General features: G+C 39.2%; 3 protein-coding genes across 3 annotated transcripts; 1 reads left to right on the top strand and 2 right to left on the bottom strand.

Moving 5' to 3' along the window:
- Window positions 1-2,595: 2,595 nt before the first annotated feature.
- LOC108667376 (cell cycle checkpoint protein RAD1) lies at window positions 2,596-8,159 on the top strand. The gene is made up of 8 exons (XM_018154396.2): window positions 2,596-2,955; window positions 3,800-3,898; window positions 4,510-4,661; window positions 4,780-4,865; window positions 5,670-5,818; window positions 6,914-7,012; window positions 7,346-7,456; window positions 7,969-8,159. Exons 1-8 carry the CDS (start codon window positions 2,848-2,850, stop codon window positions 7,996-7,998), a joined length of 834 nt encoding a protein of 277 aa, XP_018009885.1. The 5' UTR covers window positions 2,596-2,847; the 3' UTR covers window positions 7,999-8,159.
- Window positions 8,160-8,168: 9 nt separating this feature from the next.
- On the bottom strand, window positions 8,169-36,064 carry LOC108667375 (serine/threonine-protein kinase Nek8-like). Its single transcript, XM_018154395.2, has 23 exons — window positions 35,626-36,064; window positions 35,256-35,356; window positions 33,228-33,404; window positions 31,924-32,128; window positions 31,214-31,370; window positions 30,456-30,638; window positions 29,198-29,339; window positions 28,360-28,488; window positions 27,242-27,343; window positions 25,955-26,076; window positions 20,940-21,082; window positions 20,131-20,273; window positions 19,819-19,921; window positions 18,774-18,909; window positions 17,752-17,926; window positions 16,137-16,247; window positions 15,373-15,477; window positions 14,493-14,597; window positions 13,150-13,236; window positions 11,683-11,801; window positions 10,843-10,965; window positions 10,146-10,278; window positions 8,169-9,393 (listed from the first exon to the last, which is right to left on the bottom strand). The coding sequence occupies exons 1-23, from the start codon at window positions 35,852-35,854 to the stop codon at window positions 9,262-9,264; spliced, it is 3,162 nt and encodes a 1,053-aa protein (XP_018009884.1). The 5' UTR covers window positions 35,855-36,064; the 3' UTR covers window positions 8,169-9,261.
- A 2,010-nt stretch (window positions 36,065-38,074) lies between these two features.
- LOC108667374 (carnitine O-palmitoyltransferase 2, mitochondrial) lies at window positions 38,075-51,761 on the bottom strand. The gene is made up of 14 exons (XM_018154394.2): window positions 51,628-51,761; window positions 48,039-48,100; window positions 47,410-47,513; window positions 45,475-45,620; window positions 44,752-44,918; window positions 44,329-44,470; window positions 43,965-44,121; window positions 43,527-43,648; window positions 43,127-43,275; window positions 42,432-42,628; window positions 41,589-41,758; window positions 41,103-41,328; window positions 40,490-40,682; window positions 38,075-39,919 (listed from the first exon to the last, which is right to left on the bottom strand). Exons 1-14 carry the CDS (start codon window positions 51,673-51,675, stop codon window positions 39,790-39,792), a joined length of 2,013 nt encoding a protein of 670 aa, XP_018009883.1. The 5' UTR covers window positions 51,676-51,761; the 3' UTR covers window positions 38,075-39,789.
- Between the last annotated feature and the right edge of the window lie 20,328 nt (window positions 51,762-72,089).

Genomic DNA, 72,089 nt, shown 5'->3' with positions numbered 1-72,089 from the left:
ACAGTATGGTCAAATGGGGTAAGACAGGATCGCAGCCTTCATGGGGTAAGAAAGGACCAGCCCATGGCATGCATTCTAATTGCACTGAATTCAATTTGACCAAAGAATATGTTAGAACAATCATTGCCTGTCATTTCAGTGTTTGTGGCAACCCTCTTCTGCAAATAATGAATTTCTGGCTAATTTTTAGAGAAAACCTATGTAAAGAAGGGTCACAAAATAGTTAACCCTGTTTGGGAAATAAGCGCTGTCTAATGACAAAAAATTTTTTGGCCAGGTTTGTGGATGTAGGCAGGTAACCTCAAGCAATAGGCAACTTTTTAGACATATTGGGCATTCCTACCTGCTACCATCACTGCTTGACATGTATTCTAAAATGGGGTAAAAAAGGACCGGACATGGGGTAAGACGGGACCACTAAATGATCCTGTTTTACCCCACAAATGGTCCTATCTTACCCTACAAATGGAAATGGTCCTGTCTTACCCCACAAATGGTCTTCTATCACCCTACAGTTTATCAAAAATAGTTTTTAAATGAATATATTATTGTGTAGTACATGGAGTATTTTGGTCAAAATTTTTATCTTTTGCTAAAACTTCATTATAACTTGTTAGCTTTTTTAATTAGAGAAATTTAGTGCACTATTTTAAATTGCATCAAAGGGATATAGAAAATAGGGATGTCTATTCCCATTAGTGAGCTGCAGAACTACCATCAACCGGGGCTACTCAGGACAAGCGGGGCCACTCGGGACAGGCCTCCGACACGGCGTAAAACTGTTGTAGTAGCAAAACTAATTGGAATATTGCAAAACTAAAAATAGTGGCATAAACGTCAACATTTTTCCTATCTATGTAGTATAAAGGAAGTCAAAAAATACTACATTTACTTGCTTTGAAAAATTCCTGAAAAAATGGTGAAAAACTATATTTTGTAAAGTTACAACTGCTAAGGTTTGTAGCAAAAAAAATATTTGCCGTATTAAAAAATGTTACTTACGTAAAAGTTGCACCCAGGTGTTGGCTTGAAAACGTAATTGACAGAATTTGCCTATCTCATTCCAAAAAGAAATGGCAGCCATTTCCGCACAGTGGGGCTACTCGGGACACCCCCAAAAACGCATTTACGGTAGAACATTAGTTAGCAAGGGCTCCAATTACGAAAAAAATTGATTAAAAACAAAGAATATTGATCACATTTTCCTTGCTCAGCGAAAAAATTTCACTTATCAAAAAATTAGTGCATCATCGGTCATCACAAAATTGTGCATAGCATGTCATGTATAGAATTGTGCACCAGGCATCATAGAATAAAAAGTAATTGACCTAAACTATGATTTATTTCTCCAAAAGATACGTTGGTTGTCACTGAAACATTCCTTTCTGTTTCAGGTATGTTTTTCACGATCTTTTTTACTATAGTAAATTCACTTAACCCAATTAAAATGATGTGAAATTACGAGCCGTCCTGTAAGCTTACAGATACGAAAAAAATGCTATAAGACTGCTGATATGAAGCTTGCAGTGGACAAGGTTGTTGTAAATGCTCAATGGCATGTTCATGGATACGGTAATATCGCATCAATAATACGATAAATGCACATCAATAATACGGTAATTAATGTATATGGCAATATCATATCAATAAAAGAAAAACAAGTAAAAATCACAGAAAATGTCATTTATTCTACCTCTACATCATCTACAATGAAAGAGGAGGACTTCAGAGTACTGTTAGTGTTAGTAATGGATGAGTACGCTCTGCATGCTTCAAATGTTTTAAAATGAAGTTTTATTCCCATTGTCCCGAGTAGCCCCGACTGACAGGGCTACTCGGGACAATCTTTATTTTGCGTCAGGCACCTTATGAATAGCATATGGAATTTTTTTAACAATGCCATTTGATAGCCCTCGCAAAGAGCTATAAAATGAGCCTAAATTTGTTTATGAAATGTTTCGTCATAAGAAGTTATTAACAGTTATTAAAAAAAACGATCAAATCTGTCCCGAATAGCTCCGGTTGACGGTATGTGCAAGAGTGGCTGGGGGAAAAATCACTGTGTGAAACATGAAGTTAGCAAGAAAACACATGATGTCTGATATTTAAATTATTATCCATTTCTTTTATTACCAATTTGATACATTTTTCAGACAATGACACTAATGGAATATACATGTAGCATTTGACAGTGCTCTACAATGAACCAAAGCCAACCCACTATTACTATGCTTAACAAAGTTTTCTCGTGACAAAAACTTCAATGTGACTGATATTAGAGTTGACTTCCCTCAACACAAAACAGTAACAAGTGGTTGTTTAATCAAATAATGTGTTTCTAGATGAATAATATTGAATATCAGATTTGTACTTTTATTAAAAACCTTGTAACATAAGAATTGTCAGTCGGTCCTTTCTTACCCCAGCCTGGTCCCATCTTACCCCAAAAGATGGGACCAGCTCACTTTTTTTAATATGTACTGAAAACTAAGTTGCATGCAAAAAGTCTGAGTTGTAGCTTAGAAGCCCATTGCATAACTACACCTTGTGATAGGTTTAGGGTTTCTTAGTTATTCATGATATAGATGCTACAGGCTTGTTTGTGATTTTGGTCCTGTCTTACCCCATCTGACTATATACTTTATTCTGGGTTTGGCACTACAAATTTAAACACTTTCATGGCATGAAACCCTTAATTTTTAGTTTATTAACACTGGATTTTTAAATTACTTGAGCTAATGTAAAACTGTGTAACTATTGTTATTCTTCAAAGCCAATTGTCCTTTTATTTTTTTCTTTCCAGTTTTGCATCTCTCATCATCATATACAATTCATTTCAGTAGCACCATGGCACTGTCTTACCAAAAGGAAGATGGAAGTGATCTCCAATTGGTTGCCAAAATTGACAATGCCAATATTGTCCTGCATCTATTGAAAACCATAAGTTTCAGGGAGGTAAGAGTCATGTCATCAATACTGTTGCTTACATTGATGAGCTATTATACAAGTTTATGTTACAATATTTTACCTTCTAATTCAACTCAAGTGTAAGTGATTTTGTGATTTAATTGTGGTATTAGTATAAGGTGACCTGTGCTTTGGGAAGCCTTATTCAGTTGTAAATGTCATCTTTTAGTTAGTGATTTAGAAATTAGTTTTTAGAGAAATCTTCAATTTCCACCATTATAATAATTTGTTTATTTTTTGTAGTTTTTTAAATGCATTAGTTTATAATTTGAATAAGTTATTATTGACATTTTTTTATTTTAATTCATCTTGTAATTTGTAATTGTAATATTATCTTATAATTTTTCTTAGCTTAGGTTTTGATATTCAATTAGAAATAAAACCATAAAGATTGATTTTTCCTATCTTATATTAGAAAAGTGTGCCAAGAAGCACACTTCTCTTCCCATTTAGTTTCCTTCTCTATGTTTTTTCATAAACTTCACATTACCAAGGAAAATTTCTATTAAAATCACTTGTTTGCTTGAATTGCAAGTAGGATTAGTAAATAAAAGTGAGGGAAGGCATTAAATCGCAAGAATTGTCCTGGATCCATAATCCCAGGACAATTTCCGTTTTTATAATCATAGAAGTTGAACCCTGAATAGGTAGGTAGTTGTTAACATATCTGTTGCCAATGGTTGATCAAGTCAGAGTTCTTGGTTAAATGATCATCAACAATTTTGATGAGCAATTTGGACAGGAACAATGATTTATTTCTTCACATTTTATTCATTACTATAAGCCTCTCTTATGTTTGTGAGAACTATGTCTAATGGCTGTAAACCTACAGACTGCAACTGTGTGTGCCAGTGCCAATGGTCTCAAGGTGACGGTTGAGGAGGGCAAGACACTACAAGCAAATGCATTCATTCAGGCCGAGTTCTTTCAGGTGAATATGTTATGTACATCTAGTGTTGAAGCTTTCTTTCTTCCGTGAATCATTTAAGACAGCTAAATTCTTTAACTATCAAACAGTATCTTAGGTCTTTAAAGGTATATATTAAGAGGGAATGATTAATATATTCATTCCTGATGCTTCAAGAAGTTGATATTTGAATGAAGATATTTGAAGAAGGAAGTTTAAAACATTTAGAACCACCCTAATATGTTAACTTAATGATTCTTGGATACTAAAAGCTCTGCGACATTCTCAAGCGCAGTGATGTCATGTAACATCAGTCTCTATGCATCTCACTTGATGAAGCAATTGATTGCAAAACTTCACGAGTATGTAGATACCATGAGCTTTTTATCATAAAATAAAAGTGAGAGAAGGCATTTACTCATTTTTACAGTAAATCATGATTTACAGTAATCATAGTGCCTATTTAGTTACTACCAGACTTCACTAGGATAAATTTGTGATAAGTATATAATAATAGTTGCACCTCCTACAACAAGAACTTTCAATGGAAGAAGTTCAATTCATTGGTTTTCAAAAAGTATAGGTATTGGTATTGAAACTTTAAAAAATTTCTTCAATTAGTTTTCATTGTGCAGGACTACCACATAAAGGAAGAGGTACTGACTTTCAAGATCAACTTGTGGGTGCTTGTTGAGTGCCTGAGCATCTTTGGTTCGCGCTCGAGTCCCGGCATGTCGGCAGCTCTCAAGCTTATGTACAATGGCCATGGCTCGCCACTCGTGCTATTGTGAGTCTTCTTATGTTAGGTCCATACCAGTCATAAACCATCTATTGTGAATATATGTACGTTAAACCTTGTCAGTTGTCAGGCTGCAGGAGTTGTTGTGACAGAGCCTCCTTATCAGGCTGGAGGAGGGTGGTGCCGTCACCGACTGTAAGATCGTCACACGCGATGCCTGCGAGTCTCTGGACTTCAACTTCAGCAGCGATCGTGAGCTAGAAATTTCTGGTGTTCATGCAGTCCTTGTCATTCTTCAATGTAATCGTATCTTACTTAAGAAATTTTGGACTTGATATTCCATCTTGTAAAGGTCGTAGTTGGAAGGGCTTGTGTTGCTTAGGTTTGTCTGTCTGTTGATGTGTTTCGAAGGTACAACTTTGATATTATCTGCACTTAGATTTTGTACTGAGATGCGATAAGTTATTCTAGTTCTTGCGGAGGACAGATTGCAGCTAAAGCTGGGGCAGACGTGGACTTGAGTATAGAAAATGAAGTTTCAAGAGGAGGCTTGTTGCTCAGTGGAAGTTTTCCGATGTTAAGTCATCATTGCTGTATTTTTCATCAGCAAATACTGGCTAATTCAGTCATTATGAATCTGGCCTACTGATTCAATTAGTGTAATTTTACGTTCTTAATCACACTAGTGACTTTAGTATTTAATTTGTACTATCTTCCATTAAAATATCCCGTGTTTTTGCCCGGTAGTGCATATTTCGCTAAACTACCTTGGATACAAAATACGTATCTTGTTTTCAATTGAAAGAGCAGATTTTTTAATGCCATGTATGATTGCATTGAAATTAATTACATTGTAGAGAGTGGCCGAGAAAAAATATGCTGCCTTGTAAGCGCGTTTAAAGAGGCAACACTTCCAGCATAACCTAATGGAGTTAATTACAGTGCAATGAACTGTTCTTCAATTTGAATAAAACTTGCTCGCCATTTCGCTGATTTGACGGTATGATGGCTACATTAGATCTGACAATTTACGGGCTTATTTCTCCAATTGTAAAGGTGTGGTGAACAAGCTGATCATGCGCAGCGAGTGCCTGAGGGAAGTTTTTTCTGAGCTCGACCAGTCGAGTGCTTTCCTGAGCTTCCACATCACCACCTCACCCGCCAACCTCAGACTTTCCACCTCTGGCAACTACGGTGTGGTACAGGTGAGCAGCCTGTTCCCGCATCACCACCTGCCACATCACCACCTCACCCGCCAACCTCAGACTCCTGACATTTTGCTTACATTTTGACACTAGAGCGCCGTCGCCTCCGCGTGTTGAATGTATTCACGGAAAGCGCTGTGCCTGGATCATTCACAGTGAACGTACTATAGTATATACATTTTCGCTTGAACAGAGCTGCCGAGCCAACCTTCTAATTGGAGCATGAATTAAAACCCGTATTCCAACCACTAGAATCGGAACCTTCTTAATAGTCACTTTTTGAATCTTGAATTGACAGGGTTTCCTAAGAAGTTGGGCATCTGAAGTGGCGCTCATTAAAGGTGCAACTTATTAAGACACAAGTACACTTTAAATTCCTTTCATAGCATGTTCTGTAGTATAGAAGTTTCAGCGCCATGGGCAACTCTGCGAATTTTACCACAAACAATTCTGTAAGCATCATTTCATAACCCTCTCGCTTCCGTACCATGCTTGTGCCTGTGCGTTCCTGAGCCTGTTCATTCATTTGTCATTTTGCTTTGAGTTTGATTTGGTGATTAAGCAAATTATTACTGCTTACATACTAATAAGAATAAGTCACTCCCTCAGACTTCCTCGTAATTTATGACTTAAAACAGTACAACCTCAGTAACTGTTTACATAGGCTGGGAAAACTTATGCATCAAAATAAGCGTAATTAAACTTAAGGCCTAAGAAATTCTAAAAGCTTGAAACTATATCATCAGGTGGTAGTACCAGTGTTGCCTTGCCTTTGCGCCTGTTACTGGAATAAATTTCAAGATCAGAAGAAACTTAATTATCCAAATGCAGAACATTGTTTGACATTGTTTCCAGCCATCAGAAGACTAATGATGTACACTCTTGATAGCTTTTGTTACTGATTCATTTAAATTTTATATTTTTTATATGCAATCATGAAGGGAACTTATTTTGAGTTAAATTTTATCTCTTTTACAAGACCTGCTGTTCTGTTTTTCCTAACACGATATGGTGCTTTGGCAATATCCACTGTATGTATTATGCATATAATTCTCTTCGGCCGTTTAGTTTCAGTGAATGTTTTTATGGTTACAGACAGACATCCCGGGTGACAGCGAGATGATCGAAACGTTCAAGTGTTCCAGTGCGACGTCGCACTCCTACAGGATGTCCCTCCTGCACACCACCTTCAAGGTGCCCTACCATTTATACACTGATTTATCTTCTTGTACATTTATTCTTCCTTCTATTTCCTGCTTGTGAGACATCCTTTCTACTTCAAGCTATGTCAATTTCACTGCACAGTATAATTATATGCCTCACGAACAACTACCTAGTTTTTTCTCAAGGCTCTTTTCCTCTATTTGCTCTTATGATGACCATTGTCCTCCAGTTTTCATAGATGTATTCGAGTTTAGTATATGAGATATTTTTTACGTCATAGTTTCATTGTAAACATTTCTTCTATCCATTCTTGCACAAGATTAGTTCAGTTACATGCGCACTCAAGGTCTCCACCCTGTGCAGGCCCTGGCGGCGGCTCAGAAGGTGTCACTGCGCGTTGACGAGCGCGGCTTCATGTGTCTGCAGTTCATGATCAAAGCGGAGGGCAACGAAATTGCCTTCGTCGAGTTTTTCGTGAGTATCTTCGGTGGAAACTTATGGCTTTGACGGCCCACGATTGCCATGGGCTTATCGTAGCTGCCCTGACATGTAGACATTGTAAATGTTATTGCCAGCACAATAATGTTACGTATTTTGCGTTCTCAGATGAATTTTGGGATGAATGTCTTCGGTTGCGTGGTTGTGACGTTTATCTATCAAATCAAATAACTGTGCTCACTGCTGCCCTGTTCTGGAAGTGTTGCGTGCTCACTCGTGTACTGTATTCGTGTGTTGAATATTCAAAAGTTGTCCATAAAAGATCGAAGAGGCAGATTTTATGCACATTGCGTGGTATACAATCTGCGTTTAGTAGGTATTTAACGACATTCTGTTACATATTTCACGAATTTTGCTGAATTTGCTCTTTAGCATGAGCCTCTCTAGCTGTACTGCGCTTGGTAATGAAAAACGTAGCGGGCGCCTCAGTTATCATAAGGAGCCTAGTATTGTTTAGGCGTTTGGTAATGAATGTCTTCTGCCTGCAGTGTTGCCCTGAAGAAGAACTCATGGACTGAAGGCTGACGTGGGCATTCAAAGATGGGTGACGTTCGTCTACAGCGCGACACATGGCGCTGCTTTGACCTTATGGAACGCATAGTACAAAATCCTCCTATTCTTAAAAGGCGTTATAATTATAAAAGAGTATCTACAAAAAGGAATAAAATATTTTGTATTACACTATGAATATTATTTCCTAATTTATTTATTTATCCCCGTTTCAGGTAGTGTAAATAGAATAGTATGCGCCTAGCCATATCTATTCATGCTCAAAGAAGGTCTTCTTGGGCAGTGAAAACATTACTTGTATTTTTTTCGGGCCTCGCCATTCAAACTTTAGCGTTTGATCTTGAGGTAATAAATAAAATAATAAATTGCAGACTCCGTAGTATTTTACGTCCCAAGATAATTCATATTCAGTATCTTTAAGTAGAATTTATTACTTCTAATATCCCCTAGATTTTATGTACAGCAAATATATCTTAATTATCTATCGCGATGCTATGTAATTAAACCAACTCACAATGTTGTGTCGACAAATTACATCACTAGAGAGCACTGATGAGTGCGACGTTGACAGGTGATACACTAAATTCGCTGGCGCCCTCTACATTGGACAAAGAAATAAATCACCATTCTTTATGAATTATGAATAATTTCGATTGTATACTTCTCTGCTGCCGTAGAGGAGATGTCAACAATTTTATTACACAAGAGGAGCCTCCGCCGGTGTGACATAAATTGGTCCCATTAAGTTAACACGCAGAAGGTTGCCCTGAAACTCTGAATCTATTAATATATTTAAATGGCCACGCACTTGAAGCTATCATCATGAAGTGGCTCGTGCTGTTAGGCTTCTTCATGATTTACTAATTGATAATAGAGTTCTGCGCATCGTGTGTAAGCTAATATGAATACTGAAGGTTTTGTTGGAGAACAATTTCTACTTTATTCTCGACTCGGAGGTAGATGTCACTAGGGATTGTTTACAGGTATTCCCAGTCATTTTTTGTGCCATGGAAATCAAGAAATTCAATCTTTCAAAAAACACTTCCTATTGAGAATATTTTTCTAGCCTCCATATTTCTTTAATAAAAAACAGATCACTAGTAAAAATAAGAGCTCATTGTATTCACGCGTCATACCTGAGAAGTTCTAAGTGTATTTATGTACCTACAATTTTTTTTATCCATGGCCTGTTATGCAAGCAACACATCAAGCATCTCACAAAATATATATATTCCTGACACATCAAAGACAATGGAGGAGATGGTGGTAGCCTAGCGCCGCTGGGTGTAGGACGGCAGTGACTGCGATGTCAGAGGGCGTTGGTTGACAGGCTTCGTCTCAGGCTTGGAACCGCTCCAAGCGATGCCAGCTTCGTTCAGTTCAGCGCTCAGCCACGCCGGCACCTGAAGCCATCATACAAATCAATATATATATATTGTATACACAGGGTTGCAGAGATAATTAACTATAATATAAAAATTTTTTGACCCGTAAATTATTTAATCTTACTGCAACGATGATGTCTGTTTTAAGAGCTGGGTACTGGAAGAAAAAATTTGCAGCATTTTTTCTAGTGTTGCCGGTCCGTGACCAGGGACGTTCAGTGCGGATTGAACTCAACCGCGTATCGTCCCTACAGCTTTGTGGTCTTATAACATGATTTTCATCGCAGCGGTATTGTGATGAACTGTGAATTAATATTACGACGCCATTTAGTGTTTCATATAATATAAAGGTTATATTCTGTTCAATAAGCATTTTGTCCTCTAAAACTCGGCTGTATCAGATATTTCTTGGAATGAACACCGACTGTAAATCCCACTATTTTCCGTTGAAAAATATATGCTTGGAATCAAGTCCCGCTAAAATATCTATGACCAGTTTTAGTACTAATCTGCTCTCTATCGCACTTATTGTATTCCGCTAATCTACATATATACTTTTTGTCTCCCTTCCGCCAATTAATCTTCAAGTTATTGTAAAACAATAGAGTCTTCAGTGTTCGAAATACATGTAATGTATAAAATGACAAAGTTTTATCTTGCAAACAGACACTTGAGTAATTATGAGTGCATTCATTAGTTAAGAAAACAAAATCTTGAGTAATTAAGACTAATCACAAATGGCTTGCGCTGCCTCCCATGCCTGCGCTCACCGGTCCCATGGAGTCCATCTCTTGGTCAGGGGGCGGCGCAGGTCTTCTATTGACGGCCTCCAGAGACGGCGGCTTGTCTTCTTCTTTGGGCTGTTGAGCTGTCGTCTTGCCCGACCCGCCCAGCGACTGTGATCTGGGTTGCATTCACACGCTACTGGGGACACTTAGATTTATTGTAGTCTTGTCGCCGCGTGACTTAGATCTGGGTTGCATTCACACGCTACTGGGGACACTTAGATTTATTGTAGTCGTGTCGCCACGTGACTTATATCTGTGTTTCATTCACTTGATACTAGGGAGACTTTGCTAAATTTATTGTAGTCTTGTCACCTAACGACTGAGATTTGTATTGTATTCTCAGGCTACTGGGGACTGTGTTAGACGTATGGCGGCAGTCTTGCCGCCGTATCTAAAATCGAAATGATCAAATGGGATTTTACGGCGGTCAATAATGAATAAAGACGCATACGTCGATACATACACTATTAAATCCTAAAACACAAACAATGAGAACTATGTGAAGCGATTCTTTTGAAGTAGTCTGATTTTCGATTTTAGTTTCTCCTGATTATGTAATATGTGAAGATGTATTTCTAGAGTTAAACATTATTTGAAACTATAATGAAATAAACCTGTGACCGACAATAAGATACATAAAAAATGCTTGCGTATTTGTGCCCGGCAAATACTGGCATACCTCAAGTGCTTGGGTAGAGGCGCCGTGGTGTCAACCACCACGAAGACGCTCTGGTTCTGGCAATTCAGAGAGGCCAAGTTGACGGTCTCCCCCTTAGCGACCTGCGCGGGCGATGCGTACAATCTGCAACAACACTTCGTAAAACATCGTATTTCAAGTAATCGTTGTATTATGCGTGTGAATCAAGGAGAATGGCCTGGGTAAATGAAGAAAAGCTTTTATTCGGTAAACTCGGCCAGGTAATTCTGGAGGTTGAGTATAGCTTTGTTTACAGCGCGGAATTTTACAAAACTAAAACTGCCCACTCAGATAGCTTCAGAAGCTTTAGTCCACACGAGCGAGGACAGCGTGAGCTTACGTAGAAGGAATTTTACGTATGTCGCGTCACTGCAGTGCACCAGCCCAATAGTGTACATAGAACTTGAATTTCTAAAGATAAGGTTAGGACCAAATATAAGTACCATACGCATGAACAAGTAATTAAGAAGGAAGATTGGTTGGATATTTAATCCAGGTTAAATACTCGTACAGATGTAGTCATGCTAGAAGCGTATCTCCACAATGTTAACAAATATGTACATTCCGAAGCGGCATTCTGCCGCAAGTATAATACAGTTTACAGAAAGTCAGTTCTCATCAACAAATATGTTGAAAATTTTTTTTATGGGCTGAAAATATTTCTTCGTTGCTCGTTATCTTAAATTCACACTAAATTAAGATAAACGTACCAGCCTCCGCCCAGATTTAGTGTGTAGGTCGAATAGAACACTCACGGCAGTGTTTCCTGAGTCTGTATTAATCACTACACAGATTGGTACGTTGGTCGTGTGGAGTACTTACGCCAGGATCTCCTGGGGCTGCAGCAACACGTCCTTCAGTTTGAGGTCTCTGTCGTTCTCAGCCGCTGTACGTCGCGACGAGTCGCTGTTCGCGCTGGCTGGGGTCGAAAGACTGCCTCTCTGTGGGACAAGTAAAAAAGCCTCAAAATTAAATTTTTTATTCCTTCATTATAATTTATAAGATAATGTCGATTTGAGTAATCAACTCGAAAACTTTTTTTTATGTTAACCATAAAAAAAGTGATGGTGAAAATGTAATGAATTTAATCGCATTTCCCAAATGCATACGAGACTATGAATGTCTGACCCTTAATGGTAGTTGAAACAAACTCAATCTGATGTACTCGTTAATAGATATTTGGGCCCAGGGTGGCCCAGTGGTTAAAGTTCAGAGTACCAAGATGGAAGCAGAGAGACGCGGGTTCGATCCCAGCTCTGTGCGCCAGTTTCTGGTCAGAATCGGCGAGGAAGCCGGGCGGTTAAGCACAGCAGAATTTGAGCAGTGAGTTGCGAGTTCGAGACCGCAAAATGCTGTGAATGTTCTGCGATGTTAAGAATCGGCGACAGGCCTACGGCCTAATTAACGCTGAAACCGCTATTATTATTATTATTATTATAAATGTCCGCATTAAACCCCGTAGACTGAGTTGATGCGTACCCATGCATGAACTATCTCACTGTCTTCAGTCGGATAGTCGAGGTCTTACAGGTACGGACATAGTTGACGCAGTTTCTTCATAACATTTATATTTCGGTTTCTGGTGCATTTATTTAAAATGGGGAGCTTTTCGGTCTTCAAAGTTTTTTTGTGGGCAAAGTTGGAACTGCAACGCAATGTTCCAGACATCACTTGAGCATTGAATCTACAGACACTGAGCGGACATGTACTTCTTTTCTCTGCTATAGTCTATAAGAGCCGTATCATAAAATCCTTGTTATCATAAATCACATGCACGATAATGGGTTTTATTCAGAATTTTCATACTGTAAAGCTGACGATTGAGAAGCAATACATAACATTTAGATGGATGGATTTATGTGAGCCTTGATATTCTCAAATACCATTAGAAAATGTTCACGCAGGCTATCCATCATTAAAATACTATACATTCTAAATAATGAGTAATCGAGGATGTCTAAAGATTTCGAGACATTTAATTCTTTTTTCGTAATTTGTGGAAAAAATTCGGGCATGTATTAAGCTCCTAATAATTGAGTCATGCTTGAGATAAAATATCTGTTAAAGAATCTCAAGCAGTAAATTGAAAAGCAAACTTTTGGTTTTCTGTCATTTATCAGTCATGAAGCCCGAATTGCCTTATTATTAACGACTTTATGGTCACACATAACATTAAATTTCTATCGGTCGCCATCTTGCTGAGAAATTACGTTACGAACTTTCATCTTCGTTAAAAAATTCGGACTTCGAACGGTAAAAATGTTAAGGTTGTGCGGTGGGTGGTCTCACCCTGGAGGAGTCACTGAAGCTGAATTCCGGATCCCTGGCGCTGAGGTCTGAGGGCGGTCGTCGCCCCAAGGACATGGTGAAGCCGTCCTGTGTTGATACAAACTTTTGTATCGTATTCCAGAATTAAATCAAGTACTGATAACTATTACTTGAAACAACTATGCTGTTAATTAAGGAACAAAGATGATTTTGATGTCGCAAACGAAGCATGCAGTAAGCCGTCCTATATAATGATACGGTGAATGATAATGAAGCCGTCCTGTGTTGATACAAACTTTTGTATTGTATTCGAGAATTAAAGCAAGTACTGATAACTATTACTTAAAACAACTATGCTGTTAATTAGGGAACAAAGATGATTTTGATGTTGCAGACGAAGCATGCAGTAAGCCGTCCTATATAATGATATACGGTTCTTTCTGAGATGGTGGAAAGTAACCTCCTAAGTTGGATTAGTAAAGTTTTTTGTGTGATAGATGGCCTAGTGGTTTGATTTAGCGATTTATATAAATTATTAGAAGATTCTTGGAAAGGGAAACAAATTGGGCAACAAGGATAAAAGATTTAGTGCCTTACGCGTAACCTTTTGTTAGAGTAAGTAACCAAACCAAAGTAAGCGTGTGACACTCACTTTAAATTCTACTATAAGAAGGCCAAATTTTAGTAACTTTAACAACTTTATAATTATTTCCTCACAAAGCTTTTGACCTCGGTAATAGATATTTCATAGGAATATATTGGTTTAACCGTATAATTAAAAAAAAAGTAGTGTGAAAGAAAATTGCTATTAAATGATTCACAACAGGGTATTCAAAGGATAAAATCTTTGAATAATAACTTTTAATGGAAAAAACTCTCTGGGATGTACACAAAACCACCATCAAATGTCCACTTACTCCAGCCCTGTCATAACATCAACGATATTTAACACAAGAACGACGGTCCACAGAATCTTCGTTTAGTTTCATACTTTAAGATTTTATCTCCATTTTTACGGAAACTTTCATATGAAAATTATATCTTGGGGAGTAGAAGCGCATTAAGATTATAATATGTAATTAGAAAATAACTTAAATATGACTTTAAGTTGCGGACTGCCACGATATTAAAGGTGCTAATAAAAATTATGCGATATTTTTTGATGGTGTTTGTGAAAAAATGTTTCCTTAATAATTTCAGCCATAAAATTGTTTCAGCGTGGAAGACACGAGTAGCATGACTTCTTTGATTTTGTGGTTCAAATATCTCTTGAAGATGGAAAAAGGATATTTTGTTACAGATATTATCGTTGCGAGAATGACTGAGGTAACTTAAATGTGAGTGGCACGATGGGCATCTCTGACCTGCGTGGTGGGTCGTGAAGCGGGCAGTACGGCGCGGGTGCCCCACAAGTATATGGCGTTCTCGAGCGTACCTACGACAGTGAAGGTCGATCCACAGTGCATCATCTGCAAAAATCATAGACAAATATATTGTAATGTCGTGTATGTGGATAGGAGAAAGATATAGAGGTGGAACAATTTATAGAGGAAGATAAAGCAAAACCTGATGTGTAACGGCGGGTATTGATTGCATTAATTCAAACGTGAGAAATTAAGAAATGTTGAAGCGCTCAGCGATGATTTTAACTTTTCCAAATAGCGATGCAATTTTTTCTTCGGTGTGGGTCATCCAGACCCAGTTAGTGGTAGTAAAAAGACTTATCAGTGATCCGTCTATAAAAAGTGTCACTGTTTGGCTAATTTAGCCTATTCATTTGTCTTGGGGGACGCTGATAACATAGTGAAATCCTTAGCTTCTAAGGGAAGAAATTACAACCCTCGTGTAAATCACATATCCTCATTTTTTATTTACTAATAAACGGGATAGAGTTCATTTGAAAACTTGACATACAGCAGGCAGGTAATACCGCATTTAGAAAATATTACAATATAATTCACTAAGAAGATGTTTCCTCCTAAATTGGTAAGCTCAATAAACTGTTATTGTTATCTCAATTTTTCTGTATTGATGAGTTTGTCTAGACAAGAGAACGCAATTTAATCTGAGTAGTTTTCTTATCTCAATAAAACTCGCACAATTTGACCATATTCATGATTTGGGAATGAACAGGAAGCTTCTAGTCAAAATATAATATTTATTCCTTAACCATATTATTTCAGCTCAATAACACTTAAAGATGGTCAAGCAATGTAATTGCGGCGATCCATATGAGGTTCTGACCGTAACGACTTTCTCCTGCATACTCTTCACCAACACGGGCTGCGTGCAGGGCTTACAATTGCCGCGGCCCAGCTGTCCCTCACAGTTACGCCCGAACGTTACAATCTGCGGTGAAATAATGAAACAAGGCGGCATCAAGTGGACGGCACCAAGGCGAATAGCACCTACGGAACCAATACATAACTTGGTCAATACCTACGATATTGTTTTCAGCATGTTTATTATTGACCATCAACCCAGGTGCAGTCCTCAGTCGCCTTAATTGATGCTAGTCAAAGTTACTTCAGCCTTGGCCAGAGTTATCCCAGTCCTAGTCAGAGTTACCTCAGTCCAGGCCAAAGTTTCTTCGGTCCTGGTCAGCGTTACCTCGGTCTAAGTTAGAGTTACCCAAGTCCTAGACAGAGTAGCATCTGTTCAAGCTAGAATTGCCAAAGTCTAAGTCATGGCTAACACGGACCTGGTTAGAGCTAACCTAAACCTGGTCACAGATACCCCAGTGGATAGTGAAGGTGCATTCGTAAATTCGCTTTACATGATGCGGCGAATTGATTTCAAACGATTAATGGCAAAGATTTCATCATCAATCGCGTACAGAGCTTTCGAATATTTACGATTACTCTTTCAAATTTAATTTTACAATGGCAATGAATGAACCTCTTCATCAAGAAGCTGAAAATCATCCACTCATCAGGTAAGTTTATTTCATGTTATGCCTATCTCAAGAAATGGAACATGGTTGATGATGGAAGTTCATTGACGTTTACCTGGCCAGTTTCCTTGAGAATGGCGGTGTGATAAGGTCCCATGGAGACGTCCACGACGCGACACTCTATGCTGCGCACTCTGGTGGGCACTAGGGCCTGCTTGATGTCATTCTGCGGCGGGACCAGGCACGCGGTTATGTAGATTTGTGTTGGATGATCATGGATAAAAATTATCCGAAGTCATGCAGGGAGATTTAGATTAGCTAATAACAAGAGCCACCTTACATTTGAACTTCAGAGATGAAATGAAATGAAAAATTGAAAAATGTGAGCATGCAAACATGAGGAGCAATACGCTCACGAAGCAAAATAGTTCAAGATAATGAAAATTTGTTAAATAATGAACACTGATTAGATTGATGAAATAAATAAAGTACGGAAAAATCCTTTACCATGAATCAAAATGAAAATGAAATTCTATTTTATAACCTAAAGCAGTGTGAGGTCAATTGCCACTACCAGAAAAACGGGGTATTGCGTGAGATTATAAATAGCCTTACATTCATTCTTATAATTGCGGGCATGCAGACCTGAGGTCAGACATCAGACGCTCATGCAGTTTTCAGTCATTTATTCAAACTCTACAGTTTACAATTCCCTCAGAAATATAAAAAATATTGCATTGCCGAAATAAGTTCTGACTATGACTCAAGAAAATAAGATGCAATAGAATGTGAAATTGGACTTACATACATTCTAAAACAGGACCTTGGGTAAACATTTTTGATGTGCCTCGCGTTCATTTATCAATTTCTCATTTTCTCTCACCTATGATTAAGAGTCTATTCTTGTCATCTTCCTCTTATCTGTCAGCCTCCACTTGAAATATTTTTCGCACAATCGAAGCAAAAGCTCCTTGCTCCAAAAAATCCACAATATTTACAATCCATTCATAACTTGCACTCGAGCATACCGCGCGCCATGGCTCGCTCTCCCTCGCTATAATTATCACTTATAGCTTGTCTTGCTCTCTCATACGCCTTACATTCTACCATCAGGAACTCCAGTTTGCTCCACACTAAATATGCGAGAATTTCGTCCTCCTATTCCGTAAGTATTACCTACGTTCCCTGCTCTCTAATTCCCAAATCAAGGGGTCACCATTGGTGCCACTGATAATCTCAAGCAAACCTTTGACATTAATTTCACTTTAAGGAGTAGATAACCCATCCTCCTAGCAAGTGTAAAGGCGGACACAGAGGCAAGTTAAAGCACAATAATGCTTCAGCAATGCTGCAAGATAATATATAACGAATTTTTTCACAATGAGCCAAGTAGAGAGAAACTACATTTGAAATGCATAAGAATAAGATGTTTTATAATCTAATTTCTATTCAAGTTCATTTTTAATATAACCTAGAAAATGCTAAAATATGAATTTAAATAATCTACCTTTATTCACGCATTTAAGAATATGGTAGGTACATGAAAAGCATGTCCACAATGAAAAAAAAACGACGAAACATCAGTAAATAAAGACCCCGGATGGTATTTGAACTAATATTTGTTAAAAATAAATTAGTTATGGACTTATTTTGTTAACTATGATTAATTCTGAGTGAAAACAATTGAACCCCATCTCGCACGATGCAGATGAATATTAAGAGTAAGGCACCTTTTGTTTGATGTTAAAGAGTCCGCCAGCGTCAGAAAGCCCGAGTTTGTTATGGGCGTTGTTGCCGCAGGCGTACATGAGCCCCTGGTCGCTAATTAGGATGGTGCCGTCACCGCCGCAGCGCACGTTCGTCATGACCGCGTCACCAGGCACCTCCACCTCCCGGGGCACGCAGCTGGTGGAGCAGGTGGGGGGAGTGCAGGAAGCGCTCCATCAGTGCATGCATTTTGTAAACTTGGCTATCCAAGTTTACAGGCTGACCGTACACAATAATTTGAATCATTTGTTACCAGCAATGGAGAGCATAAGTGTTAATTCACTATCGTCTGTCAACGTCGAATGAAAACAGAACAAATTCTCGCTTCGAGTCACCGACATGTGGAACAGTCTACCTGATAGCATAGTTGACGCTCCGAGTAAGAACATCTTCAAAAACAGACTAGACGAAGCTATGCAGGAGCATATGTTCAGTCTTAAAATGCCTAGCAAATTACGGACTAGGCAATAAGTCCAGCAGCTATCTCAATCAATCGTCAGCTATGGAAAGATCGGGTTCCAAAGGCCGGATCCCTTGTGAATCACGTCACGAAAAGTTCAAGAATCGGCAACAGGCCATGGGCCTATTTCTTCAGCGCCGACACTTCTATTCTATTCTATTCTTTTCTAAATCTTTAACTGCATTTGATACTTTGTCTCAAGATCAGTACATTCACACAATTTTTCTCAATCTAAATCAAACATTCAGGACATGGAATTAAATTTTAATGTAATGTAATTTCAACTTAACTTAATCGTAATCTTTTCAGGCTGTGTTCGCGTTTAACAGAAACTAATTACATCATATATCTAATAATTTATCTAACGCAGGAAAGTTGCACCAACGATTGCATCAAATTTTCAGCCAGTAATGTGCCATCATAGCCTTATTACAATAATAAAAATCACCCGTGACTGACAATTTCCGCAAAAAAAAACACCAGACAGGATCGTACCTGCGGCTCGCTGCTAAGGCTAACACTAACCAGTCCTCCTCGTTCCCTTGTCCCAGACGACCGCTCTGCCCCTTGCCCCAGGAGTACACGTCGCCTTCTGATCCCACGACCACGACGTGCTGTTGTCCGCACGACAGTCCAGCCACATCAACTGATAACAGCTTCTCTGCATGATAACAATTATTCGTAACCAAGCTTTCATTGTGTCCATCGATAACAGCTTCTCTGCATGACAACAATTATTCGCAGCAAAGTTTTCATTGTGTCCACCGATAACAACTTCTCTGCATGACAACAATTATTCACAGCAAAGTTTTCATTGTGTCCACCGATAACAGCTTCTATGCTTGACAACAATTATTAGCAGCAAAGCTTTCATTGTGGCCACCGATAACAACTTCTCTGCATGATAACAATTATTCGCAGCAAAGTTTTCATTGTGTCCACAGATAACCGCTTAATTCTCTTATCGTCAGCAACGATTTTCTGTGGAATTCTCTATTTATCTGCCAATAACAAGGATCCGCGGTATCAGGCCTTTAATTGGCCCTCCAGTAAATGTTTCTGTACGAGACACAATATTTCATATCTTCTTATTAGCCACTAATCTCTTCATTGTGTCCTCCGACTAGGATTGTGAAGTTTATTTTCGAATTACATAGTAGTGCTATTGAGCATGCTATTACACGATCACTGTCAATTTCAGCACTTCGATTCAGTAGTACTTGTTGTACTATCTTCACAAAAATTTATTTAATATTTGTATATTATCGTTATGTGTTCAACGAGGCGGTCATCGTAGAGAAAAATACGCCAAAAGTAGCACTAGAATAAGACGTTCCAGTATTCTCTTGAATAAGTGTAAATCAGAGAATTTATTTTTCAAGGACGAAAATCAATCGCGGTAATTTTTCCTGGTCAATAGATCGTTGTACGTATATGACAACAATCGCCACCCGAGTTATTTGTGTGTTAAGCGAAACCTGACATGCCTTTCTGATCTCATTACTTGACATTAACATGGCTTAAGGACCTGTTTAGACGCACTTGTTGTGCAATTGAATCTTTGGCTCACCAACAAGTTTGGGTTTGGCCGAAGAGTTCCAGTCGTCGTGGCCGAGGCAGCCTGTAGTGCCGTCCCCGCACGTCATGATGATGCCGTTGTCGGAGGCGAACACCTGCGTGGCACGCACACTTCATCATCCCGACACTGTGGTACTGATTTGCGAGGCCTACATATCGGCTCAGGAATTTTTTTTAGGAAATTCACAACGAGAATAGCACAAACCAGACGACACAAATAAATCATTGAATTAATATGTAGATAAGAAAAATATAATCGCAACAATATACAGGAATATAATATATAATATCACTCTGAACTGACAGAGAATCCGTCGCCGGCGACGACTCTGGTCATGGTCTTGCCCCTGAGCGCCTCGACGACAGCAGGCACCCCGCGCCAGGCCTCCAGCACTCCGTGCCCCAGCTGTCCCCTCTTGCCCTCACCCCACGTGTACACCAAATACTCTGCTCGACAGGGACCAGGGACACGTCAGAGCCTCAGTACACGTCAGAGCCTCAGTACACGTCAGAGCCTCAGTACACGTCAGAGCCTCAGTACACGTCAGAGCCTCAGTACACGTCAGAGCCTCAGTACACGTCAGAGCCTCAGAACACGTCAGAGCCTCAGAACACGTCCAGAGTTCGGTTGGCATCAAAGTCTACCGAACCTATCGTAACACGACGCTTTGCATGTAACTTAGTAGGAAGAATTTCAATGACACTGTTGAATGACGACCATTAGTTCATGAAAAATAACAAATTACAGAGAAAATATATTATAAAAATCAATTCTAATATGGCTTACGGAGTGAAGAGACAACACAAAATAACTTGAAAAGTAAATTATCTACTTAAAATTAGCCACGAGGAAAAATTCATGCGTCTTTAACGGAATTACTGTTCTGAAATTCCTTGTGCAATGGCCATTTATCTATTGCTGCCTCTGTGTCACCATGTGAATGATTTATTTGTGCTGTTCATGAAATCGGTAAATAAAATGTGTTACATGACAGATCGGGCCAACTTGTTATATCTACTGCTTTACCAATGTATGTCTTATTTCATTCTGAATCGGTAATTTTATGACTAGTTTAGCGGATGCAGCAATTAAATTCTAGGCAAGTTTGGCACCGGCGGAGAGGACGATGACGTGCGTGGTGGAGACGGCAAGCTCCTTGACACGCGTGCGTGGCGGCAGAGGCACTGGGATGAGTTGCATTGACGACGAATAGATCTTCATGTGGTAGACCACTGAACGCAGGGGCCGCGACGACCTGTGGTGACGAGTCATTCATGCAGACAGCCAAAATACGTTCGTTATACACTTAAAATGTGACCATGGTAGCATTCACGTATTGCTGATTACGACAGAAGCAAAAAAATCACTAAAGGCGAGGAGCTTCAGTCCAAAAGACATTGATGTAGTTATTCAAATATTTTGTATTTTTTTTTGTATTTATGCTTATTATTTCATAAGGCAATTGTCCGAATATTTGTTGAATGGCTGAACTTTTAGCGAAAAAATTTTCCGGCTTAATGGTCGACTTCTAAGGGCACAATTAAAACGTTTCAAAAAAATCTACATATTTTGAAAACACGAGTACATCTTTTTACCTGCATGTTTTAAAGCAAGCATAGAGCGGTCTGTTCTTTGTCGAAATAACTATTTGCAATAATTTCAAGTGTTCCTTAGTTATGGTAATTGATTGTCAAACCCATTTCCCAATAAAACTATGCATTTTCTCGAATTTTTTGCCCAGGGAAAGAGAATAGTCTACACAGACAGTCTCTTACAAAACATTGTTCCGTAGAAAACTTCTAATGGGCCACATTTCAATGTAACCTTGTTGCGAATATATCTGTCGGTCTCGAAATTAACTTGATAATCACGATATCTTCAGGAGAAATGCCGATATATAATATGGTATTTATCATGAACAAACCTTGTATATAAAAAGAAAATAGAACAAAGCAAATGGAACAACATGTAAAGATATTCGGTTAAATCACAATCTAGAGTTTCCCGGCGGCAAATCGGCAATGTTTCCACGCGGCGACCGAGCCTTATGGCTGTTGCTATGGTTCATTTATGTGACAGCTGTCTTATGACTCTGTGGAGTACGGAGGCTTGAGTGATTAGTATGACATTTTGGCTTCTTAAGTAGTGATATCTAAAATTTTTATCCGCATATTGGTAAATTTACCGACTATGTTCGTACATAATTATTCACTATATGAAATAAATAAGTTTATTTGAACGTTGTACTGTATGTTCGTTTACTTTTTAAAACAGTGAAAGTGTTTACCTAGCCGTAACCTAGGGAGTAAAATTGCCGCCATTTTGCATTGATGGATCAAGCAATGCTGAGTGTACAGTTTTTGAAACTGAATGATGAATTTAACTCTATCCATGATTGAGTCAAGTTTTTAATCCATGATTGAGTCAAGTTTATTTTAATTAAACTCAAGTTTAATTAAAATACCGCTATATTAAACCAAACTATCGCATTCAGTAGGTAAATAATGAGAGGATCCGAAAGTTTGTGTTTGTGTATGTATGATAACATTAAATCAGTGTTTGTGTATGTTCAGTTTATCAAACATTAAAGTTCAGTGTACGATAACAGTAAATTAAATTTGCAAGATGTATTTTTGACGGCTGATGTATTCAATATTTCAGGTATTTATTTGATTAGATTATCTCATCTATTATTGTCCTAAATTATTCAAGAGCATGGAAAGGAGAATGTATTTCTAATGCTGACACATTTGATAAGGAACAATAGATGCAAGTGAAAATTGCAATATATTTGTGACCTAACAAGCACCGTATAAATTTGTAAATAAAGCTGAAGACCCACAATATTGTTCATACTCATGATAGAACCTCGCACCCAGACGAACAGCGAAGAAGTGAATAGAACACAACTCATGATAGTTCAATACTATGAGGGTGCGTGAGACTTGACAACTTTGAAAGCAATAATAGAAGAAAAAGCGATCAAAGTTAAAATCCTGTGTTCATATAACGGAAGTCTTTCAAATAATTAACTCAAAAAGCGGCAAAACTTGGATGTTTTCTCATAGTGAAGAGAAAAGTCTTGCTATGAAAGACCAGAACAAATGACATTAATTTGCACAGAACACAAGCACTCTGGCAGGATTGTAAACTGAACTTTCTGTACCTACTAATACGTAATACCCTAGTCAGATATTAACTATATCTAGTATAAGAAACTTGAATCGACACTCATGTCTAACTACGAGCAGAGCAAAGCTGAAATGATTGAGAAGTTCATGAAGATAACTGCATCAGGCCGGCCGTCACAATGCCTGCAAGAAATGATAACCATCGGAAATGAAATTGACGCTGGAACTAACTTTATTCGGCACCAATTCCTGAAGGCGCTACCGTCAAGCATTGCGCCTGTTGTTGCAGCACAAAGGGACCTTAACCTAGAACAATTAGGGAGGCTTGCAGATGAAATATTTGTGTACTCTGCTCCATGTAACCCGGGTTTAGCAAGAAAACAACCCGGGATCAGCATTTCGGGAGAGCAAGAAAACGCGTCTCGCAGGCACAACAGCCAACAGGAGTCAAACTCCCAGTTTTCAAATAACAGCACCAGCCAACATGGCGGAGTCCAACCATACTATCCCGGTCAACGCCCAAAAGTTTGTCGAGCTCACGTATATTTGGCTGACAAAGCCAGAACATGCACACCTTGGTGTAAATGGCCTAATAAACAAGTTAACAACTGCCTCATACAACGAAGCTTACGTCCTGCGACAAGACCTTTCTCGATGGAATAAAAATAAATCTAGTGGCCATGGGTATATAAGCGACTCGCCGATTTTTATAGTTCCTACCAGCATTTTGGAGCCCCAAGCATCAAGTGTATCGTAGACCAAGGCTTACCGTTATCAATAATCAAATCTTCTTGCACTCACAAAGCCTTGATTCAAACCTCAAATAAATCTTTGTCATCGCGAACGGGCAGGAGAACAAGTGCAAAGGCAAGGTTCAACTTGAAATGAAAGTAGCAAACCTTAGATGCTCATTCAATGATCTGGGGTCGCTGAGACTACGAAGATATTGATATAACCAATACTTATCTAATAAACATAATTTGGTCAGTTGCCGATTCTGGGCATAACTGGATTTGTACAGCTTGCTATGTATATGAACCTGTAAAATCACTTATCCAATCTAGGTCTTCTTAGTTTCAAGGACTTGTCCATCTCGCCGACGGAATAAACTGAGTATCCAGCACATACGTCCCCGGATGGAAAGACAACGTGTGCCACAATTTTCACACTTCAAACTAGCGGCCAGTGCACCTCACAACAAATATCCACAGAAAAATTAAAAATAGCTTCAGAAATTTGTCCATCTATGCCAATTTATAGTACATTTTTATCCACTCAAACGAAATTTCATTCTTTCCTCTTGAAGAAACTTACGGGGGATTAAAATTTGCTTTTGACATACTGAAACAAAATTAGAAATTTAAATAACTATCCTTATCCAATCCAAATGAGTCATGATCGCTACGACGTTTTCTTTATAAGTTTTATTTAACCGCTTTTGTGCCCTTAACTTTGCAATGCTCGTTTGCTCCTGAATGTGTCTGTTTGTGGTCAAATGCCAAGTAATATAATATCGGATAGATGAAAAGATATATTCACGAGAATTAAATCTAATCATGAAAACATTGCTGCGCTGCTTCATCATCAAACAAGTAATACAAAATTTAAATTCGTTTCTACAATTGGTTTAGCCATATCGTTTGCACACGAATTGTCTAATAAAACGCACATTAAAAAAATACAAAAGCATTTCCTTCTTTCTAGAATCCGCTGAGAATTCTCTCACTAACAAGATGATCACAAATTTATGTCAGACGATATGAAATTTGGTACTATTGAAATTGTCAAAAAACGCATATTAAAACCGAAAGAACGGCTAAAATTTAGCAAGTTGGTAACCAAACAATAGCTTCTATAAAACTCTTGAAGTGCTTTATGCGTTTTTCTATCAAGTGTCAAAAACAACTTGCAAATATTTTGTAATTCTCATGTCTGTAGTGCTTATGCATACACTGCAAGACCTAAGTAATTGTCTGTGGTAGAACCTCCATCCAATATATCTGCACCACAAGAAGAAAATTTGCACGAACTATAAAATTTTACAAAAAGGCCAACTCCATTATAGATGTTTCTGATATCCTAGAGCCTTTTATTATTTAAACGGAAGTGCAAACGCTCAAGAAAACGAGTTCCGACCGCCGCGCAGCGCAGAGACGAAATAATTAAAGTACATCCAATACAAACCTCGCTGACACACCAAGCAAAGGAGCTGGTGTGTCAGGATAGATTTTGTCTCAATATCTTACTAGAGATAGAAAAGTTTTGATTGTACAAAAAAAAAAATTAGCCCGATGCCTAACAAGAAAAATAGCATATATCTCTATTGTTGTATTCAACTTAGCCGGTACTTATTAGAGCAATTAACTGCCCTCATATAATCAGTAATTATTAATTAATACGAAAAGGAAACGGTAACGAATGGTTTTTCAATCGTGACTCAATAGTCAGGATTGACGGTCAATCCAACAATTGATACTTGTTAAAACTATCATGCGGGGTCACAACAGTAAAGTTGAGTAAAAAACGAATAACAAAAACTTCTGGAAAATTCTTTATATATCACTAGCGTTAATATATATTTTTGTTAAAGGTAGAGTTTGTGATACTCATTTTCATACTCGAACATTTCATACTGATACTCATACTGATACTCGAACATTTTCAGAAAATTTGTAAATCTGCACATGATTTATTACTATAAATCCCGTATTAATATAGTTCTTATTCGAAGAGTCTGGCTTTCATTCTCCAAGAAATTAATCTCGATTGCAACAACTATGTTCAAAATAAGCGCTGTTTATGTGCCAGGCGTCATTTTTAAGACGCTTTGATGAACGATAATTTAATTGTAGTTATCAATGATATATCTATACATTAAAATATCAACAATTCTTTTATTACAATCAATTATCAGCTAATTAAAAAAGTTTGTGCTCAAAGGGGAATATACATATAAATAATAACTGCTGATTGTTGAGCAAGCTATTCGACCTCACCGGTTGCCTTGACTCCTCTTGACTGCGTCGATGCACTGCCGCAGCTCATCGTCTATCTGCTCCACCCCGACGCTCTCCACGGAGAACTGCGACAGCAGCTCGGGGATGCGTTCTGTCACCAGCTGCAGTAGACGGTAGCAATAATGGGAACAGACAACTTTGGTAGCGTGGGTGGTAGGGGACAGACAACTTTGGTAGCGTGGGTGGTAGGGGACAGACAACTTTGGTAGCGTGGGTGCTAGGGAACAGTCAACTTTGGTAGCGAGGGTGCTAGGGAACAGACAACTTTGGTAGCGAGGGTGCTAGGGAACAGACAACTTTGGTAGCGTGGGTGCTAGGGAACAGACAACTTTGGTAGCGTGGGTGCTAGGGAACAGACAACTTTGGTAGCGTAAGTTCTAGTGGATCCGAATATGGCTACTCACACGACACCACCTACAGCTCTCGTGCAAAATATAGGAATCCAGAACTGCTGAATGGCCTTCGGGAAATACGTCGATTGTTTGTAGCCTATATTTAACTGAACGCCTAAGGTTAACTTCGCTCTAATCTTAATTGGATCATACACCCAAAATGTTGATCCAGCAGCAAACGATCATTATTAAATGAAAAACGAACTTCTTTTGTTAATGCATTGTTTGGAGTTTGGTTGGTTTGAACGTGTCAAGATAATTTGTGAGGTTGATTGTCTAAATAAAATAATTGATTAAAAATGGCCGGTTTTGTGATTCAAAAATAATTGTACAGATCATACAATGAGGGATTGCAAATGATTAGTGCAAATCCGATTAAAAATGCCGCATTTGATAATCAATGATCAAATTGTATCTCGGTCCATGTCTACGCATTGACATATAAAAAAGATTTGCATCGAATCAAATCGTAATGTAAATGAAATAAAAACAGTTCAACATTAAACCTTATTGTCAAACCAACCACTTTATTCAAGTTTCGTAATTGATACCTCTCTTTGTAGCATGTATATAGAATATATTCTTGACTTCTAAAATATCAGCACTGCGTTAATATGTACATTCATACTGAAAAATGTGAGTTAAGTTAAGTTACAAGAAAAATATTATGAAATTGATGACTATTTGCAGTCATCATGAAATTTAGAGTCTACTGAATATCAGGCTTGACGTCGGAAATGATCAAGTTTGAACTCTTGAGCCGCGGCAAGCTGACAAATGGGAGCCAGCCAATATACCAACCAAAAGATGTCCCTTATTTAATGTTTGGGGACCAGCTGCACCTCAGCTGGAATAACAGACACAGTTTACTCGCCTCGGCCGCGGTGGGCCGGAACTCGGGGTCTCGCTGGAGCAGATCTCGCACGAGTTGCTTGAAGCCTGGCGAGTAGTTGCCTTTGATGGGGGCGAATTGCCCCTGACGAATAGTAGGTAATTATTTGAACATGGTAATATGGTAACTTTATGAGCGATTTCAATTTCCCCTAATATGTAGAGATTACCGATCAATGGGATCTTAGATGAAGGAGAAAAAGGTCGTCTCATTCTTGCTTAAAGAAAGGGCTCACAAAAGGAGCAATGAACATTAGACTTGATGGAAAGAAAAAACTTGATTATTATCTGTTCTTCTGAAACTATTCCATTAATATTCCTAATAAAATGATTAATTAATCATCAACTCTCCTAATATCTGTCGTTCCATTTGAATAACTGTACACTAGAATTTTTGTTAAAAGCTTTCCTATTATTTTTAGCGCATTTTCTCATTTATGGAAAAAAAATGCACTATTGTGCTCGCCATGTCCGTCCGTCCGTCCGTCCGTCTGTCTGTCTGTCCGTCCGTCTGTCCGTGACCTCAAGTTTACGTCGACGAGAAAATGCGCTCTCTGTCACTCACTGCAGTGAGTACTGAGTTATATTTTTGTATTATAGTGTGGACACATCAGGCGTCGAACATCAGGCTTAGCAATATTGGTAACGGCGTTAGCGCTACTTCAAGTCACTGCGGGTGGCAGTTCAGCGTCCTGTCTGAAATAATCTACAGACAGATAGACAGAGGAATAATCTGTGTCGTTCTGTCTAAGGATAGTTATTTTGGCATACATTTTTGCACGAGTGTAAGTTCATGCTTGATTATACAATAAAAACTAAAGAAATGGCACCCAAGAAGAAAACTTGTAGATGAGATTCGAAGACAATTGTTTCAGAATAATTTTTTGTCGTGAAAAGCAAGAATGTAAGTTCATTTTCAAGTTTGAAAAAATAATAAATCGATGGAAAATTCTTTTTTGTGTTGGCAATTCTTAAACAATAATTGGAATTCGAAGGTTCAATTTTACAACCAATTAGAGAAATATATAAATGCTATGGATAATATAATGCATTATAAATTATTTATTTCAGGCGGATGAGCTAAAATGAACTTAGACTCACCCGCATGATTTTATTGACAAGCGCAGGCAGGTTGGAGCCCTCGAAGGTCTTCTGTAGGCAGGCCATCTCGTAGAGGATGCACCCAAGTGCCCAGATGTCGCTCTTCTCGTCGTACTGTTTGCCTTCACACTGCGCGCGAGAAACTCATCTGTATTAAAAGTTTTGACTTCTTTCGTAATAATGTTATAATGGGAAGATTGTGTTCCACTTTAGGTATGGAGAGGCCTTGCTCATGCATGGTTACTAGAGTATCGTCGTTTATTTCAAAATATTTGTTCGCCCAATGCAATTTTCGCCCAAAATATTTGTTCGCCCAATATCAAGAAATTTTTAGAAGCCCAACGACGATGCGTGTGACAGAAGAAAGATATTTTGCCAGCAAAAAACCTAAGCTCTTAATGAATGATGTAGGAACTTTGGTCCAGCATCTTACCCGCCGATTTCAAAAGCTCAGGAAAAATAATAAAGCCAAACTACTGAAAATTTTGCGTGCTACCCAATGAAAATAAACTTCACTGATAGCAGTTACAAAAATCTACCATTTAGCAGGAGTTGAAACTCTCACTGTGCTAAATGAAGATACTGATACACGTACACGCGATCGTTACTTCTCTGTTCCATCTCCATCTCAGCATCGTTACTTCTCTGCTCCATCTCCATCTCATCTCAGCATCGTTACTTCTCTGCTCCATCTCCATCTCATCTCAGCATCGTTACTTCTCTGCTCCATCTCCATCTCATCACAACATCGTTACTTCTCTGCTCCATCTCGGAAAGATATGAATTGTCGTCATAAGAATGCAATGACAGCAGCGACGACTAAGAACTCGTGCCTCACCATCTCAGGACTGATGTAGTAGGGCGTGCCCAGCACGGTGTTGGCGTGCGCCTGACGCGTGCTCAACATCTTGCTGATCCCGAAGTCGCCAACGCGGATGATCCCTTGCTTCGTCAAGAAAAGGTTTGCCGTCTTCAAGTCTCTGTAATAGATAATGATGATTTAGCAATAATATAACGATAAACTTAAAATTAGTTTCATTGTCGTAGGATATTCAAACCGATTTCTAGATAGCCATAAATTTACTTATACTGTATTTTGCCCAATAAGATTAAAGACTTTAAATTCAGTGCACCAACAGGCTTTTTCTCAATTACGTACACTGTTGTTTGTGGGTTTAGCTATCAGGCAGTAAAAGTAACACTATTTAGCGCATTTTCTCATTTATAAAAAAATGCACTTTTGTGCTCGCCATGTCCGTCTGTCCGTCCGTCCGTGACTTCATGTTTTCGTCGACGATAAAATGCACTCTCTGTCACTTACTGCAGTGAGCACTGAGTTATATTTTTTGGGAATTGTCGTGTAATCAAGGTTGCAATTCGTATGTAGATAAATACAGCGGTTACAGCATTTATTAGGCCGTAGGCCTGTTGCCGATTCTGAACATTGCAGAACATTCACAGCTTGTTGCGGTTTCGAACCCGCACCTCTCTGCTCCAACCCTAGTACTCTGAACCGTAATGACGAGTCACCTTGTCTACATCGTATAAATCGAAGAAACAATCACCTGATATCAATTTAATCATCAGCGTTCATTTGTATTGATAATCTGATGACTGTTAATTTAATCATCACCATTCATTTGGATTGATCACTTGATGACTGTAAATTTAATCATCACCGTTCATTTGTATTGATAATCTGATGACTGTTAATTTAATCATCACCATTCATTTGGATTGATCACTTGATGACTGTAAATTTAATCATCACCGTTCATTTGTATTGATAATCTGATGACCGTTAATTTAATCATCACCATTCATTTGGATTGATCACTTGATGACTGTAAATTTAATCATCACCGTTCATTTGTACTGATAATCTGATGACCGTTAATTTAATCATCACCATTCATTTGGATTGATCATCTGATGACTGTTAATTTAATCACCAGCGTTCATTTTGATTGATCACTTGAGGACTGTACATTAATCTTCATCGTTCATCTGGATCGATAGACGAACATAACTAAAGCTTTAGATATTCCACATCCGATTAACAAATCCCAGCTAACACACTCTACTGTGTTGTATACCTGTGGAGGATCTGATGCTCATGCATATGTCTGATGGCAGCGCAGATCTGATGGAAGATGACGAGAATATCTCGCTCCTCGAGCCGCGTCGAGCGCTGAGTCAGGAACTGTGCTAGGGACCCGCCGTCGCAGTACTCCATCTCAATGCACAGCTTCGTGTCCAGCTCGAAGCTGTCCATGTACCTGAGCAATAAAATTGCATCTCCATTACGGGTAGTACTTCATTTATTTTTAATGTAATTGTACACTTTGATTTCTTTTGAAATTGCAATCCATGTGGCAGGTATGAAAATGACATTTTGCAAGTAAACTATGATAGGGAATGTTTGAACACATGCACTTATGTTTGGTTCATGCGTGGTTCGAAATTTGGAAAAAAATATTAAAAACATCGATACCTACGGTCAAATCGAAAGTCTGCTTCAATATTTTTTTTTAGAATTTACCACGACGTATTCTACAAACTTTGGGTTTTCAAGCATTTACGGTGATAAATAGTTTTAAAATTTATGCCGACATGCTAAAAAATAATGAAAATCCGAATTAGTCAAAAGTCACTCCTCGTGTAGTGGTAACATTCCAGAATGAAGATGCTACTGAATTCAGACCGTATTTGGCAAATGTCTATTTTTTCGCGTCAATTTAATTAAGATAATGGTTTATCAGCGAATGCTAAGGTAGCAAATAACAGAATAAAATCCGATTTTAGTCGGTCAAGCATGGTCAAGACATTGACTTCGTCTCTGATATAAACTAACCTGACGATGTTGGGGTGGTCAAGCATGGCCAGAACGTTGACTTCATTAAGGCTTAACTGCCGCTCAGCAGCAGATAAATCCAACATGTTGATCTCTTTGATAATGACCAGAGTGTCGTCATCCTTGCGGCGATATAATACCGCAGTTCCGAAGGCACCTAAGTGAATGAAGTTAGAAGCAATACTTGAAAGTTTTTAGGCATTCATCATGGTAAGTATCATACTAAAGGTTTTGGTCGAGTCCGGGCTCTTAATGAGCTCCAACACAATCGTTGCAAACGTAGACGAATAAAAAAGAGACGTTATTGAGATTCAATTTTTATGATATGAACCTATCTATGCAGGAATCGTGTTGAAGTAACCAGAAAACAATTGTATGTATCACAAAAGCTTTTGCACAGTTCGATAAAATTTGCTTGTGATTAAGAAGGGGACTTTTAGAGCATACTTGGAAATATATTTCCACTTACTATACTTTACATGTCTTTACATGGCTTCTTTTTGCATGTCTTAGATTAAAACGTGGAATTGTCCACAGCTGGGCCCATACTTTCAAAAAAAGTTAAGAGATCGTAAGTTCATCAGCCAATCATTGACGGCCTTTCAAGCCAAATCCACTAATCACAGACAAGAAAATAGAGCGTAAGTACTTACGTTTACTTAGCGAGTTTTGAAAGTATGGTACCAGGCAAGTGCTCGCATATATCTCACCTTTACCGACGGTCCTGATCATCTCGTAATTATCCATGTCTTTCTGGCGAGTCTTGGCGGCGTTGCCCGCCATCTTGGCGAAGTTTTTCATCCTCTTGAGGTCAAAGTAGAGTTCCCCGAGATGAATTTTCGAGGTTCCTCCACCTTTCCATCGGATCACATCTACATTTGTGCCTTGCAAGTCCACACTCATGCTCACTGGGATCTGCGTATATTAAAATTTAAGTATATAAAATTTATGAATCGAATGTTTAAGTTGGGCGGGGCTCTAATAACATAACATAGTGATCTCGGCGCTGAAGCGTAGGCCTGATGTGGCCTGTCGCCGATTCTTTTCCTTTTCGTGCCTTGTTCACAGAAGATCTAAAATCGTGTCATTTGGCCGGATCTTTTCATGACTGACGATAGTTTGAAGTAGCTACTAGACTTCCACCGGGTTCGATATGGTGCTAGGGATTTCAAATCTGAACATTTCAAATGTCAAACTGTTTGACATAAAATTTAAATTAAATACTTAAGGAATGAATGATCGATATGAAAATAAATTCTAATTTAATATCAGCAACAAAATTGAGTAGGGTAATAACGATTACTTCAATGAAGGAGAAAGCGATAACGGAGTCTCCCTTCCTTAAATTTGAATTGAAATAAAAAAGCTGATTTAAACGATGAAGTGAAGTGGAACTAGAATTTTTCGATATACGTACGTAAAAAACGTTTAAAACTATTGAATAAATTCAGAGATACGGGATTCCGAATGACATGGTCGAGACGTCGGGATTCGGGACAATAGAATTTGGAATAATGAAATTATTAACGTGGCCGGAATTAACCATCCCGGGCAGAGGCGGGCTAATCTGTTAAAGTAAATTAAAAAAAAAAACATTAATACTGAATCAACTATACAAACGTTTCAAGGTAATTTAACTATATCGATGACTCATGATCCATAAAATCTTCATACAGAAGGCATGTCCATTCAAACAGCCATTATAAAGAGGCCTTCAATTAATAACAGCGATTATAAAAAAGTATTTATAAATAACCATTTTAGACATGTCTCTATTAAAGGGCCTTTGTATACATGGCTTTACTAACAATAATCATAAACATATATTTACTAGCACCCTTTATGAAGAGGCTAACTGATACCTCGAGGAGATGGTGGAGGGCGGCGCATATGACAGGACCATCGTGCGTGTGCGCGGTGTGCGCCGCCAGGGAGTCTTTGTATCCATGGCTTTACTAACAACCATTTAAAACATATATTTACTAGCACCCTTTATGAAGAGGATAAGTGTTACCTCGAGGAGATGGTGGAGCGCGGCGCAGATGACAGGACCGTCGTGCGTGTGCGCGGTGTGTGCCGCCAGGAAGTCGAGGCGGGCGTTGGCGCGCGACTTCTCCAAGTGACGCTCGCACAGCGACTTGAAGAACTCACGCACTGACACGTCCGTGCTGGCCGTGTGTGTGTTCAACACCTGATTATTTTCAGGAATTTTACTGCACTTCATCTTTTTAATTTGCGATTATTACTACTATTACTTTACTTTTACTCAATTACTTTACTTTAATTTTACGATTGCCTATGGTAAACTGCATGAGTGCGTTAATTGCTTTTAGACCATAACGTTGTTATGGTTAATTTATGGAATAAAATAAATTGCAGGAAGTTACAGTTAAATTAGATAATCAGATACTTGAAAATAATTTTAGTCGTTCTTAATTATACGAATGCTCAAGTCTATTGTACGTGATGTATTCGTATGCTGTACCTCCACTGGCAGCACATAAAACCGAGTGATCGCAAATAAATCAAATGATAAATTCAACTTTATCCATGGCGGTCGAGTACATTTTTTTTAAATGCGTGAAAATATGTATAACATAACATAGTGATGTCGGCGCTGAAGTGTAGGCCTGATGTAGCCTGTCGCCGATTCTTTCCCTTTTCGTGCCTTGTTCATAGATCTAAACTCGTGTCATTTGACCGGATCTTTTCATGACTGGCGATAGTCTGAAGTAGCTACTAGACTTCCACCGGGTTCGATAAGGAGCTAGGCATTTCAAATCTGAACATATATTTTTCCATAGCTTTATCAAGTCTGTTCTTGAACGCGTTCATACTTGGAGCGCCAACGATGTCATCGGGGAGGCTGTTCCACATGTCGGTGGTTCGAAGCGAAAAGAAATTTTGTCGCGTGGAGAAGTTGCAGCGCAATTTTTTTAGCTTATAGCCGTGGCCCCTGGTGTTGGTTCTTGTTTCAAATTCTAGTAACCCTTCAGGGACCTTGTATAGACCATGAGTATACTTGTATACTTCAATGAGGTCCCCACGCATACGTCGATAACTGAGGCTTGGAAGCTTCATAATCTTCAATCTTTCTTCGTAGGTCTGGCCCTTCAAGCCTGGAATTATCCTTGTTGCACGTCTTTGAACATTCTCTATTAAATTTCTGTCCTTTTCAAATCTCGGTGACCACACAACGTTTTCAAACTCTAGACTCGGGCGTACGACGGCAACAAACAACTGCTTCATCGTTTCTGCATCTAGGAACTTGTATGAGCGTCTGATTAGTCCAAGAAGTTTGTTGGATGTGTTAGCTCGCGTTTCAACATGCTTAGAAAATTTCAGCTCCTTGTCGACATTATGTCTTCTCATACTGTAATCTTGCTGTTCATTGTTCTTCCCGAGGTGAAGTACTTTACACTTGTCAGCATTAAACCGCAGCTGCCACGTATCAGCCCAGTTAACTAAGCTGTCAAGATCATGTTGCAATTGCGCTTTATTTGACGCATTCTTTACTGTATGTAGTATATTATACCGTACTGTACTGTAATATGCTGTACTGTACTTTATTATATTATAAATTTTACGGGGAGTTCATTAAACGAATTCACATATAACTTTCAATACGAATGCGTAATGACTCAACGAATTTAAATCAAGAAAATGTGATGAAACTTCAAACGATTCCTTGGTCTTACGTTACGAACCAACTCGATTTATTCAGAATCATTATTAGCTGAGCAAAACTGCAATAAAATGTAAGTTTAATGCATTCATTACCACGATTTTATTATCAGCCAATGATTTATTGCAAACCCTAGGAAAAAAGGTAGGCGAAATGTTCTCAGGTATGGATTATTATTTCACAATGCATATGGTTTCAATAATTATCTTCCTGCCGCGTAATTCTAGTTAAATATTTGGACGATTACTTATTATTTTCAACTAATATGTTGAAAATAAATTCTTGAAACGCACGACAGCTGATGTGTGGACATACCAACAGCGCAAGGACCCGGCATCACAACCGCTGCTAACTGACCTTCTCACCAACACCGCAGAGGCTGAGTTCCTTCTCTGTGCTGGTCACGACCATCGCTATGCTCTCCACACGGTGGCCCTGTAGCTTCTCGCGGACCTCTCCTGCAGAGGGGTTAATTAGGATGGTTACCCCAATTGATTAGGTTGCAAAGCAGTTAATTAGGATTAAGTAGGAAGATTAGGAAGTTAGTACAACAAAGAATTACAGGTTTTCCTATTCAGGTTTATTCCGCACGACCACTCAGGCAAGAAGTATCAGAGAACTGAATTCGCTCTATTGGATGATCTCTGTTCAGTGCTCAAGTGGTTTACAACTTCTTCCGCTATGTGCGTTCTTTCAAATTATTCTTTACATGTTTTTATGCCCTCACCTAAAATGGAGTCGAGAGTACTGGACTCATACTTGTAGTTGACAGTTATAACTTCAGGCAGAGCGCTGGGTGCCAGAAAGATTACGTTTCTGGCCCGGGAAGAGGTGAGCAGTAGCCGAAGTTTGCCGGCTGCGGATAAGCCGTTCTGCGCCGACTCTTCGCCGCCCTGCGCCGAACGCACCTTAGGCGTTTCCACAATCACGGTTTCGAACACGTCGCTCTCATCCATATTTTATAAATATTCTCAATGCTTTTGGTAATTTTCAAAACAAATGAGCGTTTAAATGTTGCCGTGGCTGATTTCGTTTATTACTGAAAAAATAATAATAATAAAAATTAAATGTGGCACACTGAGCTTTCAATCAGGTTGATAATAAATGAACTAGGCTAACTCTTAACCTTAAAAAACTTCTAAATAATCGTCAGTTCACAGAAACGCCCGGAGACGTACCACAAACCTGTTGGAGACAAACAGGTGTTCAGATCGTGAGAAACTGAACAAAAGCTCTCATACCATTTTACATGATTGAAAATGTGGTTCATAAAAAACACTTATTTTCTTCTATTTTTTTTTCTAGTTAAATTCGCTTTCATGCGAGCTCCAGAACATATTTACCCTCTACCGCCATATGTCACTCTCTGAGAACATAACTTTCAACCTAAATTATACGCAAACTATTGAGTTTAGCAACCTGAGGACGTTTGAACGCAACAGACAACATTTTACAGTTGTCGTACGTGGCGGCAACCATCAGTGCTCAGTGCAAGTCATTTTGCGCCCACTAGCAACGTATCCTTTTTGGGAAGTAGACTTGTGAGTTGTGACAATATTGCTCCGGTTACTCGTGTCAGGCGGTAGAGGGTTAACGTTAAGGCATTCAATCGATTTTATATTGTTCGAAATACGCACAAGTATTTCAAGTATATATGATCCATATATTAAAGAGGGGTTGAGACTTGAGAGGATTCTTCAGCAAATTCATGATCATATTTGATCAGTAACTTTTATCCGCGCAGACGGCATGCTGGTGCATTCAGAAGTAGAATGAAACCGTTTTGTTGAACTAAAAAATACTTATCAGTTTCGGTTGGTAATCTGAAACCCGGACGGCGGACGGCAGGTCAAAATGAACGGCAACTACTCAATTGAGGGTTTTTGAAATAGCACCGCTGATGTCAGATATTGTTCGATTATTGACAGTTTGTGTCACGGAATGGAAGCTAAACTTCATAGAACATTGCGCTCATTTTCGCCATTGTCAGGAGATTAGTTTACGAACACAATAAACGTTTAACTGAAAAAGCCTTTTGAATTCATAGTTGGATTTTCTATTTTTAAAATGCCAGCCAGAGTTTATCCACAGCAACTTAAACTTTTTCTTGATTATGTATACAAGTTTTGATACGGTTTAGGGCAAGGTAACTGTTGTGTAAGAGACGGATCTGTTGTCAGGTCGGACCAGACGGCAACTGGGGCACAGAGCCACAGATGTGGCGACAAGGCTTTGTTTACGGCGTTGGTATGACAACGACAGCGCTAGGCTTCGTGTGATATGTTGAAACGAATTTCGTTGGCCTTGGGACTACCTCTGATGACTAAAAATATTTCGTGACTGTCTACTGAGAGTTACAAATGAACAATTCATATTACAGTAATACAATTATTATCGATCTTATCCGATTTTCGTGATTTTAGCCGCTGAACTTATGTTTCATGACCTTGAAAGCCTAATAGCAACATTGAACAAACGAGAACCCCAAAAGTTGACTGCGGTCCGCGGCAGGCCCATAGGAATTTGCTCAAAAACCCGCAAGTAGTAAAAAACCGTGAAGCATTGTAACCTCTAGGAAATTAATGTATGAGAAAATAGAGTGCATGTGGATCACTGAGTTATATTATGCCATTAATTACAATCGTATAATTATGGCTTATCAAATTTTATTTGAAACAGATTGGGGCTTGGTGAAGAAAAACTAGCCAACGCCAATTCATAGCTAATAATTGAATACGGCAGGGAAAGATTGCTTCGACACAAATTTTCAACACCCCATAACAAAACTACTAAACGCTAAGTCCACGGAGCGCAACGCGCGCCTTATCCTCCATTTGCGATGCAATTCCTAAAGTATTACTCAACGTTGCCGATTGCACGATGATGACATTTGCAATAGAATTCTTCATTGTGTGATAATTATATATTATCATATCACGAAAGTAACGTTACACGACGTCAGCTGTTATTAACAATTCATGGGCGAAGTCAACACTCAGGCTCGGTGTGAGTGACACGTCCACCTGGAGCTTTATTTTTGCTCGGATTCCTCAAAGTATTTGAGAAGACTTTCAGAGATGGGCGATTCAAAGTAAAATGCTGAGCACGAGGCCAGCTCGTTGGTCAAGCGACACCATCATTGATCAGCAAACGCAGGAAAAAATAAAAGTCATATGTTTATCCCAAACAATTTATTCCACTGCATAACGATCACATAGTTCAAGCAAAAACGCACTTTTCATTCCCGCAATATATCCTCGTTCTCGATGAATAAATTCAAATCAGGTTTAGTTGAGAAGAGTGCAACGAACTTCCAACTTATTACACAATGCAGAGACAGAGCTGAACCCCTGAGATGATAATGTACACAAGCGCGCTGTTGTTGCCGCGTGTTGCCCATTGAGTTGGAGGCTCTGCGACTCATCCATTCTCTGAACACTTGGATATTTGAGGACCTTCCCTCATCACATCTCTACCTACTTCTTCTCAAATGAGCACTCGCTCACCACTCAGCAGCTTGAATTACCGGTAAACCTATAGACGGTAGACAATTGTAAATAATATACGTAATAGTTGCGTATAAATAGTAAATCCATGGAAATTGATCAAGCCGTTATCAAATCAATACGTTTCAGAATAAATAACAGCGCTCTGGGGCGATGCTCAAACAGAGTTTGGGTTTGTACTTCATTTAGTGTATGCCAGGGCTGTAGGCAAAACATACGGCATACTTATGAAAAAAGAAGTGTCTTGAAGTTATCATATAAATTAAATAAGTCTTGTTGATAAAATTACAAGTAAACCCAACTTCCTAGCCCGTGGTACGAGAACACACTCGTAGTCATGCTAAATTTTAATATCTTTTAGATTGTTGAGTGATAAATTCGATAACTATTTTCCGGTGTTGCCACACGTTACTTACCTGTTCTCAGCAGCCTACCAATATCTTTAAACGTTAAACTTATTTATTGCAATAAATATTAAAGCAGCATTGAAGCTGAAGTGCAATTGCAATATTGACAGCGGCGACTGCGCGGGACATAAACGAGGAGTTATTTGAGCTCGCGAAGGTCGGAACTCACGGCAGTATGGAAATAATTAAGCAATATACAGGAGACTAGAAACGCGGCCAATGTTCAATTTAATTTCGTTTTAGGAAGAAAATGACTAACTCAGTCATTATACCATACCATCCAAGGAGTAAACAATTCTTGGCGAATGTTGACATTCCTTGTACAGGAAAAACGTAAGTTAACGTCTGTTAATTCGACAGGCAGTGCAGCATTGGAGATCCCACAGGCAGCGCAAATTAGAAAGGAAAATATACCAGAATATTTGATATTCGTAGAAAAATAAATGTCGCTAGCTACCGAAATAAAAGTATTTCGATGCGAATCAACTATTTTCCATAATATAGACATCGATGCTGTAATATTCATCAACGAGCCAATGATCCTACGAACAGTTGACACACCATAGTTACTAGCAAAATATATATTCATAAAAAATTCTCCACATACAGGCAATTCATTTATTTGGCTAAATTAAAAGTATTTTGCATTGAATTTTGCAAATATTTCATGACAAAATGTTAGTAAATGATACAGGAATTTTTCCGATAATTAGTTACAGTTAGTCTTGTTGGCTCAAAGCGTAAGGATTTGGACGCAAATGAAATGTTTAGCAAACACATGCACAAATTAGAGGTCTGGTCCACAAAACCTAAAGCTAATAATTTACAAATGACTGGCGTCAACATCCTAGGTGGCACAATGGAAGGCACACAACGCCGGCTATACATGACCACACAACAGCACCTATTTTATTATACATGACCACACAATAGCACCTATTATACTTGACTACACAACTGCTGCTAGGACGGCCGCCATCACGCGGCAGTAAGCACGTCGCCGATGATGCCGTAGGCTTTGCCGAGGCAGTCGATGAAGGCGGCGCCGTCCCTGTGCGGTGGGTACGACGACATCACCACGCCCACCATCTCCTCCTGCATTTGGTAGCTGCAACGCAACAAACAAGTTCATAATGACATCAAGGTCAGCTCTTCTTTAGGTACAGTAGCAGATAAAACTGCTGGTGAACGAGCAAAAAAGTAAGTTATCGATAGCCGGATAATGTCAAAAAACCCAAACACAATAACATGCAGAATTCTAGGGATTAACCGATGTAAGAAACGCTATCTGATGTTTGAATTGAAATACAATATTTAATGTTGAAATAACTAAAAATTGATTGGAGCACGCGAGACCAAGCAGCGAGCTTATGACTTTGATATCGCAGCAGGATCTTCAGGTTTCTACCTGAACGAATTCATTTTTAGAATATTAACAAAAAATCTCGAAGAATCTAGTGGACGGGACCAAGAATAGTATTTCACGCAAATGTTTGGGTGATGATATTTGGAACAACTTAACGAACCAAGTTCTCTACAATTTAAACCTGGACTAATTCTATTTGAGATTCATTTAATGCAAGAATTCAAACTTAATTTTCAAATGTAAATAAGAAATGGAATTTTTGTGAATGCTAGTAAATTAGTCACTACAACATTTCCAAGTGCACACACTAACCCGACGCCAAAGCCGTCCTTGACGACAGGAGCAAAGCCCCCGAAGGAGATGTTGTTGGAGGGCAGCGTCGAGGTGGAGATGACGTTGTGGTTGATCTTAGCGTAGGCGGGGTCGCGGTACAGGGCGGGCAGTTCGCCCCCCGCCTGCAGCGCCAGGTTCCGCAGGCCGAACAGGTGACGGTCGAAGCCTTGCCCTGCGTGCACGATGTGATACAAATGAGCGCACGTGAGGGGGAAAGTATAAATTAAAGTGAAGTTTTGTGTGGACGATATGGCGTTGAGGTGCGAACGTGATGCAGTACAGGGGCAACGTGATGCTGTACAGGGGCAACGTGATGCAGTACAGGGGCAACGTGATGCTGTACAGGGGCAACGTGATGCTGTACAGGGGCAACGTGATGCAGTACAGGGGTATTTTATTAATTACGATGGCAGTGGAAAGAGACGAAACGAATCTCTGTATATATTCATACATGGATAAAAATAAACAATATAGGCCAGAAATAGTGAGGCATAATAGGCTTCAATTAAGGTGCCAACATACACCTAGAGAGATACGAGCCATTATATGTAGGGCATATGTGAAAGTGAAGTCTAGAGAAAACAACACGGACCCATGGCGGCCTCCTTGGTGAGCTGGTTGTGGACTTTGCTGCACTCGTTCACCAAGGCCTTGAGCTTCGCGACGTCTCGAGTGTCGCCCTCACACACGGCTTCACTGAACGCCTTCGTCTGCAGGGTCGCCGGCCGCACGGTCTCGGTCCTGCCGTGCTTGAAGGCCGACGTGCTGCACGACTCGTAGGTAGCAGCCGTGCCGCCGTACAGCATGCGGTACGCCACCTGCACGAGTAACTTGTATAATTCTCTAATATAATAACAATTAATAATTACAAATTTTCAGGGATTTAAAACCAAAGTGAGTTAGTGAGACGTTTTTAAGATTTGGATAAGACCTAATTTTTGACGCAGACGTTATTTAGAACAAAGGTTTCTTCGTTGCACAGCAAATGTTTTATGCAAAATGGTAGATATGAAAATTCAGTAACATTATTCTTGACAATTATAGCCGGGAACGTGTCTAGATGGAGGATATTTTAGACCTGGAGCCCGAGCTGCGCGACGGCGTCGGGGGACACGCGGTGGTGTTTGCAGAGCCGCTTGCTGACGCAGGGCGCCTCGAGCACGTGTACCGCCAGGGCGCTGGTGGCCGCCTCGTACGAGCGACGGGCCGCCTCCACCGCCGCCGCCACGCTGTCTGGGACACGCCACTCTGCCGCACACGCAGCGTTAAGGTGCTGTACATGGGGACAATAGTGGCCGACACTATCACACTCAAATATTAACCGCTACTACTTAATGTGGCAGTGACCACGCATTTAGGTGTGAATAGCTACGAAAAGAGATAGTAAAACTTTAAACAAGGCCAGTAGCATAGTACCTAATCGAAGATAGCATCCAAAAGTTTTACTAGTCGTCAATACTGTTCCTTTGAACACGTAGCATTACCCTAAACTCAGGCGCCGAGCTCAGTAGGTTTCAGCAATTGCCTCCAATAGATTTTTCGGGAATTCAAGACCAGGAATAATTTTTTTTCAACTTATTGTACTTCAATTTCATTCTATATTAAAAATAAAATAAAAACAAAACGGTATCAATAAAAAATGAACTGAATTTGATCAATTATAGCTTTGCAAGCGATGATAAAGATTTCAGTAGCTACACCAAATTCCTAAAAGTAAAAAGTAGCACAGATAATTACAGTTTCTGTCTAAAATTCATATATAAGTCCATGAGTTGTTATTGGATGCTATATTACAGTACGTTAAGCATTCAATATATTACCTAATTTTGAACGTAACTGCCTAAAGTAGTTACGATCAAACATACCCATCCACAAGAGAGTATTTGCTGCTCACTACACTTCGTAATTACTAAGAACTGACCGAGGATTTTGACGTGCTTAGACGGGTCCAGGGGCGCGGGGGGCGAGTCTGGCCCCACGAAGCAGTGCTTCTCGACGTCCTCAGACACCTCGTTGAAGTAGCGCATCACCGCCACCCCGTCGCCCCAAGAGTGCTCGAAGTTAAGCGCAGCGATGCCGTCTGCGCTCAGGATCAGCGAGAACGACTTGTCGAACCACCTGCACACGATGAAGCAGTGGCAGTGACTGGCGACATGCACTTGCAACTTTACGTTATTGGCACTACGTATTCATTTCCAGTAACAATTGTAGGATGTGTTAACTATTTCGCTACTGAGATGAAGTTTACTAAATTTCAATGTGTTAATGTGTCAAGTCTTGAAAGCTTGGCAAATTGTAGGAAATAACATGCGAGTATTTATGGCCGACAGGCCTCTAATAATGCATTTGGAACGTGATAATGATCGTGTGATCGAACTAATTTCAGCCGTTTTGAACTTCATACTTAAAAATGCACCAATTTAGCTGCAAGGCATTCATCACTATAAATAACAATGAAGAAGTAACTCACACTCAAAAAAGGTTCCAAAAAAAAACCAACAAAATCAAAAGCTGAAATAAACGGAAATCTCAAGAACACTGTATAAACCCAGAGCATTAATCCATTGATCCAGATCAGTGCAGGCAGACGCAGTGCATGAAAGGTTGCAGGCGCACCTGTTGCCGCCGTCGCCGTACAGGAAGGTCCTGTAGCAGAGCTCAGGGTCTTGTCCCACCACCTGCCCGTCCAGCACGAGGTTGAACGCCGCGTGGTCAACTGCTGCAAGAGACTCAGCGTTGCCTGCAGCCACCAGCTCCTGCCGCACCTGCACGTCCTCTGCATTAGCACGTCCACACATCTACTCAATAATTATACTAACAATCAATACTGCTATAGTATAAAAATAATAATTACACCAAATAAGCTTGTCAGGAAATGATCACGGTTAAACTCTCACATTTTAGACTTCTAAATATTTTCCCGCGTGTAATCTAGAGGCCTACTAATACATTACCTATAAATATCCCTCACTGCAGCAGCTTAAACCTAAGCACAAACAAAGATGAGATCCTTTACCTTGGCCCAGGTGTCGCGGTTCTCTGAGGTGAGGTAGCCGAGTGGGTGGGCGGGGCGTGGTGTGGTGTCAGCAGCGATGTGGGCCATGCACGCATGTAGGTGGGCTGGTGGGTAGATGGCTCCTGCACGCACACACGCCGTCCATGGTGAGAGGGAAGGGGGGGCTAGAAGTGGCGGAAAGGCTCTAGTCATGGCTTGAATGTACATATCGTATGACTGGTTTTGTTTCAATTAATGGTTAAATAATCACCTTATTTAGCATTTGAATTCAACTTAAGATATGTTAAAGAATGTAATGCTTGCTAAGATATCTATTGTTTGCTAAGATATCTATTGTTTGCTAAGATATATATTGGTTGCTAAAATATGTACCTACTGGTTACTGCCTAATATTGAGCACGATAATATTAGGTAGAGATACTCCACGCTTAAAACTACCGTTTTCGTCGAGGATATCAAAGACGTAGAAGTTGCCGTTGCGCATGACGAGCACGTGGCGGGCTGTGTCGTCGCTGCTGAGGACGTCGCGGCCGACCTGCGGCACTCGGGTGCTGTTGAGGAGGCGGCTGTACTGCGACATGTCCAGCGGGAACGCCTGTAATGCAGCACTTTAATGTAAAACTACTCATCACGTCCGGATTGCCTTGTAGCGTTAAAAGATGCATGAAATAATTGTATTTAAAGCTCGGTATCAAGCCCACGACGGCCAGTGGGGCAAAAAGTGGAGGCTCTGTAGCAAGAGTCTCAACTGTGAGCACCAGCTGCAGTGGCGGCCTTGCAGTAGGAGTGTCAGGTGACCCACCTTGAAGGCATAGGAGACGAAGGAAGCGAGCATCTGAGGAGCCAGGCCGACCGCACGTCTGTAGAAGGGCGTGTTGCTCTTGGCAGGATCGAGGTGGTACACTTCAGGCTCCAGCAACCCTGCACGGAACGTGCGCAGAAACCTGACGAGTCGAATGAGCTGGGTAATGGTTAAAAAAAATGGAACATTGCTTTGTTAAAAGTTACGTACGAGATAACATTTTATGATAATGTTATTTTCATATAAGTAAAATGGTAACTTAAAATTTTTAAGCTTCACATGACTAGATAATAAGAACTCATTTAGTTAGCTGTTACCACGAGGAAACTTTCAAGATGATGACAATCATGGTCACCAGAATTAAAGACATTTCATTCCCTTACATCTTTCATACTTTTGCCACTCCTTTTTGAGAATTCTTACCTGGCGCTTGAGACAAGCATATTAGTAGCCCTGAGAAGAGGGTCGTTCATGGGGGGCTCGGGGAACTTGAAGGCCAGGAAGGGGTTGTAATTGAGAACAACTGATGCTCTGTCTTTGAGGTACATATCGAACCACGGTTCCGACACGTAGTTTGTGTGCTTGTTGTTCTGCACGGCGGGACATGATGTCGTTTTTGAATTGAAACATGAAAAGTTCCAAAGCATCTTAATCAAATTGTTAATGGAAAAAGCCATACAATAGTAACACTGAATGAAAACTGTGGTATCAGGATGCTCAAGTTGTCTATACTTCATCTCAGATAGCTCAAGCAGTAAAAGCAATAAATTTTGCACACAAAAAATTTCCTCTAGTTTCTGTTACCAAAGCAAATAAGTTTCACTGATTTAAGTGATTTTAATTGCACAAACTTTAGAAAAAACACAATCTGCAATCCGTTCCCAAAAAGCTTAGGAAATGATCATGAGCTTCTCAGGAAGATTATTAGATGTATCACCTGGAATTTTGATACAATGGTAGCTATTGGCAGGTTTATCTTCATGCTAAAACAGTGCTTGACAAATGACTGAGCAAAGCACAGAAAAAAAGGAGACGCTAGTTTAGGAATTACTTTCCATTCCTAAGAGTTCAGCAAAAACAGGCCATTGTTGCAATGAAAATTTGAAACACCATCAAATAAGAGGTTAGACTTGAGAAAACGCCTACCTTGTCCCAGGCTTTGAGCTTTGCCTGCAGAGGTGGGCCGGTAACTGTCCTGAAGTCTGCAACGGCAGCTTCAGTGACACGATACTCATCTTTGCTGAGCAGCGCTTGCTGGGAGAGTAGGTAACGCGAGCAGGTCTTCTCCAGGTCTGCACACAACACGTGGGGTGTTAATACAATACAGGTAACATGAGCATAAAATTGGGATGGCTTACATGACAGCTAAGAGTGTTTAATAATGGACCCAGAGCAAATGAAACACAAATGCATTGTGGATAAAGTGAAACTTGGGTGAAAAGTGGATTTTCAGCCTGAATGAAACCACCAATCATTTGTGCATGGTGCCAGACATCAGTATGTACCCAGTTACGACTTTTTTATATCAAGAGCTATACACCAGTAATTACAGGTGTGAATAGCCCTGAGTGTGATGTCTGTCAACTGGAAGCTGGCAGCCTTGTCATCTGATTTCTGAATGCTTAGTGACTTGTGAAAGCTGAAGCTCACCTAAGGATGAAACTCTGTCAAACCTTCAAAGTTATTTTCAGAGTACCGTAGTTGTAATGGTTAATTTTTGAGTTGTATCTATAATTTTGTCAGATTGGAGATACAGCAACATAATCAATAACAAGCATGTAGCACCTATACTATGAACGACTGAAAAATCCTGAACCAACCACAAAGCACATTGATGCAGTAAGCTTCTGCACTATCCATATATCAGTAAGCTGCATTATCCATCCACAAACACATTAGTTGATAAAAAAAAACTTTTCATTGTTTTGTGTTGCAGGTAGTCAACTGCAATTTACTGGTACCGTAAGTCATATTGGAGTTTTCGTCATTAGAGAAGCCTTTTATAGTCTTGAATTAGGTAATAATAAGTTGGCATTGTTTCGTTGTACATACTGCTACAGAGATATATTCCAATAATAACATTGCCAATTATATGATCTGATTGTCAGCCAATTTGAAATTACCAAGGTTTACCATGGTTTCTTCAAACACTTCTCCAGGCCCAAGTAGGTTGGAGGTCATCCAGTTGTCTAATTTATTGATTGTATTCATTTTCATGGTTGATTCACATCAAATATTAGAGTCATCATTGTATTTCTGTCACAGTCTCCCTACTTTTTCCCATCATTTCATTACTGCAATGTGTTCATTCTTTTTTTCAGCCTTCACTATTGCTGCCATATGTTGTAAAAATTTCTTGTCAGAAAGGACTTTTGTTTCCATTTGTTCAAGCTTACATATGTTTGTGCCAGACCAGTTGGCCATCCATGGGCTTGGAGAACAGACTCCAGGGAATAAGAAGGGGTGTTCATGATTATTTTAGTGTTCATTCCACATACTTGGTATGATAAAATATTGAAAAGTGACATCCATGATGGTCTCATTGAATCAGCTCTTAATTAAACCAATGCTTCAGGAGTGTCTTAGAGGCCTACTTTGATATCAAGACCACTGTTCTCCCAAAATCTGCACCCAAAATAAGGCATTTTTGGAAATAACTGACATTAAGGCTTTTATATAGCACAGCCAGCCCTTGAGTCACTCAATCAGTTGATGGTGGTGCTTCTTTGGTTGCCACAGTTAAATCCGTAGCATGTAGATACTACAATAAGTTTTTCTGCTGTAGGAACATTGTACTCAATTTCAATTAGCACATTAACTTTATCTACAGTTTTAGGGTGAAGAACGGTATTGCCATTCCCATCTTTTGGCATTTGAGCCCTCACTCAAGCATGATACATTATGAATATGATCTTATCCAGCCTAGAGGTGTTATACTTGGACATGTGAAAAGATGAATCTCAGTAGCCCAAATGCTGGCATTAATATTTTTTCAGATAGGCTTATCTGGCAAACATAGCTCAACATATTTACAGATCCCCCTCTCATGAAGGGACCAGAAGCAGACAAACTACTCATAACCTGGTATTGGGAGTCGAAGGAGAGACTTCTGGTAGTACATTGATGGCAGAGACGATTTGTGCAGAAACTGATACTCATCAGATGTGAAGTCATTGATGGAGCTTCTGTAATAGAAAAATTTTACAGGGATTTATGCTCATTAAGGAAATACATAGAAGATTTAAAGCAAGTAGATACCCTAATGAACATTATGAACAATAGGTGGTATATTAGATTTAGTCACGGAAGGCTGATGTACTAAATAGACAATGACAAGTGCCAATGCTTAAACAGATATATATATATATATTGAATAATAATAACTTGGGAGAAAATCTATATGAATAGCTGCAAATCTACACATTACATTTATTAATTCAATAAAAAAAGGCAAATGTGAAGCAAAACATGAATCCGTGACAATGAGATGAACCAATGCTACAAGGAAGGGGGCAGGAAAGTTTTCAAGGCATGAAGATATGGTCCTTGTTTGGTGCACTGAAAATTATATAAAATGTAAAAAAATGCTCAGATAAATCCAGATTGTAGCAATTGTATTGTTTTAACTCAGGTACAACTAACTGTTACACAGAAGTATTAATAGTAACTTTAAGTGATCTGTTCAAACACCTAAGCATTAAAAATCTTACATTGCCTTGCTAGCAGAAGTAGACAAATTTCTCCCATAGGCAGAATAATTAGCCAGCCATATCTGTTGAATAAATAGATAAACGAAAGTTGAAACACATAAACTGTTGCTGGTTTCATTCATCTTTCTAGATCTTAACACAAGCATATGATCCAGCTAGCTAAGCTCTTTACAATTAAAACATGATGAGCAAGGCAAGTTGTGAATATTTGACTTTGTTCTGGGTATTGTGATATTTCTTGATACAGCATAAAAAGAAAACTTTACATTAATAGAATTTTCAGTTTATAAATGGCTTACATACAAAAAATAAAGCATTTCAACCCTTGCAGGAATTATAAATAATTTTCTTGTAGTTGTATATACAATCTCTTTCTCCTAGCACCAAATACTGTAATTGATAGCTATAGTATATGAAACACAGGAGATATGTTGGTGGCAGTTACCCAGAATTACTTCAAGGGGAAGGTCTACCCTCAAAATTGAAGAAATTATGGTTTCTGTGTTTTTCATCTCCTTTTGCAGGAAGAACTACTATTACAAATTGGCAGAAACAAACTGAAATAAAATAGCTGTCATGGTTCTTTTGTGAGGCTGTTTTGAAATTTGAAAAATGACATTTTACAAGCATTGGTTATAAAGCTTTCTTTAATTAAATCTGTATTTATAGATCATCATCCATGTCAAATGCAATGTGTTAGCACCTGTTTAAAAACTGCAAACAAGATCGGTTCAATAAAGCAAATAACATGGATGTACATGCAATACTTTTTGCACAAGGCCATTTTGAAAATTAATAAGAAAACCATTTTATAACTTATATTTTCAAATTTTTATGTGAAAAATGGTTTTTATAGATCACTATTTGCATTGATTGCAATGTGGTTGCACATAAACTTCAGGCAAGACACATTTAATGAAGAAATTACACTGAATGTACATGCACTAATTTTTGTGTAAAGTTGTTTTGAACTTATATAAAATGACCATGTTATATTTATGAATATATCAGAAAAATCACATTTTTAGCTTATCATTTGCGTCAAACTGGTAGGTTTAACTAAATACCCTAAAATGGGGTAACTTAGACTACTTTATTTTTAAGGATGCCATTTTTTTACTAGCTAAATTAAACTTAAATAGAAACATGCAAAATACAGGACTATACTCTAGGTTCACTCACCATAAATTGCTGGCTCCTGCCTCTCATAGTTTTTATGTAATTTCAAAAAAAGTGATGGTCCTTGTTACCCCAGCTTTGGGGTATCTTAGACTGGGTGGTAAAATCAATTATATTTTTTTGGTAAAACAACTCCAAATAACTCCAGGTTTTGGTGCATTGTAGTAGAACTCTTCTAGTTACATATGCAAATGACAAATTTGAGGAAAGTGTCATAGTTTGCAAATGGGGACGCTGACCCCCAAATGGGGGAACTTAGACCACCTAATGTCAGCCATGAAGGGGTAATATTGACCGGCTTGGAAATTAAGTTAAAATTACCATATATAAGACTCTGTAGAGTCTGAAACATAAAGAAAAAACATTAGTAGGTGTATCAATCAAGGAATATGTTTTATATGGTAATTTAAATTAATTTCCAAGCCGGTCTATGTTACCTCTTCAGGGCTGACATTAGGTGGTCAAGTTCCCCCATTTGGGGGCGGCACCCCCCATTTGCAAACTATGACACTTTCCTCAAATTTGTCATTTGCATAAGTAACTAGAAGAATTTTAATACAATGCATCAAAACCTGGAGTTATTTTACCAAAAAATAAACAAATTGGAGGGGGTTCTATGACAGGCTTTAAATAATAGCTCTTTTTCATGGGTAACATTTTTAATTTTTTAACCTATAAGATATGCATAATTTTTTATCTTTCTATTGTTTTACGTAGCCTCAGTATTAAGCCTTTAATGCCCATTGACACCATTTTTCTATGTCAAATAGTTTTTGAGTTTTGGGGGTTTTTGTTAAAAAACTAAAAGTGGTCCAAGTTACCCCGGGAGTCTAAGTTACCCCCTTTTATGGTATGCGTAATGATACCCTCAATACAAGTAATTGACAATGAAAAGCTGGGGCTAAAGTATGTATTAAGCAATTTTACCAGCATTTTCTTCTATTTTCAATCACTTTTACTTATGTACTTGGCTCCCCTGAACAATTGAAACTTAAAAAATGCCATTTAAAAAATGTATTACTTCTACTAAGCTACAGCATTGAGAGACAGATCATTCAATTTGTAAGGATAATATCTAGTGCCTCTAGAAGCCCATTTTTTTTTATTTGTATGTGATATAGAATTTGGATTATATACTGGAATAAGTAGGGGAGGGTGTAAAAATAGAGCACAAATGGAAAAAATTGTATACAAAAATTGAAAAGGGGCTACTAGAGTCAATAGATATTCACTTTAAAAATTGAATGATATGTCTCTCCCTGTTGTAGCATGAAAATTGGAGGATATAGATTTATAGAAGAACCCATTTTGCCTTTTTCTTTGTTTACTTTCAATCTTTTCAAAAAATTCATAGGAGCAACTTGTTTCTATTATGGTGATATAGTTTCAGAACAAACAATAGGTGATATATTTTGGGAGATAATTTTGAGGGTAGACCCTTAATAAATGAATGGTACTGGATAGATATACTGTTGAACAGGGTAATAAGGGACGCTTTTGAGCATTTTTTGTTAATAACTTCTTACCATGAAACACTTCATTAACAAGTTTGGGCTCATTTTAAAGGCCTTTGCGAGGGCTATTGCATAGCATCTCTGAAAAATTCCATATGCTATTCGTAAGGTGCCAGACGCAAAATAAAAGCATCCCAAATTACCTCTGCAAATGGGGTAATTAGGGACACTTGAAATCAGCAGCTATATAGCATTTCTTCTGTATCTGTAAGCTTACAGGATGGCTTGTGATTTTGCACCATATTAATTGGATCAAGTGAATTCACTATAGCAAAAAAAAAAAAAAAAAATCTTAAAAAAACATACCTGAAACAGAAAGGAATATTTCAGTGACAACTTTCATATTTTTGGAGAAATAAATTATAGTTTAGGACTTTAGGTTAATTCAGGCCTTAGCAGAGGCTCTCTTCCAAAATCTCACTTTTCACATTTTTTTTCAGGGATTAGTAAAATGTGATTTCTCAACTTGCTTTATGCTATATAGATAGGAAAAATGTGAAACTTTACACCTCTATTTTTAGTTTTGCAATATTTTAATGAGTTTAGATGCTACAACATTTCTACAAAATGTTGGAGGACTGTCCTGATTCACCCCGCCCATCCCTATTTGATAGTAAAAATTAAGACTTTATTGGTAGTATAAGCCTGTGTATAATTCACCAATGAAATAGACATGGCAAATAATGCTAAATTTAGGCATTATGATAATATTTTAACACTTTAGACTAGTTAATCAGCTTCAACATAGAATTTCCATGACCTACCAGGGGGTTCAAATAAAAGTGCAATTGTAAAGCCTCTTGAGATGCCAAAAATATAACAAATCACATTAAATATTAAAAAAACTCAAGGAATGAACAACTTATTCTCTTAATTATTGCTTATAATATAATTACCTGGTGCCTGTTGAAAGGAAATATAGAAATACGCAGAGCCATTGTCATGTCTTAGCAACCAATTACCGGTATATATCAGATTATTATATAAATTCTTTTAATTGATTCACATAACATTATTTGTAATCTATATCTGCAAATTGGTAGACATGTCAAACATGAAAAGAATGTTTAAAAACTTCATTAAACATATCCAGATATACAATTGTGCCCAAAATTATTCATACCCTTTCAGAAATATATCAAAATTCCAATTTTAAAGAACAATAGAGATCATTTACAACTTATCCTTCTAGGAAGGGTTGTCATTATAATGTACAACTAATTTATTACTAGAAAATATGATGAAAATAACTTTCAATAATAATTATTTTGAATTTCATGAGTAACTAACTGTTCATAATTATTTGTACCCTCTTATTCCAGATCATTTATCCTAATATTGAGGAAGAAGTATTTAAGGGAGCGTATGGCCAAAAATAGAAGATTTATGCTTTTCCAGTTTTTTATGGTCATCTCATAGCTGACATTCTGACCTATTCAACGGTACCAAAACCATCTCTATACGTTGATTTATGCATTCACGACATCACAAAAGGGTTAGGTGTCATGGAGCTCTTTAACATTTTCTTACAGGGGAAATTAGCAGCCAGGGCACATAAGATTAAGGTCTGTAGAGTGTAGATGCTGCACTTCAGTCACCAACTAGCTGTCATGTGGGAAGGTGTTCATGCAGTTGTTTTCTGCAGCTGTGAGTGAATTCAAGCTCAAGTAACTCCTTGCCTGGTATCCTTACTACTCTAAATGCCTATATATAGCGCGCTGCAGGCGCTTGGTGATTTGTCGCTTTCTTCTGAACATCGCACTTATTGTCACCAGTGGGAAACTATCTCCTCCTACAATTTTGAAGCTACAGAATTGAGAGATATACCATTTGATTTGCAAATAAAAGATCTAGAGGCTGGTCATAGCTTTTTTCAATTTTGTTTTAGTTTGAAAATATTTTGAAAAAAGGGAGGACCAGGAGGGGAAATTGGAAAATTTATGAAAAATGCCCCCCGCCAACAAAAATTCAAATTTCAAAAAAAAGCTATGACCAATCAATAGAAATGTTTTTTTTTTTTGCATTGAATGATATGTGTCTCAATGTTGTAGCTTGAAAATTGTAGGAGGAGATAGATTTCTACAGTACCAGTACCCCCCTTTTTTGGCCATTTTTCAAAAGAATTTCACATTTTCTTCATTTTTAGCGCATTTTATCATTTATGGAAAAAATGCACTATTGTGCTCGCCATGTCCGTCCGTCTGTCTGTCCATGACCTCACGTTTTCGTCGATGAGAAAATGCACTCTCTGTCTCACTGCAGTGACCACTGAGTTATATTTTTTTTTAAATTGACAGGAATAAAAATTGTCTACTTTTCTGTTTTACATATGTGTACCAAGTTTTAAAGTGCATAAAAAAAATAAAAATCCAAAATAAAATTTCCACAGGACGCTATGTAGTAGTTTATCAATAATTGTATTTAAAAATTCAGTATTATTAATCTGTTTCCTTTATATCACTTTACAAAACTGAAAAATAATGTTTTTTGGTTTCTAAATACATGTTATACTTATATGGTTCATAAATGGTTTAAATTTGCTCTAAAGTTTTAGGTATTATGTTGTTATACTGTGCTATGTTATGATGTGTAATGTTACGTTGTTATACTGTGCAATGTTATAATGTATTATGTTGTTATACTGTGCTATGTTATGATGTGTTATGTTATGTTGTTATANACTATATAGAGACTTGCTGCATTAAAGAATATAAAAATTCACGCATGATCAGTGCGTTACTGCAGTTTTTTATATACCTAGGATCTGCTGCAGTTTGTAACCTGTGGAATACATGTATTTATTGACGTCATACATTTATTATTATTATTCTACTACGTTTATCGTTAATAGAATACTCAACTTCCGGGCTTTGTTGAGGCGCCTGGAGTTGGTGTTAGCCTGCTTCTGTCTCTTATACACATCTAGATGTGTATAAGAGACAGAGTGAAGCTAGAGTATAGACCTGTATTTTGCATGTTTCAATTCAAGTTTAATTTAGCTAGTAAAAAAATGGCATCATTTATAAAAATAAAAGTGGTCTAAGTTACCCCATTTTACGGTATCTCAAATGTATCATAAATTGATTGTTATTTCTTTATAATGTCTCATCATTAACAAACAGTTTGAATATTTTGCCTCATTATCTGTTTGTATTGCATAATTGCAATTTGCAAAAACCCCAAATTTAGAGCCTAGAGGCAGAGGGTAAGAGGGGAGTCTTAAACTTTTGGCTTTGGCAAATGACCATATTTTAGCTGGGACTTCAGCCTAGGTACTGAGCCTATCAGCTATCAGGGAGGGACTCCGGACTCGAGCTTTCCGCTCCACTGGCACTAATGCGTTTCATTTCTTGCAGTTCTTTCAATGACTGCCAGACTGGCAACAAAGTTACAGACAATGAGATAAAAAACTATAGGAACAAAGAAACTGTCTTGCAAGAATTTTAACTGCCTAACCTTGGCCGGCTCACAACCCTACTCGGCTTAGAGTCGGCTACTCCTCCTACCTACTGGCTACTGCCTCTTCTCATAAAGTAAAGAGAACAGGAGAGCGAGAGGGAGGGGAGAGAAAGCCAGCCCGGTTCATGACGCTGGAACTTGGAACTTTGGAAGGACCCCTTCACTAAATATACACGTGGTATATATATATTAGTCCAAGTCTCCAAGATCAAGTAATATGTTATTTATAGGCGATTATTTACCGGTAAACTTTACGAAAGCAAGGGCGATAGACATTTGAGATGTTTACTCGATGAACCATGAACGCAGCTGTCTCTCTGGACTTTCCGATTCGGAGTGCCGGAGATAACAAACGTCTGCGTCTCGGATCCGCGGACCGGACATCAGACCGCTTTCCATGGCATATATGGGGTGCGCAGCCGTAGACCAGCAAATTAACGCTCAAATCAGCCCTGGAGCCAACATCAACCATCTAAATGCTGTAGATATTGTCATCCTGGCACCTANTGTGTATAAGAGACAGGCAAAGGCATCATCGCGTAACAACCTCAGGAACTACATGCCTTGAATATAAAAAAGTGTACCGCTTCAGTGAACAACATGTTATACTTATAGCTGACATTTTCCTTGGCGAAACAGATGAACAGCGTAGAAGTAAAAAATACTTTTTTGTTTTTGAAACCATGTTTTGAATTTTCTTGTTTTTTTTTTTCTGGAGTCATTTTGAATTCTTCTGCAAGAACTTTCCATGCTTCTCTCTTTTGTTCGATGTCTTTGGTAAGCGAGGACTTAGAATATATGATGGGAAAGGTGCGCAGACGCATTGCGAATTTCAGCTCACCATCACAATTTTCATTAGAATCATTACCATCACAATTAGACATTTTACATCAATCTTCTGCAAAGAATGAGAATTACTTAGGGAATAATTAATTATTTGAGCACTTAACTACCATTCTTCAATAGACTCATAGCGTAGTGCGGCACTAAACAGCGAAGTAGCGCTTCAAAGTCTTTCTGCATACAAATCAGTAGTGCGACACTAAGCGACACTAAACATTGTAGAGCTACTTCGAAGTGCTTAGTGTCTGTGACGTATTTAGCATACCAACAGGACACTTCGTAGTGCATATATAGTGCTACTTCGTAGTGCTAGTGCCCTATTTAGCATACGGGCCAGCGTCAAATGGTCGAAGTCATTACGCTTCTCTTGTAGAATATGCGTAGTTAGAGCGAAAGTATTTATAATATTTACAAGGACTACTACACACAGGACATGCATAGCCTATGTCCAGCCTCTGCTAGCAGAGGCGATCGCCTACACTATGAAAATGCTGTTGTTTTAGTGGCATCAACAAATGATATGCCCATAATTGTTTCATACAATAGTATTACAATGTGTGTAGTAGTCCTTGGTCAGAACCATAGACTTTTTGCCAGTTTTGAAGTTCAAAATTTTGTACTAAGCAATGTAGGTACCATTTTCCTGCCTTCATACACTGATAAAAAAAATATTTAAATGGAGTGGAATGCACCACAACCTGGAGTTATTTGGAGTTATTTTACCAAAAAATAAAATTGATTTTACCACCCAGTCAAAGAAACCCCAAGAGCTGGGGTAACAAAGACCATCACTTTTTTTTAAATTACATCAAAACTATGAGAGGCAGGAGCCAGCAATTTATGGTGAGTGAAGCTAGAGTATAGACCTGTATTTTGCATGTTTCAATTCAAGTTTAATTTAGCTAGTAAAAAAATGGCATCATTTATAAAAAAAGTGGTCTAAGTTACCCCATTTTACAGTATGTTTATAGTCTCATCACTGAATTGCCACTGAAGGCACTGATGATTGCTGGGCTTTGAAATTTGAATTCATGTGACTGCTGTAATCCAAATATATAATTATATATAGTTATATATCTATAATAATTATATAGATCATTACTCTCGTTAATTACTAGGTGTTTGCACTCGTTTGAAAGCTACAAACGAGACGCGTTCAACAAAGCTACTACCATAGTCAAAATAGTCACACTCTCCCAGGCGTTTAAGGAGAGCACACAGCAGCGTTTATCATAACATAACATATTGATCTCGGCGCTGAAGTGTAGGCCTGATGTGGCCTGTCGCCTATTCTTTTCATTTTCGTGCATTGTTCACAGAAGATCTAAAATCGTGTCATTTGACCGGATCTTTTCATGACTGGCGATAGTTTGAAGTAGCTACTAGACTTCCACAGGGTTTGATATGGTGCTAGGAATTTCAAATCTGAACATATATTTTTCCATAGCTTAATCTAGTCTGTTCTTGAACGACAAACTTTTCTACCTTGAATTTTCGATATCTTGATAGATTAAAAATTTTAGAAGGACAGAACACAGAAATAATACTTCACTGTTAAAATAACAAAGCTTTATTAAAACATCCCGCTTATCAAATATCAATCAATCAATCGCTTATCAAATATCAAATATCAAATCAATCAACACAAATCTTCATTCACTAATTTCTTCGCCGCTCGTCGAGTTCATCACTGTGGGGTTCACGGTTCTTCTTATGGTGCATCATCCTCATCGTTGGGATATCGCCCACGTAATCGTCGTAGGGTTGTCCTTTCACGTCTTTACTTCGCCACTGCCAGCGCATCAGTCTAAAGCGCTTCTTCGATGTTTCGTTATATTTAGCGCAAGGTCGCTCTTTCTGCGTTTAGCTGCAAGCGAGCAGCCTCCAGGTCTGCTATTGCTTATTCTGCGATTCCATTCTTCTCAGCAACCACCGCTTACGTTATCTCAATTTAAGCCATGACCTTTTACTCCTGCACGCGCAATGCCTTCCGTTGAATGCGGGCTTATCTCAAAGTTTGAACCATTTTTCCGTAAGTTTTCCGTAAGATGAAATTTCCTCGCTCGATGAATTTCGTTTGAATTTGTTAGAAGTGACGCTTTTTATGGCCATTCCATGGGTATCATAGGTACCGTTCAAACATAGTCGCGATCAATTTATTTGATCACGAAGAAATTTCAATAGGCGAGTCCTCGGATGAGTAAATTAATTAGAAATAACGGAAAAGTTCAGACCAACTTCAATTCATAGGACCACAGTATCATGAAAAAATTTCTGTCTTCGGCATCAAGATAATTTTACTCTCCCCGTACCAAAGTCGCTTATTTAGTCTCTATAACACTCTTAAATCTTATGAATGATAATTTTATGATGCTAATTTTTGTTGAGAACTTTAGATAATACTGCGGTCACATTAATTCAAGTTTTTTAGGCCCAAAAATGTTTTGTGCTAGATAGAAAATATTATTTACTGGTCGTAGGGAACTATTATTCTTGAAATCGAATTCTGTGAAAGCATACTTGGTCTCTAAAAATATATTATGTAAGATGAAAAATTTTTAAACGGACAGAGACAAAACAAAACTATCTCGGGAACTTAATTCGTATTTTGATCAACAGGAATCCGGACTGAATAAATAAAAGCAAATTATTGTGAAAACCTTCGTTGTAATTTACTAATATATATTGCGACATCTTGAACCACAATATAATTACGTTGAATAAGGTTATTTAGAATGCATAGAAATATACTTATTTAGAATACAATTTAATTGCGAATAATATGCTTATTAGATTGCAGAATGCTTGAACTACGATTTAATTACGTGGAATACTTCTTTTTAGAATGCAAAGGAATATGCCTATTTAGAATACAATTTAATTACGTACAATATGCTTATTTAGATTGCAGAATGCTTGAACCACAATTTAATTACGTAGAATATGCTTATTTAGAATGCAGAGGAATATGCTTATTTATAATACAATTACAATACACTTTAATACAATTACAAATTTCTGATGATAGAGGTATTCCAACTTGTGGATGATCTTATTTACTACCTCCTGATACCAACAGCTTCATGGCTAATGCGCTAATAAATCGCTAAACTACTAATAACTAGTGCCTAAGCTTGAACTCTGGATGTCGAGGCAAGGATTTAATTGTAAGTCAAGGACTACTACACACAGGACATGCATAGCCTATGTCCAGCCTCTGCTAGCAGAGGCGATCGCCTACACTATGAAAATGCTGTTGTTTTAGTGGCATCAACAAATGATATGCCCATAATTGTTTCATACAATAGTATTACAATGTGTGTAGTAGTCCTTGGTCAGAACCATAGACTTTTTGCCAGTTTTGAAGTTCAAAATTTTGTACTAAGCAAAGTAGGTACCATTTTCCTGCCTTCATACACTGATAAAAAAAATATTTAAATGGAGTNAAACAACTCTCTTAACATTTCCATGGACCGGCGAGCAGTGTGAGTCTTTCTGTGGGGCTACCTAAAGGCTGAAGTGTACAAATATCGTCCCAGAAATCTGCAAGAACTAAAACATGCCATTAGGCAGGAAGTGGCAGCCATTCCAAGGGAAGTTACACGAAGAGCTATGGGCAACTTCAGGGAAAGACTTCGTGAATGTCTCAACAATGGGGGACATCATTTATCAAACATAATTTTCAAAACCAAGTAAAGTGTACTAAGTGATATAAAATGGCATCAAATAAGCTATTCACAAATAAAATTAATTGTTCTGTATGTGTCGTATGGTTTTGCAAAAGCCTATTGAAATCAGGGACTTTTTTGAAGGACCCTGTATAACGTTTGCAGTATAGCACCACGACCTAGAATTTCCTACGTCTCAAAGCAACCTAGTTTTTCCTTAATAGTTTCGAATCAGCGGAAAAACTAGGGTTGCTCACCACCATGCTGCGAACACCACCTCGCTGCACTCCGGATGATGCGGTGCAATCTCCGCAGCATCCCCCTAAAGGGAAACTTGCTTCGGTCACTCGTAAAATGAACGAAATTGAAAGCTTGCTCTCAGTCGAGTCACCTGACTTCGTCGAAATTAGGAAAAATTTTACCGAATATCTTGTTCGCGTTGAGAGATTGCTTCAAGCCTGCGAAGACTCCGACGACGACGCATGGCTGGAATCCCACAAGACTGTGATCGATCAGTTCCGCATTTGAGTTGAAGAGTTTCTGAAATCTGACCCACAAAGATCACGACGTTCAGGCAGCACTTTGGCATCACAGAAGTCAGAATCTGTGCGTAGAAGTTCCAAATGCTCCACTGCCTCGTCCACAAGAATCAGGCTAGCGGAACGGAAAGCGCGACTGGATGCTGAAAGGGAACACCTCATTAATATTCAGAAAATTGAACAAAGAGAACTTGAATTAAAACACGAGCGATCTAAGGTAGAGCTAGCCAGGGAGGATCTCGAAACTAAACTACTGGAACAGGCCTTGAACGAAATGGACGATCATTCGCTAATTGCCTCGAGGGTTTCTCGAACTAAACCACCAACCGCGCCAATTAAACCACCAACCGTTGATGCCATTCCATTGCAACAGTTCCTTACCCAGCAGAACGAAATTTCTAAATCAATACTAGGCCAACGCGACCAAGCTTCGCTACCAAAGAAAACACTCGAACCTTTCGATGGCGTAGACATTACCAAGTTCAAAATCTTTCTCCACAAATTCGAGTTATTGATTGAATCTAAGTGCAAGACAGAACTTAAGAAACTAACCTATGTGGAACAGTTCACTAGAGGGCAGGCCTTGAAGCTAGTACAGAGCTGCACCACCTGTGATCCAGCACTCGGTTATGCAAGAGCAAAAGAACTGTTAATAAGCGAATACGGCAACGATTTTAAAATTGCAAATGCATACCTGGAGACTCCAACTGGCCTAAAATAGAATCAGAAGACACGGATGCACTTCTCGATATCTCGACCTTCCTCATTCAAGCCAAACATTTTTTGGAAAATGGCCCCCTTGGATCGCAGTTGAATAACCCGAAAGAAATTATGAATGTAGTCATGAAATTACCCTTCAAGATCAGGGAACGTTGGCGAGTTCAAACCCTCGAAATTTCAAAAACCTCACAGCGCAACGTCTACTTTGATGATCTGGTCGAGTTTGTCCGCAACGAAGCGTCTCTAGTTCGTCAACCACTGTTCGGAACGATAGTTGACACAGCAAAACGAAAGGGTAAAGTGGAGACCTATATCAAATCAAAGGCACGAGTCACCACGTGGATTCCAACTACTTCTGGTAATGATGCCAAATATTGCGAGTTGTGCAAGAAAGATAACCTTGATCTTTCCTATTGCATCGTCTTCAAAAAGAAGAGCTTTGATGACAAATCTGACTTTGTGAGGAAATCTGGCTTCAAAATCATGCAAGAAACCCTTATCGTGTGCCACATGCCAGAGACGGCATCCAACAATCATGCACAATGAAACCAGCGCATCGAAACCAGGTTCGCAATCAATCCTCCAAGAAAACGGCTGAACAACTGAAAGCCAATTCCGTCTGCGAGACAGGTAAGCTCGGCCAGCGCGCTGTCAGCTGTCCCATCGTCGCCGCTCGAATTTGATCGAGATCTTCCAGCAAGGAAATTCTGATAAACGTCGCCTTCGACCCACACTCGTCAGATTGCCGGTTACGTGAGGACATAGCCAAAAAATTAAACATGAAGCTACTCCCAAGAAGCGTAACATTAACCACAATGAAGCTGAAGGACAAAACTATTATGGACAGGAATCTAATTTGTGGTCTCATGGTGGAAGATGTAAGTAGAATGAAAAAGACAGAAATATCTTTACTCTTTACTCGCGACCAGGCTTCCTGGCCGTTTACTAAAGACGACGTGCCCTCTAGCGCCGACGTAACGCCTTATCCCTACTTGGCCAACCTGCGTCGACGAAATGTCGGTCTATTGATTGGCATGAACATGCCTGGACTCCTGAAGCCTACCAGCATAGTAGAAGGATCATGGAGTGAGCCTTTCGCCCTTTGTACTGGCTCGGTTGGACCTTCAACGGGCCAATTGCTGAAAAAAAAATGTATCGTGTCACCGCTTGAAGACTAAGGCAATCGAAGATGAGCTTGAGGCCTTTTTTTTCTCGGGATTTCGTGGGAACCTCGATACAGACGAGCCCATCGGTGGAGGATAACCAGTCGCTTGACAAGGTGACCAAAAGCCTGAAGACGCTTCCAGGTGGGCACTATGAGATTGGCTTGCCTTTCCGGGATGAGGAAGTCCAATTCCCTTCAAACAGAGATCAAGCTCTGTCAAGGTTCCTTTCTTTGAAGAAAAAATTCGCCAAGAATGAACAATTTTTTAAAGACTACTCAGCTTTTATGCAAGAGATGATAAACAAAAACTTCGTGGAGCCCGTTCCTGAGCGGTCGAGCGAACCGTCACAGGAGTGGTTCCTTGTGCACCATGCCGTTTATCACAACCACAAACCCAAAATCAGAGTTGTGTTTGACTGTTCTCTCAAATTTCAGGGAATTTCTCTGAATGACCGCCTTCTCCAGGGACCTGACCTTACAAACAACCTTCTTGGAGTGCTCCTGAGATTCCGCGAGGAGAGCGATGGTGTTGTTGGTGACATTGAAAAAATGTATTACCAAGTTAAGGTTCCCTCTTCGCAAGCTAATTTCCTGAAGCTTTTTTGGTTTGACGAAAACCTTTCGCCGACGGAGTATAGATTGAGAGTGCATGTCTTTGGCGCATGGAGCTCGCCAAGTATAGCAAACTTTGCTCTGAAGCGATCCGCCGAGGACTATGCGCCCAGCGTTCGGATAAAGGACGTAATCATGCGCAACTTCTACGTCGACGATCTACTTTTGTCTGCAGTCACGGGTGCAGAAGCAGCGAATCTAGTTAGTCAGGTAAAAGAAACTCTTGCCAAAGGAGGTTTTCATCTCACATCGATAACTGCCAACTCTTCGGACTTAAGACGCACTTTATCGTCGGAGGGCGCTGTTCCAGAGAAGCATTCAATCAAAGCTCTCGGCCTCGACTGGGACTTGAATAGCGACTCTTTTCGTTTTGGATGTATAAGATTTTCCTCTGCTCTGACTCGCCGAGGGATCCTTCGTAACATCGCTTCAATTAACGACCCACTAGGACTGATTTCGCCAGCAATGGTCCATCCAGGAGGATCTTTCCAGGAGATCTGTCGCTTAAAACTGAGCTGGGACGACCCCCTTCCACCATCCCTTTTGGAATCTTAGAGCAAATGGGAAGAAAACTTGAAGACACTTGATTATAGCGTTCCACGAAATCTAAAAACTTGTATTAAAGGAGACCCTTCGAGATGAGAGCTCCACGTATTCTGCGACGGTAGCGAGACTGCTTGCGGAGCTGTCGCGTATATAAGATACATTACTCCAGAGTCAGTTGCTCTCAGCCCTCCAATAATTGTCAAGGCTAGATTGACGCCTTTGAATAACACCACTGTGCGAACGGTACCACGAATCGAACTGTGCAGCGCCAAACTTGCTGTTGAAATCGCATCTATTCTCGTCAACGAGTTAGCCCACCCAATTGACTGCAAAAGGTTTTGGACCGACAGCACCACGGTCTTGGCGAACCTTAAGAATGAAAATAAACGTTTCCAGCGCTTTGTGTCGAACAAGGTCTCTTTCATATTTCTTCTCGCTTCGAGTCACCGACATGTGGAACAGCCTCCCTGATAGTATCGTTGACGCTCCGAGTATAAACGCCTTCAAGAACAGACTAGACGAAGCTATGCAGGAGCATATGTTCAGTCTTGCAAATTACGGACCAGGCAATAAGTCCAGCAGCTATCTCAATCAATCGTAGTTATGGAAAGATCGGGTTCCAAAGGCCGGATCCCTTGTGAATCAAGTCACGAAAAATTCAAGAATCGGCAACATGCCATGGGCCTATTTCTTCAGTGCCGACATTTCTATTCTATTCATAAGAAACCTCTCCTCAGCCGACGAATGGTCCCACGTTCCATCAAAGGACAATCCAGCTGACTTGGTCAGCCGAGGAGTAACGCCTATCGATCTGACAATGTCAAGTTTGTGGAATAATGGACCAGATTTCTTGGCCCAAAAGGAATTTGTGCCGAAGAATCAGTTTTACCACCTTGAAGACTCTGATCGGGAGCTCAAGACTGAAACCAAGGTTTGTGCGGTTAGCACTCAGGAAACGCCCACCTACATCCTGCTTCAGTCTACTTCGAACTGATACAGAGTAAAATGTAGAGTCGCATGGTTCCTCAGGTTCACGAAATATCTTCGTGGGAAAAACGAAGAGAGGGGCGGGCTGAAAGTTCAAGAAATATCCAACGCAGAGTCAGCTATTTGGAGGTTCGTGCAGAAACGCGAGTTGTTACCCGCATTGTCACCGAAAGGGCAAGCCTCAAAAAAGAAACTTCTCTAAAAATTGAGTCCCTTTACCGACGAGCGAGGCCTTCTCAGAGTTGGCGGCAGGCTTAAAAACTGCCTTCTAAACTACACGATGAAACATCCCATAATCATTCCGGGGGACTCCGCCATCGTCCAGTTGATGATTAAAGACTGCCACGTCGCTCTTGGACACCTTGGACGCTCTACAATGCTGTCGTATCTGCGTAAAAGGTATTGGATTGTTGGAGCTAACAGAGTGGTTAAAAAGCTAGTCAGAGATTGCGTATTGTGTCGCAAATATCATGCTAAGCCTTGCGAACAGATGATGTCGCAAGGCTTACCTGCCACTAGGGTCCAAGGGGACTGTCCCCCTTTCACTAACACTGGAGTTGATTATTTTGGGCAATTTTTAACGGTTCGCGGTAGTAAAACCGAGAAAAGATACTGTGTAATATTTACATGTATCTCAAGCAGAGCAATTCATTTGGAGTTGTCATACTCGCTAACAACGGATTCTTTCATTCGTGCTCTACGCCGCTTTACCTGTCGACGTGGCGTGGTATCCTCTTTGATAAGCGACAACGGCACCAATTTTACCGGAGCCAACGCTGAATTGCGGGGAGCCATCAAGCAATGGAGCCTGGGGCGCGTAGAAGCCTGGCTGAAACAGAAAGGAATCTCTTGGAAAGTCAACCCCCCATATGCTTCCCATTACGGTGGGGTATGGGAAAGGGAGATCAGGAGCGTTAGGAAGGTCTTGACCGCCTTGATGAACGAACAAAGAGTGAAACTGACCGATGAAGCTCTTTTGACGTTGATGTGTGAGGTTGAGAGCATTCTGAATTTCAGACCATTGACCCAAATCACTTCTGAACCAAATAAAGTTCCTGTATCGAATCATCTTTGACTCTCGTCTAAGGAAGCACGAAATTTCCTTAATAGTTTCGAATCATCGGAAAAACTAGGTCGCTACCCGTCCCCCGTATAAATGATACGCCTCCGGTGCATAACTTTGGCATGTGCCAGTATCGCTTCTCTTCGCTCCTTTGTTTCAGTTCTTCTGTGATAATCGTTGTCTTCAGTGTGTACGCAAGAAGATCCTGATTTTGAAGGCCATGGAAAACTGGATTGCCGCCGTCGTCAACTGGACCGCCGTCGTCACGAAGCAAAACGCACAGTCTGCAAAGCATCGTTGTGAAATCTGCAAAGAAACTTTTTCTACAAAGGGCAACATGAAGCGGCACAGACTCACCAAGCATCAACGTCTGCCACGTCAAGCTTTGCGTCAAGCTTTGCCACGTTTTTGCGTCAAGCCACGTCTGTCAAAGACGCAAAAAGAACATGACTCATCGTCATCGAGCGATTAGGTTTCGAAAAAACCAGGCGTATCATTGTTTCAAAAGTTTCCTTGAGGATGTGCTTTGGTTGACTCGATTACATTTCCAAAATTCATAACTCGCGCTTACATTTCTTATATATTAAACCAACATGCAAAAATTTTTAGGCTTGTCGTGAGACATTGATCACTATTTCATGAGTCGTATTTAATGGTAGTTCATTCACATTCGTCGAGGCTGAAGTAATTTTATGTGAAATTCCTCAGAACTGCCTAAAGTTTTCCAGCCTCACCGTTGATCCTCACGACTGCGATGCGTTGACACCTAATCACCTTCTTTTGCTCAACGCCGAAGAGTCCTTTCCGCCTGGAGTGTTCAGTCAACAAGATTCGTACCACAAAAAGCGTTGGAAGCAAGTGCAATATTTGGCCGACCTCTTTTGGCAAAAATTCAAGAGAGAATATCTTGTGACGCTGCAACATCGCTCGAAGTGGCACAATCCCAACGAGCAATTGAAAGAATGTATCTTTGCCACGAGAATTGAAAGAATGTATCTTTGCCACGAAACCAATGGCCTCTTGGAATAGTTCATGAACTCATCCCAAGCGAAGATGGCAGAACACGTACTGCGAAAATTCGGATTTGTAAATATAGGGATTCCTCGGTTGCTCGAATAGGCAACTCATTGATTTTGCGTCCTATTTCTAAACTTGTTTGTTTATGTTTAAATTTTTAAATCAGAATAAATTTGAAACCATGTTTGCAAATTGAGGGCCGGTTTGAGGTCTCTCGATAGCAAATCAGTTAGACCCTTTATGTCCGATGCAAGGTGATATGGTTCTCGTCACGCTCAGTTAGATTTTATATAACGTTTGCAGTCTATCACCACGACCTCGCCTCGAATTTCCTACGTCTCGAAGCAACCTAGTTTTTCCTTAATAATTAATAAAATTCAAACATGGTTATAGGAACGCGTCCACGACCCGGTAAACATTCGAGCTCATTGACTTAAAAGAATCTAACAAGGGAACCGAATAATTTTGTAAGCAATTGCCAATTGAATGTAATGCACGAAACTGAAGCAAAACTGAAACCGTTTCTTGAAACTGAAACAACGACACGTAGAAATATTACACGACTTGATGATTTTTCGATTGCATTTTAAAATAATGGCTTAACTTCTACATATTTTTTCTCCTGGCCTCCCCTCCAAGGCGTTCCAAGAGACGTCATTTATATCTGAATATAGAAGAATATTTCAATCACAGTAGGGTTTTAGAGCGAAATAATTCGCGGCTAAGTCAACAAATTTGCTTTCCTGACGAATCAATGGTTATTTTTGACTTATTTAATGCAACTATGCTTCCTATTAAATTTTTTGCAAGAGTAAATGAGGATAGTCTAAGATCATTCGAACACGAAATTACTCACGAGAAGAGTTCGGTTCAGTAGTGCGATGAGTGAGGCTCAGGAATGTAGGTATGGCGTGGGGTTTGACGCCATATTCCTGAAGTAGGTAAATAGCGAATGTGTAGTTACCGCCTCATATAAAAGCTCAGTAAAAAAATGTTTATATTAATAGCATATGTCATTTACTTCTCATAGTCCTTCAAAATTCCACATGCATGTGAAAACAGGTCCTAATCATAATATTAGAGCAATCGCGTATATTAGATCAAATATCCTGAAACTAAACCATTCTTTAATAACGACATTTTGGGACGGAACAAGTTCCGTGAAATATCGATCTTGAATGCATTTAACTTCCATTCACAGAATTCCCTAATATGACCTATCGATGTAACAAATTATTCCGAATATTCCAGCTGCTGACCGCATTACTCACCTCCAGCGTTTTTCCGTTCATTTCGCTTCCTTGTTCTTGCTAGGGGCACAAAAAAATTGCCTCTAGAAGGCATTAGTAATATTGCGTAATGCTCGTGACTAGCGTTAGGCCAGGACGAGCGGCTCGTCCATACGAAAAGCTTTAGTTCGCCAGTTAGTAAACCTATCATGATTCGCCCCCAGGTACACAATACCTGCATACACAATGACATTAACCATTACAAACCAATTAGTACTTGAACACAGAAAAACACGGCCAAAATTTTGTCCTGATAGTGTACTTTGTCTAACTAAGAGACTGTACGAGCCTAGGAGGGAATACTTCAGCAATGAATGGGAGAAAACATAGTGAGCCTGGCTGAAGTTATTCACCGTTTTAAAACACACTTGTCACACACAAAAATTCTAACATTTCCACTAGTGACCAATCTGCATGTCACAGAATTACTCAACATTCTAGAGAATAATTTCATTTCGTCTATCAGCGACGGTGGCAAAACGCAGTATGACGACATGAAGAAGATGATCAAGTATGGAGGACCTTTGTTGGCGAATCTTGCGTGCTCACATTGAAGACGCGTGTCAACGTCTGATTGGTCGAGCTGTGGCATCAGAAATACCAATAGAAAGCTTCATTATCAGTCTACTGTCTAGAGCTGTAGAATAGTAAGATTTTTCGAACTCTATTTGAAACAAATCAATATATACGATAAAATGGAAAAATTATTATAGACGATGAATATATCGATAAAATTCAATAAGTTTGCGTTGACGCAGTCAATGGCAGGCCTGTAATATTTCTTCCTAATTTCAACTAGTAAGCCCCGCCCATCCTCGATGCAGACGACTAAAAAACAACAACTTTATTGATGAATACGGAGTACCAGTATTTCAGCATTTAGCACCAGTCGAAGTCACATTAAAATATTTTAATTAATGCCTTAATCTAATATCGCTTAAGAGTCCCAAAAAAGTGTTCCACTTCCCCATACGATAAAACCAAGAACTTTTTCAACAGCGTCTATAGTGTGCGAGTCACCATAGAGACTCGTACCATGAAGTCGTTCACATTATCGAGTGCGGGTTTAGTTAGCAAATGAAAATTCTAACGTGGGTACACATCGCCTAGTTATTTCCATTCCCTAGATTTTTAGGCTGTCACAAACCAAAGAGTACATTTTATTTATTTGCAAATAGTCGTAGTTCAGCAATAAAAATCGTTTAATGCTGTCGCTGTACACTCGATGTATATTGACAGCTTTTACTGAAGTTAGTTTTGACGTTACAATACGAAAATGGAAGCATACATCCACCCAACTAAGGCATCACGAATAAAAAATTTGATTTTTTATGACCACTTCATGTAAGTAATCGATCAACAGACCTATATTCGAGATGACAATGCGTTCAGTTCTCGAAGAATTTGACAGGAACTTGCTAGCAATGGGTAATGAACGAATAGGACGAACGTGAACGAGGCGTTGTCCACAAACTTCCCACATCCATGTTAGGTAACCGTGACAGATCGCCCAGGGAGACTTTGCTGAGCAACGTGTAGCCGCAGTAGTGTCCGGCGTCGAGACTTAGTCAACTGGGACAGTTACATAGTGTGCCTGGTTGCATTCGTACATTTATCGTTAACAGAATTCGTTTGAGTACATAGTGCAAAAAAGTTATTCATATGTAACTACTGTAAACTGCTTTCTTATCGCAGTATTAAAACTTGACACGATTTTAATAAAAAATTCATATGTAATTACGTAATAAAAATTGTCTAATATCATTCAAAATTTTGTCTGCAAATTGCGTATACATTCACCGGCATTCATGTTACTTGTCACTAAAAACCTAAAAACTCCGGGAAAAAACAGACACCTAGATTAATTTCGCAATCAATAGCTTCTATTTGATTTTACAATACGAAAATACTTCATAGATACTGAAACGAACACTCCATTGTGAGAGGTCGTTGCTTTGCATTGGATATTACCAACGTGAATGTATTGGGAACAAAAGCGAAGATTTTTTTCTGAAAATGCGAATTGAAAATGACCCTCATCATAGATGAAAATTACACGCGCACCACAGTGACATGGTCGAGACTAGTCATACTTTCAGGTATTAAGTTAATATGCGTTGAAAAGAATAACCTTGTTCGGAAAAATTGCGTTGAAAAAAATCCCTTATGAAATTTTCGGTAAACTGCAGGATTTAATAAAGTAATTACCAAAAACTCCAATCACCTAATTTGTATAACTGAGCACCTAAAACACGATTCAAATGTTTATAATAATTGCACTGCCAAGAAGTGATGTATAACAGGAAAATATAGGAAACTTGATCATTGTCCGAGAAGTGCCCATGGAACTTTATTTCTCTCCAAATTTAATATAGTAATTACCAAAAACTCCAATCACCTAATTTGTATCACTGAGCACCTAAAACACGATTCAAATGTTTATAATAATTGCACTGCCAAGAAGTGATGTATAACAGGAAAATACTGGAAACTTGATCATTGTCCGAGAAGTGNGCCTAAGCGAAGTAGTTAAACGAAGTTTCTAACATCTCCTCAAATCTAAATAAATTTAATTTTTGCTCCCACTGCTGTAAGAGCATTAAGCAGTTACCACTGGAATATAGAACTATTAACCACTTGGAGCCTCATTGTATTGCCAGGTAGGAATAAATAACATCGAAAACTTTCTATAAGCGTCCAACAGCTTAGTTTAGACGGCGTATGCACTGCCATTCGTTCGCTCTGGCTGCCACTCTTGCATGACCTTGAATATGACTAATGCACACGTGGGCCAATGTTGTTTGGTTTTCTTATCGGGATTGTGGAGAATATAAAAGTTTAGCGTGTCTATGGTAATCTCCCGTCTCTAATTTTTCTTTCATTTGCCATACGTTACTTATTGTGACTATATTAAAAAATTATGATTCACAGTTATTTGTTTGGACAACAACGACACAGAGATTGGTAAGCCTCATGATTAGAGACAGTTAAAACATCTTATAAGTTAGTTTTAAAATCTAGATATATATAAGAGTTAAAGCGGCAATCCTGGAGGATATGTCAGGTTGACTTCCTCAGCTGCAAGATGTTGACTCCTATAGTGAATAGCGCGAAGTTTAGTGATCGAATAGCGCGAAGCCCTGCATGGTGATCGAACTTCTCCAGGGAGTTGAGTAGAGTCGAGCTCCTTTAAGACTACCGTAAGCCGCTGGCTGAGATACTGTGTTATGACAGAATTGTACAGATTATTAACTGTGCACACAGTTCCGAAGCCCCATTGTACAGATTATTAACTGTGAACACAGTTTCGAAGCCCAGACCGTCAGAAGCTAAATGCTCAAGAATGGATCCGATCCGGTGACTCTAGCGACGGTTTCCACCAGGCAGCAGGCACCATGTCAAACAAGCGATATGAAAAGTAGCCTCAAACACAACCGAGTATGTGTGGGGCCTTTTTCGTCGGAAATTCCAAAATGCCATAGTTATATACTTGCCCGCTAAGTAGTTGAGCGAACATTTAGTGTCACTAGTGAAGCCGCAATGTGCATAAGTTCCTATATACTACCACTAACTTCCCATGTTGATATCAAACAAGAGGCGTGTAGTCGGAAACAATTAGTTTGGACAATAGTCGTTAAAAATTAAATCGCTCGTTTCCATTTGGTTCTGGTGCAGTTAGCCAGTGGTTCTCAAAATGCGGCAAGCCTGGTGCCTACCACCAGCGGCACTTGGCGGTCATCCCAGGGGGATATTAATTCAATGGGGTAATGCACGTTTTCTAGCTAGGTCTGCTTTATTTTCAAAAAATAATCGCTGCTTAACAAAAAATATGGAAGTGTTTTGCCGCTGTTGTCTCAGTTGAATTTTGATCATCTTGCCTACCTAATACGTAACTTATTAGCGCATTAATACCGATATAATGCAAATAATACTGAAGAGATTCTATTAATATAGAATAATGATGATACGCGGCAGGCATATACTTTGTGATACATGGCGGCTGTGCAAAACTTCCAAGTGCTACTCGACAGCAAAGTTTACAAACCATTGCAGTAGGAGATACTAAATGTACTAGCTATGAGGCTGAGTAGGCCACAGAAAGTGGTATAAGTGTGAGGCACTGAACTAGCGAATCATGGATGCAGTGTGTCATGGATGCAGTGTGTCATGGATGCAGTGTGTCATGGATGCAGTGACGATAATTTGACTAGCAAATTCTTAGCGCTGCTCGTTAAAGGAAAACAAAGCGGACCAAATGAATTCTGACGACACTCGCAGGCGCGTAATGTGAATAATGAGCTATGCTTTTCTTTAAAACAAAATCGGTTCAGAATCGAAGATTTCAAGCGTGAAAAGGTTGACTAAACTTAGCCTTCAGCGTGCTAATATGAAAAAAATTAATAGACAAAAAACTTTAATATTAGCACGCAACTTAGACAAAAAAGGACGCTAGGGCGCGTTGCCAATAAAAATCTATGTAATCTATTAGAAACAAATCGGTCAAGATTTGAGGGTTCTATGCGTAAAAAGGTGCTAGAATTAGTGCGGCTGGAAATTCCGAATTAAAATCCAGGCCAAATTTCGGGACAAAAGTGTCGATGCGGTGCCGTGGAAGCTGAGTATTCACCGAGCAAAGCATAACCTGATATGGGCATCTATCATGGGCATCTATCTATCACCTGGCATCTATCATGGGAACAAAACTATGATGTAGCTGGTGCTGGGTGCCTCAGAAGACTACAAATTTCCACAATAAGTGTTCGTGATGCATATATTCTTACACAGAAGCTCCTGTTTGCAATTACGGTCAACAAAATTCACTCTACTTTTATTAAGTAGCATGATCAGCAAGTACTGGCCCGGACGTTTCATAGGCTGGTCATGGCTCTTGTATTAGCCTCTGTAAATAATTTGTTCCGAATTTTCGTGGATACCACCGAAGAATCTAATATTTCTTCGAGAATGACGTGCAGATGTGGGGTGACTAATTAACAGACTATTTTTCTAAATATTTATTACCATAAACGTACGAATAGAATTAAGAAACCATGTGTTTTGGTCAACAAAGCACCAGGGAACACTGTCTCATTCCCAGCTTGGGGTCCTAACTAGCAAGAGAAGTCCATAGGCACCGGATGGATGTGCGATACGGTATGGACAGTAGTCGACAAGAATGCAATCGATGATAGCTCCAGGTTTCCCAAATTTTAAAGAATTTTAGATCAGAATTGATAAAAAATGTTGATAATATATCAGAATTGATAACATCATGCATATGTCAGCTATCTGACCTTTCGAATGAAAAATAATTAAGTTTGTTGGATGATGAACATTTTGGCATATTTTCAGTGCCTCAAATCGATGGAGTGTGCGCTGCAGTCGAAATCTGCGAAGCGGCGTCAGGCGAGCAGAGCTAACCAAATGCCGTAAAAATTTTGAAGATTTTAATG

Source organism: Hyalella azteca, unplaced genomic scaffold (assembly GCF_000764305.2).
Source record: "Hyalella azteca isolate HAZT.00-mixed unplaced genomic scaffold, Hazt_2.0.2 contig7201, whole genome shotgun sequence".
NCBI classification, from domain to species: domain Eukaryota; kingdom Metazoa; phylum Arthropoda; class Malacostraca; order Amphipoda; family Hyalellidae; genus Hyalella; species Hyalella azteca.
The sequence above is the reverse complement of the archived record's forward strand: the minus strand, read 5'-3'. Positions and strand labels throughout refer to the sequence as shown.

Excerpts from the sequence above, each read along its gene's own strand:
- LOC108667376 (XM_018154396.2), top strand. The coding sequence starts at position 2,848 with ATGGCACTGTCTTACCAAAAGGAAGATGGAAGTGATCTCCAATTGGTT. Across the intron at positions 3,899-4,509 it reads TTCAGGCCGAGTTCTTTCAG|GACTACCACATAAAGGAAGA; the intron begins GTGAATATGTTA and ends TTCATTGTGCAG. Across the intron at positions 5,819-6,913 it reads GCAACTACGGTGTGGTACAG|ACAGACATCCCGGGTGACAG; the intron begins GTGAGCAGCCTG and ends TTATGGTTACAG.
- LOC108667375 (XM_018154395.2), bottom strand. The coding sequence starts at position 35,854 with ATGGATGAGAGCGACGTGTTCGAAACCGTGATTGTGGAAACGCCTAAG. Across the intron at positions 28,489-29,197 it reads ACTACATCAGTCCTGAGATG|TGTGAAGGCAAACAGTACGA; the intron begins GTGAGGCACGAG and ends TCTCGCGCGCAG. Across the intron at positions 18,910-19,818 it reads GGCCAAACCCAAACTTGTTG|AGAAGCTGTTATCAGTTGAT; the intron begins GTGAGCCAAAGA and ends GTTATCATGCAG.
- LOC108667374 (XM_018154394.2), bottom strand. The coding sequence starts at position 51,675 with ATGACAATGGCTCTGCGTATTTCTATATTTCCTTTCAACAGGCACCAG. Across the intron at positions 47,514-48,038 it reads ACTTCTGCTAGCAAGGCAAT|AAGCTCCATCAATGACTTCA; the intron begins GTAAGATTTTTA and ends TTTCTATTACAG. Across the intron at positions 41,329-41,588 it reads TCGCGCAGCTCGGGCTCCAG|GTGGCGTACCGCATGCTGTA; the intron begins GTCTAAAATATC and ends TTACTCGTGCAG.